Source organism: Acipenser ruthenus, chromosome 4 (genome assembly GCF_902713425.1).
Source record: "Acipenser ruthenus chromosome 4, fAciRut3.2 maternal haplotype, whole genome shotgun sequence".
Lineage (NCBI taxonomy): Eukaryota > Metazoa > Chordata > Actinopteri > Acipenseriformes > Acipenseridae > Acipenser > Acipenser ruthenus.
This window is the reverse complement of record NC_081192.1, coordinates 90,764,669-90,825,616: the sequence shown is the minus strand read 5'-3', so window position 1 is coordinate 90,825,616 and position 60,948 is coordinate 90,764,669. Positions and strand designations below refer to the sequence as shown.

Here is a 60,948-nt window from a genome sequence, read left to right as displayed (position 1 = left end):
TCTTGGTGTTAGATCTCCCCCCGACCTATGAGGGCGCTGTGTAAAGGGAACAGAGTACCCTGGACTGGTTGGCCCGACAATTCAATCCTAGGGTTCGGCGGAAGCCGGCCAACTAGAAAGGGGGCGGAGCTACGGTACACTAAACCATTAACCCGGAAAGGTTAACGGCGTGGCATCCGCGGATTGGAGGAGCGGATGTGCTAGTTAACCAAAGGGTCATGGTTGACAGTATAAAAAGGGGACGTAGTGACGTGACCTGTTCCTTTGCTATGGTTAATGCTGGACCAACGTATTGTTATACCATGAGGGTTTGTTTGTTTTTGTCAAGTCTAACTACTGTGACTGTATGTGATATATTAGATGGCTAAACACGATCAAGGAGCTGTAGTTTAAGGCCAGCATGAACCTGGACAACACTGCACCTTTGTTCACAATAAACTGTAATGACACCACAAGCACTAAATCACTCACTGTGGACTTGTGTTTGTGTTTTGTGTTACGTGTGGGTGTTTACTAAGGGGACTGTGTATTATTTCGGGACCAACCCGTGGATTATAAGCAGAGCAATACATGCTGCTGTATTGCCTGTTAGCATCATTATTGTTTACTGAATTTGGGTCATCAGACCATTGGATTTACAAATAAACCACCATTGCACCTGGACTATCGTTGTCTGTCTGATTATTGATCACCTGCACCTGCACAAGGCTAACCACTTTGCCACAATATGCAGCTGGTTACTTTGATGTTTTGAATTTGTCCAACAAGAGTAAACGATAGGCTGGGCAAAACCAAAGCATCAAGTGTAACGTATAGATGAACAGATATACAGACATACAGACAGCCACCAATATCTCCAGAATCTGATAGTCTCAGTAACTTATGCTTAATAGCGTTTTACCAAGTTTCATGACAATTGGATAAGCCGTAGTATACTGACAATACCTTCTGTAATAAATTGAGCTGTGAAGTGAGCCCGTAGCAGCAAACGTTACTGCTTTTAATTTAGTACAACACTGTGAAAATGTATGACGAATGCAAAGTAGCTTACCAATGCAGCTGTGGCTCTGTCTCTATGTTTAACCATAAACCACCCCTTCAAAGTTTAAATGCAAACAAAAATATGTATTTCATTGTACATAAAAAAAAATAATGTGCAGAGTTCAGCTTTAAACAGGTAGGTTTTATTTTAACCAGTTTTATATTGTGATGTAAAAAAATAGACCTCTGTGACACAAAACCTTACATGGAAGATAATTTCAATCCTACCGCTGCTTTTCATTATTTATTCCTCAGCACCTTCCTCATGCAGTCGTGTAGCACGAGGAAACAATGGGAGAGAAGATGGAGAGCACTTGTGAATGGAAAATAACAGATCCATAACCTTATTTGGACATCAATCACTACCACACCTGCACATGGGATTATGGGGTGGTTCAAGTATTTGGAAGTCTTGATTAACTATAGAACATGAAGTGCTATGTAAATGTGTGTTTCAAATATTGTATGGTTCCTCATTAACAATTCAGTGTTAAATAATGAGCCCACATGAGCCAGGAAGCTGGAACTACTCTAAGAAGGCCTATTCTAGGTCAAATTGTTTGCTAGGGATCCTGAACTGTATAAACATCATTTAAACTTAAGTTGTTTCAATGCAAGTTAAATCACACCAGAAAGCAAGAAGTTGTTTACACATATATAAATGTAAATCTATATATTTGTTTTTAAATGCTGACCGTGGCACATTTATTGTGTTCCAAAGCAAGCAAAGGCTTGCTTTATGTTTTCTGGCATGTGTTTTTTTTGCTATATATATATATAGATATATATATATATAGATATATTAAATTATATATTATAAAGAATTAAAAATATGCAACACAATTTACAGTATGATATATCTGTCTTTTCTACAGGTAAGCCAATCTCTCACTGTATAAACATCCAAGCTTCACTTCCAGTGTGGGTACTGTTATATGATTTCACAAAATACAGTACATTAAGACCCCCAAATCGGTTTGTGGAATAGGGTTTGAAAGCCAGGAGCTGTGTGTATGTTGTAACACAATGTGAATATGAAAAGTGTAAGGGACCTAGAAGCATTTGCATATGCATGCACACACATTTTCATAAATCCAACAGTGAACTACCTTTTGTGCTATGGGAATTGAAACTCTTAAAGAAAAAAACAACCTCCAAGGTGATTTTTTTTTTTATACCTGAAGCCATACCAAACCATTACATCTGGAGTGAACACGTTCATCTGGAATTTGAACAGCCTCAAACAAACCCTTTTGAGCTCTAACAAAGTTCTTGAGATTTTAGCACCTTTCGTAAAAAAGGTTTATATGCATTGCATTTCAAATTCAACTTGAAATTATATGTACTGTGGTCTTCGGTCCCTATATCCTCAGTTTGTCTGCATTCAGGAAGTTTGACGTGTTCTTGTGCTTGTTACCATGGTAACGAGCCTGTTTCACCAGCATTTTTCTAGCTGTTTCCCTGAGCAGTGTTATGGGTAAGAAACAATTAATTGATATTGGTCAATTGTTTGTATTATACACTGAGAAAAGTAATCAGGATGGAGTCTGAGGCTCTCTTAAATTATCCAACCCCACATAGTTTAAAATGGTGTAGAGGAAAAGTGGGGTGTATATTCTTTTTTTCTATTTTTTAAATGTATGTCGAATCCCCAGTGATATTTTTTTTATCCCAAGATTGTTAGCTCTCAATGGGCAACAGACTTGCTTGTTTAGTACAGTCTAGTTTAGTACACTGCATCATCTTTACTTAGCGATGGATCTCAAACCCTGAAAAGGCTAAGAGGTTCGCTTTTTTTTTTTTTGTATTGTTCAGGAGATCAAACATTGTTGATTACAATATTGTGCTTTGAGTATCTTTTTACATAATTTGATTACTCATTCAATTCGGAATGCATTTTAATTTTGGCTGTACACATATACAGTATCTATGAACAAATTATTATTATTATTTGATTATTTAGCAGACGCCTTTATCCAAGGCGACTTACAGAGACTAGGGTGTGTGAACTATGCATCAGCTGCAGAGTCACTTACAACTACGTCTCACCCGAAAGACAGAGCACAAGGAGGTTAAGTGACTTGCTCAGGGTCACACAATGAGTCAGTGGCTGAGGTGGGATTTGAACCGGGGACCTCCTGGTTACAAGCCCTTTTCTTTAACCACTGGACGACACAGCCTCCTGCAAATTAAATGCAGGTTGGTCTTTTAAATACCACTATTTGCAACAGAGGAATGCAACCTTGAGCCTTTTAAATCTAAAACATATTAAATCCCTAACCAGGCAGTAATATTGTTAATCATTACATTTGACTATGTAATGGGCCTGTATATCACAGTTGCCATATCCCGAAGCAATGGCCACAGGAAACTGAGTTGAAGTAATTATTTGGCTTTACTTATTGTACTAGTACTTTACTAGACACATGGTAAGGTGTACAAAAAAAAAAAAACTAATGCATTTTAAAAACAAAAAGGTGTTCAAAATAATTCTGTGAACAAAATTGAAAAATAAATACTTTTATACACATAAACTTGTCTCTTTCTTTTCACACACAGATTGCAGCTTTTTCAGTTAAGACCAAGTGTGACCAGACCAGGTAATTTTCACATTGATTTTCACTCGCCAAAAACAATAACAAATTAAAACAATCATTTAAAGCAAGGTGCAGTCTATTACTGTATATTTCTATGAATCACAACTGAAACCCAGCTAAGCCATTCATCTGGCACTGTCTATGCTTGGTTGAGGTTATTTGTGGGTCCAAGTCCCTTCTTTTTATATAAATAAACTCAGAAGCCTTCTTGCATCTGTAATACAATTAAATCAATTGAAAACATACCATTAAATGTACAGGGCAGTGTAGCAAATTATACAATTTAATATCTCTTCATTAAATGTAATTTCCAAATATTTGTTAAAAGTGGTCAGTTGGTACCCAAAGCTGCTAGTTCATATCCCTTACTGATGTACTCAACGGGGGTCTTTGTCAACAGGCAATTCATTAATTGGGAATTCAGATTCAGAGCATTCTGAGTCATATCAGTAAAAAAGGGTTAAAAACTAAACTGATTGCAAAATCATCTGGGTGGGGCTTGGGTACAATGGCTTCTAAGCGGGTTTACAGATCATCAGAAGCACCAGTTTCAGCACTGTGGTGATCCTTGCTGTTGTTCGGCTTGATGGGCTCTGGGTGCCGCTTCCTGGTGATTATCCAGTTAACCCAGACTGTGGGCTTTTTCCCCAGTCCTGCCGGAGAGCTTAGACGACAGAGAAGAGTTACATTTGTAAGGCGTTGGAAAGCAGGATTACTAGGAATGAAAGAAACATTGCTGCTGTGCAGAGCAGTACACATACCTTTTGTGTGTGCCTTCTCTTAGAAAGGGTTTTCATTTCGGCGCGTCACTGTTGAAGGACGTCCTGAATGACTCCTTTAACTGCAAAATAAACAGCACAGTGCACATCAGGGTCCCTGTCACAGGCAAGCAATTCTAGGTTCTACTATTTTAAATAATATTTCAATTATGTCTTCCAAAAAAATGTGTTACAGAAACTTCAGTTATTCAATCCGTTAATCTTTGAGTTATTGTAGTGCTTTTTTTTGGTTTGTTTTTTTTGCTTACTGGAGACTGGGCAGTCAGATAGTATACAGTCAAAAACAAACTTAGCTGAAACTATACAGTAGGTTAAACTATAAAACAAAAACAAAAATACTTATACTGTTATTAATAAACTATTTAAAAAAGGTCAAAACAAAAAACCTCCTATGCGAAATGTATCTACAGGAAAGTATTTAATAGTGCCTTTAAACAAATTTGAACCAATATAATTAATATGATATCATCAACTTTGAAAGTCCCTACAGTAAGTGTGTGGGGGTCTAGAATTTTCTTTTACTAAAAAAGGAATTACATTTGAAGTTTCTTAATTGTAAATTAATACAAAGTCCCAATCTAAAACAGTCATCTGGCTTTCAGTGTGCAGGAAAACCTATACTGTACATCCAAAAAGAAAAAGTAAGCTTTTTACTTGACTGAGCTAATACTAAAACTCTGTAAAATATCTTACACTTTGTAGAAAGGCCATGAAGTCCAATTTGTCCTGTGAATTTTGCTTTTTGACAGTTTCGTTTATGGGTGAGTATATTGCTTTTAAGTCTGCCCTCTCAGGTGTGGTATTTTCAGCTGAAATAGGAGTTGCGTCCATTGTTCCCTGTGAAGTCAGTTTTGAGAGTTGACTTATTGTGTCAGTTGAGTCAAAACCTTTTTCAAAACAGACCTCAGGTAAAGCCAGGCATTGTGTGGAGATACTTCTGGTAGGAGACTTGATTTTCATATCAGGTGTTCTTTCCGAGTTTACAAGACTTTTCACTTGCAGCTCTGCAAGAAGATAGGATTGCACTTCCAAGAGTCGATGCATTTCCTGGAAAATAAAAGCACAAAAAAATACCACTGATTATAAGCAATTTAAACTGCAGTGTCCCATGATCATGTTACATTTTACACTAAAATGCAGTTCCTTAATATACTGTAGAGTTCATTTACTATAGTATTCCTTAGTCTTCTGTGCAGGCTTTATTTACAATGCAGTGTGTTTACATTCTCCAAACTCTGACAAAGCCCTGCCATCCACTTTATGTCTATTAATCACTGCAGATTGGTTTTGTTATGACTGCTGTGGAAAAGGGTCATACCATTTGAATTCCTTCATCATAATGGCATGCTAGGACTGCAAGTTGATTCTCCAGCTCGTTTACTTCCTGCCTCACAGCCTTCCGCAAAGCCTTTATATGCCTCACTTCCTCTCTGTGGGATAACACAATCCAGGGTGTTAATATAGTTTTTCACTGTCACTGTAGTTCCAGAAATTTAATATTGAAAATTAGTAAATTAAATATATGTAATGGGAAAAATAAATAGTTATTTGTATAACAATGAATTACCTTGAATGTGAATGTGTTAATTGTATTTTGTCACACTTGTACTTGCTTGAACCAAAGTCACTGTATTTATCTTGCTCTTAATTGTATTATTACTTGTACTGTGATACTTGAAATGTATTTGCTTACGATTGTAAGTCGCCCTGGATAAGAGCGTCTGCTAATAAATAAATAATAATAATAATAATAATAATAATAATAATAATAATAATAATAATAATAATTTTGCAAGTAGTTATTATACCACTGCTAATTTTGGTAAAGTACTGTATAAAAAAACTTGATCCTTTGGAATTATTATGATGAAGATGATGATGAAGATGATGATGATGATGATTATTATTATTATTATTATTATTATTATTATTATTATTATTATTATTATTATTATTTCATGTTTTGCCACAGAGGTCTTGTCTCTTGCTTACTTTTCTAAATCAGAAAGGATGTTGTAAACTGAAGCCTGCTCATCATCAAGCTCTTCTTCGATTTCTATCAGCCTTTCACGAAATGTCCTCAAGGATTTTGTGATGATTTCAATTTCATTAGTTGTGTACTGTTAAAAAAAAAAGATAAAAAAATAATAAATATACGCTAGCAAGGTATGCAAGCCATACCAAAATGTTTTGCAGATGGTCCTTTGAGCAATATATATATATATATATATATATATATATATATATATATATATATTATATATATATATATATATATATATATATATATATATATATATTATATATATATATATATATATATATATATATATATATATATATATATATATATATATTAATCAAAAGCCAATGCAAGAGTGGTAGTATTCTGACTAATGTTATTCTTTTATATTTTATGTTTCTAAAAAATAGTTTTTTTAAGGTTACAGTAAGTAGAGGTTCTTAATAATTTGGCCACATTAAAAAAGCAGCAATGAAAACAAATCATTCAGAAAAACAATAGACACGCAATTGATGTAAACCATAAAAAACCAGTCCTTATCGCTGTTTGTTGGTTTACTTATCAGTGTCTATTTTTTATGTATTTCTCTGCTCTTACTGTGCTTGATGCCTTTGGCTTCGGGTAATATAATCTCCTGTCTGACAATATATTAACCCGAGGGGACAACAGTTTTCCACAAAAACCCTAAATAGTACATATATGTTTTATTAAATCTGTGAAAGAAAGACTTACAGTCTCTCCTTCTGTTTTCCGTACATCAGCAGAAAACTCTCGCAAAATGCGGTTCAGGTCTTTAGGCTCGTATTTCTCCACAGATCCACAGTGTTTGTGTGGAGAGTGGATATATTGCTAAAATATGGCAATAGAGTTTTTTATTATAACATGTGTTTTTAGCGTCTTTTCATTTTAGAATTTTAGAAAAGCTTCTCTTCAGAAAGCTCAGGAAAAAGCGCTTCCCCAATATTTAATTTTCTTTTTTATTCAGCGTCATCGCATGAGCCTGTTGCTATGAATATGTACTGTTGCTATGAATGGTTGCTATGTATGTGTACCTGTGGCAGGGCAGAAACACTGCTGCTGGAAGTAGTGTGTGTGGGAATGTAAGGTTGGCAGGAATGGGGTTAAATCAGAGGTGGGCTGGTGTCCCTCCTGGTTTTTGTTCCAACTGTACCCTAAATTACTTAAATGGACCAATTAAGTGCTTAATAGACGCTTACTTAGTCAAATTAATTAATTTAGGGGTACAGTTGGAACAAAAACCAGGAGGGAAACTGGCCCTCCAGGACCAGGATTGCCCACTCCTGGGTTAAAGCTATCGCTGCCAGCAATCACAGGTGTAGCCATTCCACAATTAGGTAATTTGTGCTAATTGGGGAGTGGCCACATGTTTAAAAGGAAGGAAAAATCCTTTGTTTGATGAGGGGAGTTTGGTGACCTGTGTTTGTATCTGTGGTGAAGGTGGAGGTGAAGGCGAAGGCGAAGGCGAAGGCCAAGGTGAAGGCCCACCTAATATTGTATTGTATTGTTTTTGTTTGAATCTTTATTTTGGCCCGTGTGTCTGTTTATTTGTTCCAGTGTTTAATTTTTTGTTTTGTGAATTAAATGTGCGCAACAGCGCTTCACTGCAGCTTTCTTGTCTCTGAGTCTCTCTTCCTGCTGGTAACAGCTTGGGCCATGATTTTATCCTGTCACAGTTGGTGTCAGAGACTCAGAGTGGGACTGCAAGAAGAAAAAAAAAGTTTTTAAAAGAAGATAATGGAGGTCTGGCACGAACAACAATGCCAGTTGGGCTCCCATTTGCGGAGCATGTGCGGAGTTTGGGCACCGCTTTTAGGAGTGACCATACGAAGACCCCCTCTTCATGGATGCCTTCTATAGGGATGAGGTGGAGTCGGTTGAGGAATGGCTCGGCCTGATGGCTCCCCAGACGCCGACCTCTCAAACGCTGAAGACGGACCTCCCCTCCTTCCCAGTGCTGGGGGATGGCAGCCTGGACACCTTCCTCACCTGCCTCGAGGACCAAGGTTGTTGCCTCCAAGAGGAAGAGGAACAGCTGTGAGAAGGGGAGCAGTCTCCAGCACCCAAGAAGGGGGAGTCGTCTCCAGCGCTCAAGAAGGGGAAGCCGTCTCCAATGCCCAAGAAGGGGGAGCCATCTCCAGCACCAGAAGAAGAGGCCCTGCTTCAGAGCCGGAAGGGGAGGAGATTCCACCAGCTTCAATGTCAGCAGGGCAACAACCGGGCTGCTGAGGGGAGCACGGCGAAAGCCAGCTGCATGTCCACGTTCAGAGGGCTAATGCGAGCACCACTGCCAGAGTACCCAATATATCCCTGCCAGCAAACACAGGTGTGGTCATTCACCAATTAGGTAATTGGTGCTAATTGGGGAGTAGCCACGTGTATAAAAAGAATGAGAAATCTTTTGTCTGGTGAAGGCAGTTTGGTGACCTGTGACCTGTGTTTTGATGTGTGTTTGTATGTGTACTGAAGGGGAATGCCCAGCCTACCTAATATTGTATTGTTTGTTTTTGTTTAAATCTTTATTTTGGCCCTTGTGATTGTTTATTTGTTCCATTGTTTTGTTTGTTGTTTTGTGATTTAAATGTGCTCAACAGTGCTTCACTGCAGCTTTCTTGTCTCTGAGTCTCTCTTTCTGCCGGTAACTAACAGATGAAACAATATTATCCCTAGAGGCAAAGACTAAACAAATATTCTTCTGGGTTCTATGTTAACAAATGAATGTATAACATATTTTTCAGAATATGTGCATGCTGAATTACATAGGCTGTGCAATATCCATCTTTTGTGTAACATGCACCACTATTACTGGAGAACACTGCAAACATTGTATAGCACACAACCTGTATTAACTTACTGGGAAAGCAGCTACATTCCTGATTGCACATTGAAGTAGTTCCAGGGTTTTATGCAGGTGACCCACTGTAACTTTATCAGGTGCCTGAGCGTAAAAGCCATGTGAAGAATAGCCACTTGGAGAACAGCAGCAGTGATGGTGACAACAAGAACGATCATTTAACATCTCATCGGAGTTACCATCATCATTTACAAGTCCAGTATCCAATGATACAGAATTGGACAAGAAGCTGTAGCCATGACTATCACATGAAAGTAAGGGTTTGGAAGCATCTTGCTCATGTTCGAGAATAGTCTGACCAAAGACATTTCTGTTATCCATACAGTGAAGTAGTGGAATAGCAGACCCTGACCTTTTCGCGTAGGCATCTGTTTTGGCTTGCTGATGTGCTTGTGACATGATTTCCAAAGAATGGCCTCTTTTGGGCACACTGTATTGGAAAGTGGTCCTTAAGTTTGAGGGCATCTGTACAGATACAGATCTGGTTAAGACAATGTTTGGGTTTGGTGTTTGGTAAAGTTCTTTGAGCATATGGGGTCTATAAGAAGGCACTGTGAATTCACATTGATCCATTTTTGAGTCTGCTTGTTGGCTAATAGAAAGAAAGGTGCTATTAAATGCACTTTTGTCTGGGGAAGATTCAAGAGCATGACTGTTAATAACCTCTAGATCTGTTTTAGATCTTTCACTTTGGCTTTTATTGGTCCCCAAAATATTAATGGGACAATCTTGTAGGCCTTCAGTCTGAGAAAAAACAGGGAGAATCTCAACCTCTTGAATTGAGTTTTGAGACTTCTCACCAAATGGAAGAGGTAATATGTTTGTTTTGTAATCCAAACCTGGGGTGTTTTCCAGTAGCATATGTGGTATTTGCATGTCTCCATCTTGATGTCTAACACTTTTACTTGTGTCCAAATTAGGAATGATTTCAAGCTGCACATTTAGACCTTGATCGTCTAAAGCAATGCTTAAGCTTCCATTGTCATTCATTGGTTCTGGTACAATCACTTCTTTGTTAAAGTGCTCTTTGTTACTTTCAATTAAGTTTATACCACTGTCTTCTAGTGATGTACCCTGCAATGGCCCTGGAACCTCCAAGTATTCCTGGATAACAGAGGTGTTCATTCCTTTAACTATGGAAACTTGTACATTATGGGAACAAGAACAGTCATCCTCTTGCTGTAATTCCAATTCTGAAGATCTTCCACTTTCATCATCTGCTGTAAAACCATTTTTCTGTTGGTCTAATTCTTGCTCTGGATCTGAAGTTGAGAGATCCATGTTTCCCCTGAAAGTAGTCTGGCTGTCCACACAGATAGTATCCAGTTTTTGAAGAGTCTGTTGGAAAAAGTCACAATATGAGTGTTACAGGGTGGAGTCTATTCGTATTGCTATTACTGCTCCTTTGTCTTTCTGAAAGCTTCGGGCTTAAAAACAAGTCAGTTTATATACAAAACTATCTTGGATTAGTTCTTTGGACTACATATTTAATTGACTAAACCGGCAAGAATAAAATGCTAGTTACTCGTTGGAGGATCCTTAAAGCTGTGATATAGATAGATGAAGAAAAAGCTGTGCTTGAAGAACCATAGTGCCTGGAGCTGCAACAACTAATCACCCTCCAGGTTTCAAATAACAAGCTTGAGCTTCCCCACTACAAAAAGCAGTTTCAGTAGTTTTATTATTATTATTATTATTATTATTATTATTATTATTATTATTATTATTATTATTATTTATTTCTTAGCAGACGCCCTTATCCAGGGCGACTTACAATCGCAAGCAAATACAAATACATTCAAGTGTTACAATATAAGTCATACAATAAGAACAAGAAATACAATAATTCTCAAGTGTGACAAACCACAATTCAATAATACAGCAGATAATAGTGAAAGTTACATCAGGATATGATTAAATAGTGATAGTTACATCAGGATATGATTAAGTACAAAATACTACAGATTAAACACTTGGCAGATTACAATATTCTGTTTTAACAGAATATAGTTTTAACTTTGCATCAGGACTGACTTCACTTTTTTTTGTTAAGCCTTCATTTCCAGGGTAGTGAAAGTCATCCTACCATAACCACCAGTCAGTTGTTCTCTCCAGAAAGGTAGTTTATTCAAGGTATATTTAGCATTTTCCATAAATCTTACTCGTTGTGCACTTTCCATTCATTAAAATGTCTTACATACCGCATTCTGAAAGAGCACATATTATTGTAAACCTGTTTGATATCAGTGCATTCATAAGGTGTTGAACTTACACGGTCAACTGTCCCACCCTTCAATGGCTTATTTCCTGTCAATTAGCAATCAGCTGCTTTCCCTATTGACGGGCATGGTTTTAACCAATATGCTATGACTCAGAAGACTTTGCTGCTGTAAAATAACCCAAGAAGTGCAAGTATAATATAGTTCCCGTGAAAAAGGCAGAGGACATTGAAGCTTCCTTTAACCTAAAGTAGTAGATATCACATTTTAAAATATATGTTTGCTATTTCAAAAAATGACATTTGAAACCTCTCTAACAAATGGAAGTGCAAAACAGGTACGACTTATGGAATTATTTTGTTAGCTAAATTACTTTTAGAATCACTGATGTTGTTTATTGACTTTCAGATGTAATACAAACAAACAAAGCATACCATTATTTACGTGTTTATTCAGAATGGAATAGACAAATAGTACCAATCAAAAAAGTTGAACCTCTTATTTTGTAGTTATTTACCTCTCTAATTTGTCCTCCTCCTTAAAAGCATAACAATATGGCATTTCCTTTTATGGTGCTTATTGCTTCTGAACCCAGGCTGTTTCACTTGTAACAGTGAGTGGGCGATAGCAATAAAGGTATGTGCATTTATTTACAAGGATTTATTGTTACATAAATGTTTATTCATTTATTAGAGGTGGCCATTTATAACAATAAATCCTAATATCTAAGTTTTAGGGAACACAAGACCTTACCTTTGGAGCCAGAGGCATTGCTGTAGCTTTCTGTAAAAGAGAAGGCACTGATGGTTCCTCCAGAAATCCACTACTGTCTGATTGGCAGCTGTTTGCTCTTCTTATGACAGAATCTTCTAACACAAAAAAAAACATCAGAAAGGGTCAATCCCATTTTATTCCAAATCAATATGTAGCCCAGCCTGCTCGGTTTATCCCACTCTGTTCTCTACCAACAAATAAGTGACATGCACCCCCTGCCACGACTGTTAATACAAAATTAGAGCTATCTGTAATGTGAAGTAGATCAACATGACCAGCATCCACTGTATGTAAAAAAAGTAAGTTTGGCATACTGACAGATGGACAGATGCTTCCATATATTTCTTAGATACTCGCAATAACTCATCCCAACTAAATATGCACTTGTACAGACGGACAGGGCCCCTCCATATGTAACAGGCAGTGTTGTCCCCCCTGTCGGTTAGATCAGATGAGGTTAAAAACTTTAAAACCAAGAACACAAATTAGCCCGGCTCCTTTGCATTGTGGTTAAGACGCTCGCTTGCAATGCGTGGGGTCACATGTTTGTGCCCAGCCTCTGCCCTGTTACACATACACCACCGTTATGATACACTCAATATAGTTGTGCTAAAGAAGATCCTCAGCAAGTATACTCAATTGCCAATTTAAACATATTCTATGCATTTATTAGCTGTAACATTTATATATAACTATATCATTCTCATTTATTTATTTAATTGCTGAGATGGATGGAGGAAATGTGGCAGTGCTTTTTCTGTTCAGTTTAGTTATGATAAAGGTTAAGTGCTATTAATGGCACAACTGAATTTATTAGGTGACCATAAACTAGAAATTGTGGTATAAATCTTGGTCTGTATTTTTGGAAATTGTAAGTCTTACTGACCAAACATAACATAATAAAGATGTATGTATGTTTTAGTTTACCAGACATCACAGCTGAAGAGATACCAGGGAAGAAGGACAATTTGTATTCCTGAAGGACCTGGACCTTGTATTGCTTAGTGGTTGGTTAAGATTGTCTACCTTGTGTGGGCTACTGGCAAGGTAAAACCCTTTCTGTGATTTTGTAGTGTTTATGATTTATTTAATTTTTTTTCAAATAAATTCAAATAAAAAATGGAAAAACTTGCTGTAATTCATAGTGGTGGTTTTGCCAGGAGAAATGATCCTCTCAGACATTACAGAGTGGTTATCCCAGTAATGAGAACTGGTCTATGATAAGCTCCAGATTAGTATCAGAGTGTACATGTCTATTGAGAAGAGATCATTTTGTGAATTCATTGTCCAGTGTAAAATCCCATTCACCTTGCTACAATCCCAAAAGCCCAACAGTCTTGTTTAGTCCACAAAACAACCTGAAAGTACTGACTGTGAACACTAACCGCTAAAAAAAACAAGATATACAAAAGTCCCTATTTTGTTAAAGAATTACCGGTAAGTTGATCTTCATAACATTTACAGAACATGCTGTTTTACAGAACTATACAAATTGAGTAAGATAACATTTTCCATTTCTCTGTTTCATTTTTTTTTTTTTTATCAGTGATAGTTCTTACTGGCAGTATTAAAACATGTTATCTTTCAGGAAACTGGATTTCTGGAACATCCCTGTTTATTAATTATTTATTAATCCATTTAAGTTTTGGATTGTGGAATTGTTTTTTCTCAGTGACAGAAAGTGAGCCATAAATGCTTTAAAACTAAACCTGCAACTCTTGAATTTAATAAATACTAAGTACTGTATATATAGAACTGCTGCTTGTTACTCAGCTAATTTTGAAACAGTGGTTAGTATTTACATATTTTACTTCAACAGAAATGCTGCTATCGAATTCTGCAAAGTACATTATCTCTCTTTACATAGTGTTTGTGCACCTTCACAGCAGGTAGAATATTACACGCAGCCATTGGTTCCGGCTATGCAAATCATCCAAGATTGCACCAAGGTTATTGCTGAAAATGAAAAGTCTGACTTCCTGTACTTGTGTGTGTTTCTATGACATTAATTTCACACACACACACACACACACACACACACACACACACACACACACTACCTAGCTAACAATTTGTTATCCTCACAGCAAATAGACTTAATACTGACCTGTGCCCTGCAACAAGTCTTATTACCATGAGGTCCCGGGATGTTTTTAGTTAATTATAGTATTATTCATTCAATTAAGGGAGTGGATTTAGGTAACGAGATATAAATGAATTCAGCACTGTAGCAGGGTAGAAGAAAAGCCCTGCTGTTTAATCATTTGTTTATTTATTTTAGAACGGGATTTCCCCCTCCGCCCCTGTGTTATTTTGTGTTTGTTTATTTTGATGATTATTATATTTATGACGGCGAGCGCCGTATGTTTTATTGTCTGTATTTTGACGGCGTAGCCGATTTGTTTTGTTTAGCGTGGATGGGTAGCCCCATCCACAACATAATTAAAACTTGTGCAGAAGGTGGCCATCTCCCGAATTAATTAGGTGATTTAATTTGTTGCTAATCGGGAGATGGTCACCTGTTATAAAAAGCCTGCAGCTCTCCAACTCAGGGTGGGTGTTTTAGAGGAGTGTATGAGAGAAAGAGCGAGGAGAGCAAGAGCGAAAGAGCAAAAACGAAAGTAAAGGATCAGTGACAGCTATTTGCCCAGCCTGACCTTTGTTTATATATTTTGTGTTTGTGATTTGTTTTTGTTTGAACCTTTTATTTCGCTCTTTGAGCAAAGTGTTTTTCTGTTTAAACATTTTATTTATTTTTGAATTAAAACGGCGCAAGCCTTTTTGAACTGCAGTACTTCCCCGGTGTCAGTTTTATTTTCCCTTCCTGCTTCTGCCTGACGTCACCAGTCAGCCACCCTGTCACAAGCACATATTATGAGAACAACCCAATAACCCCACTGAGAACATTTTAAGAATTTGTTTTAACCAATTTTATTACATAAAGTAAGTATGGATACTGAAACTTAGAACAATTTGTCAAAGTCAAATCTATGTCTCTCAAAAGAGGTCACAGTTTAACTTTTTTCTTTTGTTTTTTTCTTTTTTCCAGTTCCATTTAATCATTGTCATTGGCTGCTCCGTCTTACCACCGATTGCTAAAGTACCCACAAATGAAAATACAAGTTTGTGCCACAAAGCAAGCAATAGCTTGCTGTTTCAGAAGGCTCTATTTAAATGTATTAATTGTTTTACAGATGTAGACTTTTGCAAGGGAAATGAGCCCCTGGCTACAGGATCTACAGTGTTATGTTTGCATTGATTCCAGGCAACAGCGACACAACATTGTATATACCTGACCACACCTATTGTGTGCTTTTCCACTACCAGAGAACAAACAGTGTAAGCATGCCTAAAAACAGGAGAAAAAGAAACACAGTATATAAAATGTTCAGTAAGGCTTGTGACCTTGTTACTACTTCTTTAACCCATATACAGTGCAGATAAATTATCAATGTCAAAACAGAGCATAATTTGTTTTTTACCTCTACAAATAAGACACTGAAGTTTGTGCCAAACCAGCTTTGATAGCACGCAGGAATTTGATTTCCCAATACAGGGATAAATCAATACTGGAATCACTGGAAAACTAACCCTAACTCTTGACATGTTTTTAATCAGTTTAAAAAAAATGAGATAATTAACTTAACGAAAATAAGCTGTATGCACCTGTCCTTTGCAACTATCTTTTCCTTCTGGGGTGGCCAAATAGTTCAATCATTGTATACTACATTATCTTTGAATAGCACAGCAGAATCTCATGTAAAATAAATAAATAAATACAATTTTAAAAAATACCTCCAATCAGTTAGTCATCTTGGTGATGACTTTCATACCTACCTAAAGTGACTTCAGTAACTGGTCCTGAAATGCTCCCTGAAACACTTCCCTCGTCAAAGCTGTGAATCTGAGTTTGAATAAGAACCATTAATGATTGTAACAAAGATAGATACAGAGATAACAAACAAAAAAAACAGTCACACTACAAAATTTCGATGAGAAGCTACAAGAACTTGACACAACTAATTTTCAACAAGGTGTAGAGGACCGTTGCTACTTTTTTACGCCATGATGATTACAAATTACCATTGTGGTCATGTTTGAACCCTTTAACCGATGTTCTTGTTTAAATAGTAGAGTGTCTTATTCTTACTAGCTGTGATACAAGTGTCAGAAACTCAAATACTCCCTGGGAAATATTTAGTTAAGTCCACAACGGTGATGTTGATGCTGCGGTCTAGTGAGAGACAAGGGATGTACATTTGACACCTTTGAGCGCAACACAGATCAATTGAGTTACAATTGTTTTAGTTGCCATAATGTTTTACTTTTAAGGCCACTACACTGTTGGTAAGAATAAAGAATATCCTGGATACAAAAAGATTTTAAATTGATAAATAATACCTCTTCCATCTCAAAGGAATCGGGAGCCTGTCGATCACCAGGTTTTCTTTTCAGTGAACTGGCAGCATTATGGTGAGACTCTAAGGATGTTCTGACTCTTGGTAAACATTCCAAGGCTGGTGAATGTTCACCCCCTGTCACTCCAGATAAAGGAGCAGTCTGAGGATTCTCTTTCTCTGCAACATTCTCTAGACGCAAATCTGGAGGTGTCTCAGCTGCAGGACTCTGCTCTTCTTCCAGGGGTGACAGGCATCCATTTTCAAGAAGACATTGACTTGGCTGCCTAAAAGCTATTTTTACGTCTGGTCTTGCAGCATTAGGGGAGCCATTGTCTTTCTCTGATGTTTGTGTTGATTTCTGTGGTTCTTGCTTGCTCTGTGCCATGCTTATGGCTTGTTTGGAGGCTCGTCGGAGAAGCATGGCTAACTTTTTTCTCTTTTCTTTCAGCTCGGATGATTTCTTTTCCTCTGGGATTGTCACAGGAGGTTCAGTGACACCTGACGTATTTATGCTTACATTATTGAACAAGTTTGAAAAGACACTGGTCACTTGATGCAAGACCTCCAGCTGTCGGAAACGATCTATAATAAACACAATCAGATTAGGAAACCTTATACTGCACTGGATATGTTACCATATTGGTATTTTGTATGTTAAAGGACTGCTAGTCAAGGCTTTATTGCTTATTAGATTTCTCAACATTACTACTGCCCCCACCCACCCTTTATTGTGCTTCACTTCACTTAATTCAGGGTATTCAAATCATAGTACCTTTACTGTAAGACACATGGTCTGGTTACAGTTAGACCATTGGACTGACTTTAAACTACTATACATACAACCAACTAAATGATTAGATACTAGGACGTAGTAGTAATTTTTCGTCACATTGTCTTTGAGATAGCTCCATGTTCCAAACTGGTTTTTTATTATAACGTGTGTTTTTAGCGTCTTTTCATTTTAGAATTTTAGAAAAGCTTCTCTTCAGAAAGCTCAGGAAAAAGCGCTTCCCCAATATTTAATTTTCTTTTTTATTCAGCGGCATCGCATGAGCCTGTTGCTATGAATATGTACATTACAAGCAAAGAACCAAAGGAAGACCAGTGATAATATTGTTAATGCTAAGAAGAGATAAGAAGGTGAATTTTAAAATACTGGTTAACACTGCTTTAAGGTGGACTAGTGTAAAAACAATTCTTGTGTTCTAGTTATTTTACGATTATGGTTCCACATCCTGTTTAGGACAACAAAAAAATAAAACAGAAGGGGCAATAAATACACTCATTGAAAAGTTATGCATCCCTTTATTGGTTAATTGGATTTGGGGAATTTTATCTGGTATACTGTGAGAAAGGTAATCAGTAAGGAAGAGACGAATCAATCCCTTAATAATCCAACCCCACATAATTTAGAACACTGCAGTGGAACAGAGGGGTGTAAGTGTTGTTTGCCTGTTTCTTTAACTCATGCTCGAATCCCACATAGACTTTCATTGAGCTCGAAAGGAGCCTGTTTGCAAACTGCAGCAAGCTTTTGAGGTTACAAATAAATAATACTTACTACAGTAATCAGGGTTCTCAGTATCCATCCGCATCTTCTGTGCCTCAAGGAAGACTCTGATATTAATTCCTTCTGCACTCGATGGGCAGTTTATAAACCTTGAAGGTATTTTGATAGAAATATCAGGTTCGTCTACACCAAAGCCCAGGTCTAACAGAACCTCTTCTGGATCATCCTGCCAGCGATCCAAAACATCCATTACACTGCAGCAGAGACAAACAATGAGACAGTTCCTACATTAAAAACAAGAAGAATCGTGGGTGAAAATATATGTGGCACAATTGTAGAGGAAGCTTCAAACACTGTAATAGCATGGCATTGGGACCGGCTCAAAGACACATACTCTTTTGTTTCAGTCTTGGCCTCAGGGGCCTGGCCTCTTATACTTTGGAGTTTAGAAGTTTTGGTCAACATAATCTTATAAAGGTTTGCCTCGGCCTTCTTCAATGTTGTATATTAAAAAGAAAGAAAGATGTTAGCTCCTCAAGGAATGTTGTGTGGGATAAAGGACACCAACATTTTTTTCAGTGCTAAGTTTGCACCATTTGTTTGTAAATAGAAAAGGAAAAACAACAATAACAAAAATGGTGGAAACGTAGCACTGGGAAAATACTTTGTGAATATGGCCCTTGGAATTGTCTGAAGCTGTAGGTTGTGGTAGTGAGGTGTGGGCTCTCAATAAGGAGTGGCAATGACTGTCTGCCAGGTGTCTCACAACCCTTTTGTCACTGAAATAGTTTTCATACATTGCTTTACATAAGCATTAGCAGTGGTGTCTCTTCCTAAAACAAACAATCATTAACTGTACCTTAAAGTGAGTGTTTATAGGTGTGGAAGTGACCACTGTGGCTCTGCTTGCGGTCGGCAAAACTTTATGTCAGAGTAAGAAACATTGCACAGCCATGCTAATGGCAAGATTCTGTTTACATTTTCTGAGGAGAAATGCTTAAAGTAATTGTTATGCTAACATGGCATAAAGCAAGGACTACAAGTTGTAATTTAAAGTACTCCTATCCATGAGTGCCTAAGAGATCTTGAATTATATTATTTAGCCATTTTTTAACCTAACCTTTTGATTCCAGTACTAACTGAAAAGGATGAGACCACACTGTTCCACCTTGATAAAGATGGATTTCCTGATTGTGGTTTTAGAGATCTAGAAAGAAAAAAAAAATGTTATTTAATCTCGGTGCATTTAGAAGGGACATATGTGTGTCTCTAATTTCACTGTAATTACACTGTTGTTGTGCATTCAGCTTAACAGAAATGACATTGTAAATGAACAAGCTTGTGGATCTCAATATTATTACCTGGAAACATCTGATACAATAGAAACCATTTCACTTTAAGTGCAGTAACGCTAATAGTAAACATGATGTGGTATATACTAGATTTTATATTACATTTATTCTCATCAATTACTCACATACATTTTTATGAGGTACCGTTTGGGACAAAATTCAACCGATTATTTACATAAACTATATACTGAGACACATACACTCTATACTGAGATGCATACACTATATACTGAAATGCATACACTGTATAATGAAATGCATACACTGTATACTCAAATGCACGCACTGTATACTCAAATGTATACTCAAATGCTTAAAGATTGCAGGCGAGACGACAGATCGAGCGTGTATTTTTCTTGACGAGATCTTTTCTTTTCAAGTATGAAGTTTCATTCTGAATTTATTATTTTTATTTTTGTATTCACTGCTAATCCTTTAGTTCAGTCCAATGATGAGGATATCATTGAATATTTTGTTCAACACAAGACCCAAAACAGAGAGGCACATATATCTATATTAAAGCACCTGTTCTTAATACAGTATGCAGCTAATGGATAAACTTGCTTTATAAATACATCCCAAAGCTGTTGCATAGAAAGAGATACATAACCACTTTAGATTATATTCAGATTCATCTTACCTTATATATTCTTGTACAGTCAAACGGTTTAAGTTTTTGTCATACAAAGAAGCTGTGAAATAAAGATCATAAAAAAATATGTAAAGCTAGAACTTAATACTACAATGTAGTTACTCTATTGCACATACTGTAGTATAATACTATATGCATTCTCAAATAGTATTTTGTCAGCTAGAAATCCTAATACTTTGTGGCAATCAATACCTGATCAGTCTTCTGCGTTATTATTTTGTGTGTGTGTGTGTTTGTGTGTGTGTGTGTGTGTGTGTGTGTGTGTGTGTGTGTGTGTGTGTGTGTGTGTGTGTGTGTGTGTGTGTGTGTGTGTTTGTGTGGCAAAGTCAAACAGTTGTTTTTTTTGTCAGATTGTAGCATGTTGTTTTAAAAATAAAGGTATATTTTCCCCATCAAAGAACCACAGTTTTTCAGAGAAACTCTATAAACCAAAAAGGAATTCCTGACTAGACTGGAAAGTAGGAGGTCCATTGTGTGCTCGGAACAGGACGGGCTAACCTGCTAACCAAGACCCATCTGATAACATTATGTTCTTTTGGCTGTCATCGGACCATTAAACTCAGTAGGCATTTCCATTGGTGACTTGTCCACACAAACTCCTCTGAAGTCCATTTTTAACTGCAGGTGCTATAGTATATGCACAACCACATTTACTGAGAATGTAAGTAGCCTAGACACATCCACCTAATCCAAAACTAAATAATTATCTCATGTGTTTTCCTGGGAGACACTGAATGGTGATGGTTCTGTCAAATATTATGGGTTTTTCACTTTGTGATGAGTAACCAACAGTGATCACATGAAAATCCCTTGAAACAAGCTTTGAAACTATTTGCCAGATCATCCCCCATTTGGAGAGAAAATCACGTTCATAAGGGGAAAAAGTTACACAGATCTCTTTTGCATGCGCTCAACATCTATCCTGATACCCTTTTTTCCATGACTCGTTGTTTCTGTATCATCAACCTCAAAGGAAGGAAACATTTCACTAGGATTTGGTCCACTCAAGCTGGAATGTGCCATGTCCGGTTTTGAAAAAAACTGGAAAGTTAGCAACCCTATCAACAGTGTACACAGGTGTGAACAAGATATATTTTCTTGTGGGCCAAACTCAAAAAGTTTCACTGATGCATGTGTGTGTGTTATTATACAGACAAAAACATTCTAGTGAGAATGTAGATAATTGTTAGATACTACATTACAATTATTGTACACAACAATCCAATTTTTAAACAACTACACGTACTATTTAAAAATGAATAAATAAAATGACTGCTATAAAATTGTGCTTTGATCTCCTACCTTCCACACCCAACACCAGATCATCTTCTGCACTGGCCAGCCTCTTTAGAGGCACAGCTGAAACGGGTAAAAGAGAGGTCTGACTTAGAAATAGAACCGGAAGAACAGGGCTTTACTGTCTGGTAAGGACGTTCTTGTACCGTTAAAGGTACCAAGCCGAAGGGCCTTACAAGACGTTAAAGCTCTCTCATGAGGGTTCTATTGCTATTATAAAATGGATACATTTCTTGTTCTACATGGAGCTGTTCTTCAGTGCAGGTACCTTGTACACAAAAGCGAACATGGGTTGTAAAACATTTAAATAAATAAAAGTACTGGTAACTTTTTAGTTGTTAATTAAGATTGTTAATTAAGATTAAGACTGCAGGTTCATGTATTTGTGTAAATTTCAGTATTTAAGCTACTGTTAGGTCCTAAAATGTAATAGTGAGATAAAAAAAGGGTTTAGTAATTAAAAATATCTAGTAGTCTATGTGTGGTCACACTTTATTTTAAGGGCTGTTTTTTAGTGTTTATTAACTGTTAACAAACAGCTAATAAGCATGTTAATGTACATTATTTATTTTCTGTTAACGCTTAGTAAATAATATATAATAGGCCAGCTAAAACTGCAAACACCAGAGCCCTATGTATGATCAATCAAACACCAGAGCCCTATGGATGTCAATACCCAGTCGATCATACAGACGTGCTCAAATTTGTTGGTACCCCTCCACAAAAAACAAAGAATGCACAATTCTCTCTGAAATAACTTGAAACTGACAAAAGTAATTGGCATCCACCATTGTTTATTCCATATTTAATAGAAATCAGACTTTGCTTTTGATTTTTTATTCAACATAATATTGTAAATAATAAAACAAATGAAAATGGCATGGACAAAAATGATGGGACCGCTAACCTAATATTTTGTTGCACAACCTTTAGAGGCAATCACTGCAATCAAACGTTTTTTGTAGCTCTCAATGAGACTTCTGCACCTGTTAACGGGTAGTTTGGCCCACTCTTCCTGAGCAAACTGCTCCAGCTGTCTCAGGTTTGATGGGTGCCTTCTCCAGACTGCAAGTTTCAGCTCTTTCCATAGCTGTTCGATAGGATTCAGATCAGGACTCATAGAAGGCCACTTCAGAATAGTCCAATGTTTTGTTCTTATCCATTCTTGGGTGCTTTTAGCTGTGTGTTTTGGATCATTATCCTGTTGGAGGACCCATGACCTGCTACTGAGACAGAGCTTTCTGACACTGGGCAGTATGTTTCGCTCCAGAATGCCTTGATATTCTTGAGATTTCATTGTGCCCTGCACAGATTCAAGGCACCCTGTGCCAGGTGCAGCAAAGCAGCCCCAAAACATAACCAAGCCTCCTCCATGTTTCACTGTAGGTATGGTGTTCTTTTCTTTGAAAGCTTCATTTTTTTGTCTGTGAACATAGAGCTGATGTGACTTGCCAAAAAACTCCAGTTTTGACTCATCTGTCCAAAGGACATTCTCCCAGAAGGATTGTGGCTTGTCAATATGCATTTTAGCAAATTCCAGTCTGGCTTTTTTATGTTTTTCTGTCAAAAGTGGAGTCCTCCTGGGTCTTCTTCCATGGAGCCCACTTTCGCTCAAAAAGCGACGGATGGTGCGATCAGAAACTGACGTACCTTCACCTTGGAGTTCGGCTTGTATCTCTTTGGCAGTTATCCTTGGTTCTTTTTCTACCATTCGCACTATCCTTCTGTTCAATCTGGGGTCGATTTTCCTCTTGCGGCCGCGCCCAGGGAGGTTGGCTACAGTTCCATGGACCTTAAACTTCTTAATAATATTTGCAACTGTTGTCACAGGAACATCAAGCTGCTTGGAGATGGTCTTGTAGCCTTTACCTTTACCATGCTTGTCTATTATTTTCTTTCTGATCTCCTCAGACAACTCTCTCCTTTGCTTTCTCTGGTCCATGTTCAGTGTGGTGCACACAATGATACCAAACAGCACAGTGACTACTTTTCTCCATTTAAATAGGCTGAATGACTGATTACAAGATTGGAGACATGTGTGATACTAATTAAAGAAACTAATTAGTTTGAAATATCACTATAATCCAATTATTTATTATCTTTTCTAAGGGGTACCAACAAATGTGTCCAGGCCATTTTAGAATATCTTTGTAGAATAAGCAATAATTCATCTCTTTTCACAGCTTCTTTGCTTTATTCTATGACATACCAAAGGCATGCAAGTATACATGATAAAATAGCTTTTAATTTCATCACTTTTCAGGAGGAATGAAGCATTATTTCAATGAGCTGTAAGGGTACCAACAAATTCGAGCACGTCTGTATGCTTGAAATCAGATAAAATTGTTACCGTAGTAATTTTTAGCAAATTAAATCAGGTTTTTAATAACCCTAACCCTAACCTTAACCCTAACCCTAACCCTTAGCTAAAAATAGTTAACAGTTAAAAGAACGGCCCTTAAAATAAAGCGTGACCCTATGTGTTAATGCTGTTTGTGATGTTTGTTCATTAACTTGCTCACAGTGTGTTAATAGGGTTTGGCTTTGTTAGAGAAGAGAGCACTGTCATGTGTTGTTATGATATGCTTAAATAAAATTGCTGAAAGTAATCAGCCTGCATCCCGTTGTTTGATTTTTTCAACTTGTCATTCAAACCGGAGATTCGTTGCTATTGAGGTTACTGACAGCAAGCACTATTCTTGATTTTTATTTTTTTTTTTTTTTTTTTTTTTTTGCTATAGTAAATTTAAATAGACAGTTTGAACGTATAGGACAGGAAGGAATCAGACTTAGTCTACATTGGCAGACAGCATTCAGAGGGTGTGCACAAGAACAGAGATTTTATTTCATCAAGCAGATAAAAGGTAAAATACCTGATTACTTTATTTACGTATTTACCAGCGGAATGATTTGGAACAGTGATTAAGCATAGTTTGAAAGATGAAATTCAAGTCCTTTACCAGAGATTAAGGCCCTCGTATTGACCAAACAGGTTAAAGGAAATCTACAATCCATTTTCTAATACTAAATATATTGTAGCAATCCGTGCATTTGTGTTTATGTACTGTTTCCCTGCTGTCTGTTTGTGTTTGCATGCTGTGTGTGTTATTCCCTCCCCTCTGTATTCCGCCATTGCTTGTTCACCTTTTGTGTGTGTATTCCAGTACCATGTAACCCGCTGTCTGTTCCCATTGGTTGTTATCTGATCAACCTCATTTGTTGTTGTTTGGTCTGTCTGTGCCCATTGGTCCTGATGTGCGACTGAGGGCCAATGGGATGTGTCCAAAGCCTGGTTTCTTTTTGCATAAGGGGGCAGGCTAAGCCTATAAGGAGGGCTGCAGAGCCATTCTGTGGTGTGGTTCCTGACATGCAGCGAAGCAGAAAGAGCAGAACTCTGAGTGGATGTGGAGATAGTGTCCAAAAGAATAAAAAGAATTAAACTGATAGCAGCGTCTTTTCTCCATTTCTTGCCTCCAGCGAAACGCTACAATATAATCCATAACTTGAAACACTGGACCCTATCCAAAAATGTTTTATGAATGTCTGCTTGTAGCAGGGTGTCCCGCCCCTGTGTGTATTGTGTGTTATATGTTATATGTTGTTTGTATGTATTGGTGCACAAAGTGTGGGTTATGTAGCACAGGAGATGTAAAATGTATAATTTTATTTAGGCACGGGGGTTGCAGAATCACTCCATGTGCAGATTAAAGTGGGTATTAGTATGGAAGCACAGGGAGCACAATTAGTTCACGTGCAGATGTACAGAGATTCCAATTGAATGATTGATTAGCAATCCAGTCTCGGTACAGCTGCATAAAAGAGGCAGTGTTTCACTCACTCGTGGTTGGGTGTTCAGGGAGAAAGAACGGGAGAGAGAAGGAGAAAAATAATTAAAATAATAACAATTGCACCAGCATGTTACTTGTTTGGTTTCATTCATCTGTTTTGTCTGTCTATTTATTTTGGCCAACGCGCTGTTTGTTTTGTTCAGTGTTTTGTTTTCTGTTTTGTTTTCTGTTTAAACCTTTTGATTTACAATAAACTGGCGCATCAGCACGTTTCATACCCCGGCACTGCTGTCTGTGTTCTCTGTCTTCCAGGTCTGACGTCACCACCACAAGCTATACGTGACACTGCTTTTCTGAATAAAACAGTTCGTTTTTTTTAAAAACCTTTTTTTACAGTAAAAAAAAAAATCAAATACTATAACTTTCGGCTTACACGTCTGTCAGCGTTATGAAATAAATGGCTATATCAGCAGTTCACAACGGCTGAAGAAACATGGTCTATTTTTATAGTACCAAAGATTTTTAACAATCAGAACTTTGCATTTTGTGTATTTCATTGTGAGCAATACTAGACCTGCATATTACGTATGTAGTATCTCACTGATGAGCATACCCATATGAAAACTATACGATTGTAATTTACTGTACTTTGCAACTACTGCAGTATACTCACAATACTATAGTACAATAATATAAACACTTGTGTGACCAATCATCAAATAAACAAATACCCAAATAAAAAGGAAACAGTCAAGTAACCATTGCTTGAAATAATTGGTAAGCTACTTAAAGATCATTTATACTGTAAATAATATTCAAACATTTAAAACAAATATATAATTTTAGTCCCAGCACTTAAAAAAAAAAGGTTTGGAGATACTGAAGCCCCCGAAGCTTTCAGGATACTCAGACTCAAGTGACCTTGTCAGCAAATTGCTTTTTACGATAACAAAACATTTCAATTTCCCGACATTTTTCATAATTAAAACTAAACAGGGAAAAAACACAGAAATTGAATAATATGTAACATATTCAGATTATAAAATAATATTTTAAACATGTAGCCACAGCCATTGCAGAAAAGAGAGAAAAAAAGATATTCACTATTATTTAAAATCTCTATTATTTAAAATCAACACATTATGGCAGAAAGCCAACTCAGTCTTATTTTACATATCAATGCTTTAGTTAACTTTTAATTGAATTGAGATAGCTCTATTCCTGTATATTGCCCATTAAAAAAATGTTTTCCTAAATTCTGCCTTGCCATTTAAAGCTGCATAATCTAAAACTGTCTGCAAAAGCATATACATGTAAACACATCACTAGAAAAAAATTAATACTAGACTACTAACGTCCTTATCTGTGGCAGGACAGTCATTTGAACAATGACATACTGCACTACACAATACAGCACTGCTACTTTACAATAAGGAAACTGCGTATTTAAAGAAGAGTACTGTACATCACAACACATAAGACTATATTCGGTATAAAAGACAACTGATTAAGTGAAAAATGAAATAGTTATAAAATATTGTTTTAAAAAGCAAATAAAGCTTTCCCTTACCTGTTTGCTCTGTACTCTGAAGTGAGTCAGGATTTGCATCTAGCCTGTAAACACAAGACAAGGTCAACTGGATTGGGGAGAAATTTCCATGACCGCATTTTACATTTTTCACTCTCAGGAAAACAAAACATCAGCAGCCAAGAGTGAATGTTTTTGAAAAGGGAGAACTAAACAAATCACGAGGTCTTATTTCATTTTTCTTCTCCTTCACTTTTATTGTTAGACTATCTCCCACATATTTTTGGTCAGTGACTGGGGGATGAAAGCGATTTAAATTTATTTTTCATCAGTGACCTTTGAATTAGGCTCTGTTTTTATTAGCAAGAAATTCTTAGGATTTTAAAATATATATTTTATTTTTTAAGGTAAAGATCACTTACATGCACCCTGTGTTTAGCCACTGTTGAATACTCTCTTGTTTATAATCTCCTGGAAAACAGGTATATATATGAAATAGTTATAAAATGAAATAGTTATAAAGTATTGTGTGTGTGTATATATATATATATATATATATATATATATATATATATATATATATATATATATATAGACACACACACACACACACATTTAATTATTTTGTGACAGGCATAAGGGCAGTGCATTTACAAAACATGATAATCACATATCTATTCTATCAAATACCTTATATTCTTAAAGTGGATGGCTGGGTGTTCTAGTTAAGCTTGAACTGATTTTTGCCTTTGACCCATTTGTTTAAATCTCAGCTGGTAGCAGACATAAATGTGTCTTCTCCAAAAGGCACTATTTCAGGTCCACATTTATTTATTGTCTATATTAAGAGCTTAATTAAGTTATGAAGTGGCCGATTATGTATATTCTGATGACATTCAGAACTATTTTTTCATTAAAACCAAACTCATCATACCATCTCAATGCTCATAATTCTGTATCCACAAAACGTTCTTCATTAATGTCAGACAAACCATAAACATATACCTCTATATACAATGTCTTGCTACTGAAAAATATTTCTTCAAAGGTCTTTGAAATTTGATGGCTTTTAACAATATTATATTTGAGTCGGTTAAAAAACAGATATATTTGAAACATTGGGCCCTGTTCACAAATCCTTAATTCAATCCTAATTACCTGTTATATAGATTACAGAATACATCATAATACTAAAATGAAGGTGTGTCAACATATTAGGCCATTGCTGGTATGTCTCTATTGGTTTCCAGGAATGATTTTAAAGTTCTTCTCAAAATATGAAATGTTCTTGGTCTGCCTTACGTGTCTAAACTAGTCATGCTGCTGAGCTCACACTGGCTGTATGGGTTTGTAATATGTCACTTTTGCTCACAGCTTACCTCGTTTGTTGTGTGTTAAAGGGTTGGGCTGCCCATCCACCACAGTCCTCTTCTCTTTGGTTGAAATTAAGGGAGCTCGCTTAGAACTGCCTCTGTCCGCAGCGGACAAACAGGAACCTGATGCCATTTTTTTCACCTGGATTTGTAGAATTTGACTGGGATCTTCCTTCTGTAAAATAAACTCATTACAGCTATTATCTGTTGTCATACCTTTATAAAAGTTCAAAATACTTTGCCTAATATATACCAATCATGTTGGGTGTGCTGGTAATAAAACTTGCATCTTTGGGGAAACCATGCTTTAAAACAATAGTGAAGGGGCTCCCGAGTGGCGCATCCAGTAAAGGCGCTCCGTGTGGAGTGCAGGATGTGCCCTATAGTCTGGACGTCGCGAGTTCGAATCCAGGCTATTCCTTTGCCGACTGAGGACGGGAGCTTCCAGGGAGCAGAGCTTAATTGGCCAAGCGTCACCTGGGGGGAGGTAGGGTTAGGTCAGCAGGCGCCTGTAGTCTGGCCATTCCAAATTGGGAGAAAATAATAAAAAATGATATATAATTGGCAACGACTAAATTTAAAAAAAAAAATAATAAATAAATAAAATAAAACAATAGTGTTACTTTATTTGATCTCAACCCAGTATCAAAATACCTTAAAGACGTATATCAATATGAAAATACCTAAATGCCTTAAAGCCTTGAATTGTTCATGTGAGCATACAGTACATCCTCGTTAAAGAACATGAGCAAACAATGTTCTGAAAGAAATTCACTGAATCATATGACTCATTTAAAGCCACTGTTACGTCTGTTAAGCAATTCGAAACAAACGCTTAAAGCAAACAGTTTAAAAACAATCTACCTTATCTACTAGGCTAATTTAAAAAAAGACCAGTTCATTTTAATTATACACATGCAACCAATAAGCTAAGTGCAGATGAGCTTACTTAAAAAATAATACCTGGAAATGCCCTTTATGAAAATCACTGTTGGACAAAACTCTTGTCTCCTAGTAAACCATTAGTATTTGCAGTAGTCTGCAATAATTGAAAATAACTTCATAACATAAAATAATAGAATAGGATAGATGTTCATTTTCAAGATTGTGAAGAGAGATATGCATGTACATTGAAGCAGTTATAAGCATAGAAGGCACCAGCCCACAAACAGGCCTAGGTGTGAGTTGATGAGTAGTCTCTTGTTTACTGTTCAAATCATTTTGATCAACCTAAAATTCTACTTTTGCCTTAAAAAGAGGAGGATCCATAATGATTGCTCTCACTTGCAGAGAATAGGGAAGTGGAACCATCACTTTATACAAATATATGCAAAGGCTCAAATCCTCAAAGCTCATATTATTTAAGTGTACCTCTCCCACAATGCTCTAGTAGGGTTAAGACCATCCTAGAAAAAGCTTATCATGATAATAAAAGATAATCATATACAGTACAAATACACAATGCAATACATATTTTAGGTGACATACATTTTAAGAAAACTGGCCACATAACATTGGCCAGGTTTCCACGCAGCTTAGCAAGTCATCACTCTCTCTCCACAGTCACTATTTGTGTGATGTAGCACGCACGTTCCAAGTGATGTAGGAAGTGTGCAGCTAAAACACTGTACGACTTTAAAGGCTGGGTAAACTGCCTTCTCGCACTAAAAAGCCATACAATTGACAAAAGACAAAGTCGTACCATCGGGGAGGGCTTTTGTGGTGGGGTTTTAACTTTCCGACATTTTGTTGTATTCCGAGCAAAAATCAAAAATGGCCAGGAAGGATGAGAACGGTCGCAAAACCCCAATTCCGACAGTATGAGAGTTACAGGTGTCTATGAGCACTATAGTATTCATTTTATTTTTATTTTGAAGTAGTTTGCTTGTGTATAGTTTTATATATATATATATATATATATATATATATATATATATATATATATATATATATATATTTTTTTTTATCACTGAGTTTTATTTTCACAGAACACTCCTTATGTAGAATTGATTGTATGATGTGTTTTTGTATTTATTTGCACTAATTTAGTTTTATCACAGACTTTGCTGGACATCAAAATGACAAATAAATACACAAATATATTAATAAATATATAGATACATGTATTTATTTCTATATTTAAGTATTTATTCATTTTTCATTTTGGCTTAAAATATCCTCCATAACTGGGTTCATGAAACTATAACTTATTACAGTACATGTAAAAAAATTAGGCTACATTAAAATGAGCTCTCTAACTACTTTTTTTTCTCATTATTATTATCCTATTGAATTTATCTTCTCTTCTTTCTCCGTATGTCCTGAAACTGTTTTTGTTTTTCTCTGCCTTTTCTACCTTTCAATCCTACCTGTCCATTGATTGAAATCCTGAAAACATATCATTTTTGTTATTAACATATAGGTTTCTCATTTAAATACTGAATTGTTATTCCGCCACTTTTTTGTAAATTGCACCCATTCCACCTGTCCGAAAACATCAGAAAAGTTTTTCATTTTTTGATGGAAACAACGTTCTGGATAAGAGTCGGGTTAAAATAGACGGATTCAGGTATTTCTTGTTGTTATTATAACAATAATATGTAGTGGGAAACATGACGATTAGGGAAGCCTGATTTACTACCAATATTTAAAAAATGACTGTACTAAACATTTTGACTGGATCATTTTAACCTAAAGTGCTGGTATTTTAGCTCCGTTAGTAGACTAGAAGCATCAGATTTGCTGAAGCTACGGTTCTGTAGGAAAACTTGTAGATATATAATATGTGTGTATTTATCCTTTAGATGAGACATATGACTGCTATGGAAGGCCATCTGGGTCAAAAACACATTATTTAGTATGCGTTCTAATTTGACTTTAGTATGTGTTGTAATTTTAATTATAGATGGCTTGCATAAATTAAGTGCTGAACACGATCACATAGCCATGCGGTAAGACAACTGTCTTACCACACACCCTGGCGTGGGTTATTTCTTATTACATAATTTGACCAATCAGATCACTGAAAATAAAATGAGAACCAATTAATTTGAAGAAAATAGTATGTGTAATAAATTATCTATTTAAGTCACCTAACATCTGCCATTCCCACCCAATTGATGTCGGTATATGGGCTTGGCATTGGGTAACTCAATATTTAAGTGTAAAACTGAAATATAATTAGAAAATAAATAAAAAGATTGTGTACATTGTTAATACAAACTGAACTGTGTCACGGTCAACACTGTCTGTCTCAAGAAGTTGGCAGCACTCAGCAAATCTATATTTGCACCGTAGAAGAAAATCTCTCAGAGTCATGATTTGAAAGTTTCCTTATTCTTGATTTTTTTTAAGCGTATTTCATGTATTTCATGAAACCAGCTCCAAGGTTATCCACAAGACTGTCTAGTCTTTTAATGCTTTCTGCCGTCTTCTCAAAACCCACGTATTCAGCCTTTAACTGTAAATTTCTATTGATATACCTTTTTGTATTTTTCCTTTATATTTATCTTGGATCTATTGTATATGTGTATTTTGCATTTTTATTGCCTAATATTGTCTAATTTTGCAATATGTAATATTGCCTATAATATTTTGTTTAATTTTTGTAAGTCGCTTTGGATAAAAGTGTCTGCTAAATTAATTAAATAATAATAATGTCTGAAATCCCAAAGGTGATTGGCTACTCTTGTAATTACGCTGCATGACTGTAAAATGACCAGCCCCAACGTAGGTACTACTGTAAAATGACCAGCCCCTATGTAGGTGCTACTATAAAATGACCAGCCCCTATGTAGGTGCTACTATAAAATGACCAGCCCCTATGTAGGTGCTACTGTAAAATGACCAGCCCCAACGTAGGTACTACTGTAAAATGACCAGCCCCTATGTAGGTGCTACTGTAAAATATTAATTAGGTTATTTGTATTTGGAACAAGAATTTCTCTGGTTAAAAAATAAACTACATGGAAACACACACAACCTAAAAGTACCACCAAAATAGAGTGAGAAAAAGGTGAGACTTATTTGTCTTTTTCCATGGAAATTGTCCCAATGAAAAAGTTTGGATTTACTGCCCTTTCTATTAGTTTGTTCTACAAGGTGATTTAGCTACTTCTACAACAGTACTTGGAACGCTACCCAAGGAAATACTTCTGGCAGCTTACTGTACCAGTCTGGGTTATATTCCATTGAGTTAAACAGTGTAGAATTTTAATGCTGTCACTGTTTAGATAATATAAAACAGGCATTTACAGTAGCATACTAAGGTTATGCAAATTCAACATCTAAAATCAACCACTGTTTAGATCAAATGTTATTTTTTCTTACATTGGAGATATTTGAATGGGTCTATTAATTCATCGTCTTAGAGAATGGGTGGGCCTTTCTGGTACTGTTCTAAATTGGTTCAAAACATATTTATCGAATAGACAACATTCTATTGCCTTGGGAGAATCTACATCTCTGGTGTCCCGCAAGGCTCCATTTTTGGTCCCATGTTATTTCACTTGGGGAGATTATTCGGAAACATGGGGTGAATTTTCACACCTATGCAGATGATACACAGATTTATATATCTGTTAAATCAGGTGACATAACAGCTGTCAATGTCTTATTCAAGTGTCTTGCTGATATTAGAAGCTGGATGTCTCAAAAATTTTTACAGTTAAATCAGGATAAGACAGAAGTCCTACTTTTAGGCTCTAAGCAACAGGTGGAGCTGGCAAACATTGATTTAGGTTTGTTAAAAATGAAATGTAAAATCTGAGGTGAGAAACCTGGGGGTTATTTTTGACCCTGAACTTTGAATTGCATATTAAACATATTAGTAGAGGTGTCTCTTTCTATCATTTGAGGAATATTGCTAAAGTTAGATCTTTTCTGTCCTTGGATGATGCTCAGAAATTAGTTGATGCTTTTATTCTTTTCTAGATCAGATTATTGTAACGCTTTATTTTCTGGATTTACATGTCATGCTCTATCATGCCTGCAGTTTGTGCAAAATGCAGCTGCTAGAATGCTATCGAGAACCAAAAAAAGGGCTCACATTACTCCTGTGTTGGCATCATTGCATTGGCTTCCTGTGAATTATAGGATTGATTTTAAAGTTGTATTATTATTATTATTATTATTATTATTATTATTATTATTATTATTAAGGCGTAAAGTAACAAGGCTATTATAAAATTAATGGGCTGTTAAAGAAGGGTCTGCGTCTGTTGTGTGTGTTTTTTTATTATTATTATGATGCGCTTACCCTTGTGTAAGACAAAGACTTTCCAATTACAATCAGCATGAATCTGTGCTTTTAGAACACAAGGGCTCGGCTACATCCTAAAGATACTGTTCAATGGAATGCCTGGGTGTTGCGTTTATTTACTGGAAAATGTTCCGTGTCATATTAAAATAATACCCTACAGCATATGCAAATAAAGAAACAGAACTGTTTTTACACCAAGATCACGTGGTTCATGTCATTACATTGCACTGATGCAGTACATAGAAAACATAGTATAACATAGCACAGAGCATAACAAAAGAAAAAAAAAGCAGCCCCTTATTCATAGAAACCTGGGGTATAAATCTGGTTTGTATGTAAGCACATCAAGCTGTTACCTGCTGTGTTGCCATTTTAAGAATGTCTCATCACATACTGTATAACCATTGCCACTGCACCGTCATTCAAGAGCAATTTGAACAGGATAGCACTGCATATCAAAGGCTGTGGCCAGCTTATGCAAAAGTAACAGATATGAGCCAGGTTACTTTTACATCTAGCTGTCTATGAAACAATCTACAGTGTGTTTTCATGCAGTAATCTTTCTGTACTATATCTTTCTATACTATAACGCAGACACATAAACATATACTGTATAAAACTTAGAAAACATAAGAAACAAATTCAAATTTGCAACTGGGTTAAATAACTGAATGCTACATATAGATCTGATATATATTGCAAGACTATTACAATACCCCTTTACTTACTGTAACAAAAGGGTCTCTGTATGTCTTAAGAGAAAACGGAATTGCAGTTGCTTGCAATTGGTAATATAGTGTAATGTTAGTGAGTCCCACAGTCCTTTTATGGCCCTTCCATGAGAATTGTTTTATAATAATGTAGGTTTAGTGGATCACATGACTACATTTTTAATAATGAAACACTAATAGCAATTGTAAATATTTTTTCACATTCCATTTGGACAATTGTATTTTTATTTTTTAACGGTTTTAACCTTTATGTTTTTTAGAAAAATCTTGTTTTTAATTTTCTTCTAAGATGTTACCCCCAATAAACAATACAGTTCAGTAATAATAGTTAGCTGTGTTCAAAATGACATGATGCTGTGGTCAGTGCAGTTATTGAAATTTGTAATGAATGAGGATTAACAAAAACAATACTAAATGTATTTTTTTGCCAACAAACATTACAATGTGTACAGAGTTAGCAACTCTGCTTGAAAGAAATCCCTGATTTATGTATTTTACATGTTAACTAAGTAAGCATTGCATGGCACTGAGGAATCAGGTTCAAGTTAACAAACAGTATGCATTCTTTGGCTGGCATACTATACATTATCTGGGAAATAGCTAATACAAGAAAGCAAACATCAGCCATGTAGACGTTTTAGTTATGTAAGCTATTCTATCTACTACACTTTATTAGCCCTAATCTCAGCTATGAAATGTGGGACTTGCATACAATTTATCATTTCTACAAATTACATTTACAGATACGTTTTCCCCTCTTGCTGTATTGTCATTTTCCGCCAGTTACATAACCCACTGTACTATTGACATGAGTGTCTGAATGACTTCTTGAACTTGTGGTTTAGCACAGTATAAACTACTTCCCTATTCCGGTAATTGTTGATAATGTTACTATTCTAGAATATTATGCACATATCATCTTATTGTGCATCTCCCTAGTCTGTAATTGAAAACATACCAGTAACAACTTTACTCTCTGAGAATGCCATTGTTACATTGCTATATTTCTCACCTGACACATCAAAGGGATACAAGCTTCCCGAACCTCAAAAGCCCTGCTATCCAGCTGTGAGTGGAAAAGCTGCAGCTACTGCTTTCAGCAGTTATTCTTTTTGTCTTAACAGTACTATGATCATTTATATTTTATATACAGTGTAAAACACTTTATGTTGAATAGTATGTATACCTTAAACATATACCCCTTTTGTCTTTGTACAGTGTACAGTATTTTGGGAAAGACAGAATGTTTAATCATTTAATCCCATTTACCAACAAACACTTTTAACAAATAGCAATGCTATCTATAGTGAGACAATGACAGTAATATCTTTTTTTTTCAGAAAACAAAATCATAGTCTTACCTAATGCAGGCTGAGGTCTTCTACCAGATTGGTTTACTAAAAAAAAGCTAATAGAAATGAAACTCTTTAGAAAACAGAACTAACTGCATCATTTCCACCTGAAACTCAGCCACAGTGACTTTCTGTGTTCTGTATTTCCCTATCTCCACGTAACATCACCCACCTGTCATATGAATAGTGTCTAATCAAATACACACAGACAGGAAGAGTCCGGAACTAAAAAAGCAGACACTGCAGGTGTAACTGCTGTAACAAAAAAAAAAAAAAAAAAATCGATGGTAGCACATTTGTGGGACAGTCTGGAACTGTTCAATAAAAATGAGTATAGTTTAATATTTTAGAAACACTTTTGTATTGATTTGTGTTTGACTGCAAACAAATTCCTTAGACTAGAATTGTGCTTACTGATAAGTACTTGATTGAAGTGTGGTGTGACATTAGATTGCATCATTACAGAGTCCACATTCCTGCGTCTGATACTTAAAAATGATGTCACTTAATGAGGTATTACTGTATATCATGGCATTGCTGTAGAGGCCAGAAAATAAAAGATGGTCCGTTTACAAATAATCCTAGATTGGGTGCTTAATATTTTACTTGCCCTCAGTTGTAAATTACATATCAGAAATGAAACTCTGAAAGTCTCCTTTTCTGAAATAATAATGGTAATTGCAATGGCTTTACACATAAATGTCCATAACAAAACTAAAATCACTCAGCTGAGCTACATCTCTTTGTAATGTGTTATATCTACATTAATGTTGTTTTGAGATGTACTGCCTCTTGTGAAAATGCTTTGTAAATTGTAATTGGCTCTAAAGGCTCTTGTGACCAGTTCCAATTACTTTTTTTCTGTAATAATAATGAAATTCAGGACAGTAACAGCATTAAAATCAGTGTATTTATCATTTAAAACATACAGGGCAATATTCACAAAGCATTTTAGCACCATGCCAAGTTTGCATTATTTTTTGTGAAACAAAAAATCTAACTGGTAATGTTACAGAACTGCTGTAAGTAAGAAACAATTTAGCAGCTTAACTTAACACGTTAGTAAATGCTTTGTGAATGTGGCCCAAGCAGTTTATAGTGGACTGAGAAGTTTTGTATACCTTTTAGACATACTTATCATTGATGATTAACAGCAGCAACAGACTTTGAAAGAATATTCTTAAAATAACCAGTGAGTTAAAGTCTTGTTAATAGGGCCCAGCATCTTATAATCTATAATAAGGCAGGGGATAGGGCCATACATGCCAACGGTCTCTATATGGTCTAGACAGTCCCGATTTCCAAGCAAATGTCCCGCCTCCCGATGCATTGGAAGAAAGACCCGTTATTTACCCTTGGAAATTCTTCACAGCTCTAGGGAATTCTCTCTCCCATCCGTAGTGTTTTTTCTTCCATCTGTCTTTAGCGACTGCTGATCCTCATGCACTGCAGACTGCACTGCCTTGCAGGAATTGTGTTCACATGATCCGATCTCATATGTTTCCTCCCTGCTGCTGCAATATGATGTGATGTGTATGATTTAGAGTAAAATGTGGGAGAGTGAAAAGGATGGCTTGCAGGTGATGTCAGACCAGGAAGACATAGGACACAGTACTGTGAGTGCAATGCGCTGGTGCACAGATTTATTGAACACAACAAACCACTCAAAACAAAAGGCACGCTGGCCAAAATAGACAGACAAACAAACACTGACCCACAAAAAGTAATGTGCTGAGATGTTTCAGCACAAGTAGCAATTGTTATCTTTCTTTTAGTTTTTATTTCTCCTTCTCTCCCCCGTTCTCCACCACAAAGACACACCTTGAGTGAGAAATGTATGCCTCTTTTATACAGCTGTGCTGGGACTCTATTGCTAATCAATTATTCCAGTGGAACGTGAGGAAATTCAGTGTGGAGTAGTGGTTAGGGCTCTGGACTCTTGACCGGAGGGTTGTGGGATCAATCCCAGGTGGGGGATGCCGCTGTACCCCTGAGCAAGGTACTTTACCTAGATTGCTCCAGTAAAAACCCGACTGTATAAATGGGTAATTGTATGAAATAAAAAGAATGTGTAAAAATAATGTGATAACTTGTAGCAATTGTAAGTCGCCCTGGATAAGGGTGTCTGCTAAGAAAATAATAATAATAATGTAAATATGTGAACTCTTGTCAAGGCAGATTATTATGGATTGACCCCACACTCTTCAACTGTGACAAGCAACAGACATTCTACAGTGGTCCAGGTTTCCTTATTAGGGCACTGTTTCCCAAAAGCTACTTTAACCTAACCTACATTGTGAGAGCTTTATAGGAGGGCATTACAGTCTGATAGTTAGGTACGAGTATAGACATGGTCATGCACACACGGTTAACTAACAAGGTAATACCCTGTAACTGGTGAACAGTGCCTTTATTGTTATCTTTATCTAATTTACAGATTTATGTATCTTTTCAATGTTTTGCTTTCCTTGCATTACGCTATTTCTAAAGCTAGACACCTGAATGTTCTGCGGTCATCTACAGTGTGGCAGCGCCCTGCAATCGAGAGACCTGACTGATGGATCAAAGTCTTGAGGTTTCTAATGTTTCTAATGTTAGCACCCAAGCAATCCCATTCCCTTTGGTGTGGAGTGAGCCCATCATCTGTTTAGAAGTCTGTCCTTCAATCCGAGCAGCATGAAAATCTGCACCTCCATATATTTAAAATAAATTCTGCTTATAAGTAGAACTGAATTTGAATTGACGTCATTTAGCCTAGCATGTCTTCAAATGCGTATTAACTTTGTTTTTATTCTATTTAAGAAACAATATGCAAAGCCACTCATTTAAATGTTATGTGTGGATCCTTGAAATGTAACCGGTAAAACACGAAAGCTGCTGTGCTCTCTTGCAAAAATAATAAAATCAATATGTGATTCTGATCATTTGCCATAGTTATTCCTGTCTCCTTACTTTCACTGTATTTAATGTATTGTGGATTTTCTTGTTGTTACTGCATCTTTAAAGTGCTTTGTGATGGTGGTCCACTATGAAAGATATTTGATTGATATGCAAAAAAAAAGACTGGACTAATACAAGTTGTAGATTTGTAATGTATCTGTTTAATAAACAGATACATAACATTGTTTATACAGTTTTAAAGATAACCTTAACACAAGATGTTTAAGACAAGATGTTCAGAATCCTAGCATACTCACACTTGCCACAGGTGTCTAAACTGTGTCTGATAACAATTAATCTAACAAGCAACCCAATTAAGACTTTAATTAATCTCTTTAACTCCATTTGGAAAAATGTACTGTAGCAGTGCACCATCAAGCTTGACTACAATGCTGAAGCCTGAAGAGTACTAAGTAGGTAAAGTTACTTGAGAAAAACTGTTGTTTAAATAATTGAGAGGGTTTATTATCTATTATATGACAAGTGGAATCTGTCTTCCATTCACTTTTATTGGGATTTCAAATACAGTTGTCCTGTGCTAACAAAACAGTTCGGACAGATAAATGTCATAGAATCCAAAGTGACAAACAGTACAATGACTGATCAGCAGAGGTGTGTGCTACATATGGCATGCAATACATTTTTGTCCCATCCATGTATATTACAATGGAGGTTACATAAGGTCTGTTGAAGTGAATAGCTTTTTCATGGCACAAAACGTATGATGAACAAATTAGTGTACACTTGAATGTGACACATACATAGACCCTTAAAGGAATAACCATTCAAAAGCAGTTAAAATGGTGTCTGGACAACAAATCGGAAGCCTCGTGCAAATCAAAACCTCTAAATGACATTATGTAAGAATGTGGCATCAATGTAGAGCGGTCTTATCATGTCTTCTATACTTTCTGTAATATTAGAGCACGGGGTACAGTGCAACACTTGAAGGCAGGGTGAAGAAGAATGCTGCCCTTGCATGACTTCCAAGGACTACCCAATGTCTGCATAACAAGTGGAATAATAATATTCCTGTACCAGAAACGGAATACTTCCTCTCAGACTGGATCCCAAGCCTGCCTGTCTCCCAATAAAAGGCTGAACTCAGAACTCTCTGCTATACTTTATATATGGTTAAAGATGAGCTCACTTTTTATTGCTGTAGACATTTCTTCTAGTGTCTAAATGCAATATTTAAATGTGTAATATTTAGTATTGCCAGCATGTGAAATCTCCTCTTTCACCATTAGATGTCACTAAAGCACCAGCCTATCGATCAATCCCACCAAGTCCCAATGAAAATCAAATATTTTAAAATGCATATATTTTTTATGGCTGAAATGTATTGGTATTTCCTTTATAATGTCCTGTGCGTATTATGAATTTGAATTATACACAGTGATGCAACAATTACTGTATTATTCTATATATTGATGCAACTTGTCATAGCACGTTTATAGCAGCCTTAACTGTAATGAAGAAGAAACAAATAAAAATACACTAGAACTGTACATACAGGTATATGGGGGTGACACTGGCTCTACAGCTCAAGTATTACACTCAAGCTATTTATTATTATTAGTAGTAGCAGTAGTAGTAGTAGTCGTAATAGTGATAGTAAAAATATTTTAAATGTAGGATATTTCTAAAAAATCTAATTTAAAAATGCATCTAATTTTCACATTATTTTGTTTCAAAACAAATGTTGTGTGTTGTTTGTATCTGGGCTACTTGAATATTATATACATTTGAAAATGTAATCTATTGACAAATTAAATATAACACATATGTGAACAGAATCAAATTCCAAAATATATTTGTTTTCATTTTTACAGCAGCAGGGTCAATAGAATCATTTTTTTATTAGTCCCCTAAGTTTGGAGTTTATCTTAATGTCTGTCATTTGATTTGTATACCTAAAAATCAATAGATGAACCCCCCTTCCACCATCTCACCAAAAAGGAATGCTTTGAAGCACATTTTATTTGAATTTTGATGGAATGTTGTTTATAATCGCTATACCTTTCAGAATTGCTCGGATGTTCAAACAGCCTGTGACTGGTCATTTATTTATGCAACAGCTGTTACTATGAACCTACAACCTGTTTGTTTTTTTTCTTCTCAGAAAACTTGGATAATGACCTGTGAAATTATACATCATTTGCCTTTTCTACTAGATGGCAATAACCATACATGCACTCAGCAAAACTGGCCCAGCCACTGTAGTTTATGACCACTTTCTTCTAGCACAGAATCTTAACACCCATCATCCAGGGAAACTGCAGCTATTAGGGCTGCTATGCCCTTGGACATTGTGATTAATATTTTTGTTAATGATGTTAGAGTTTAGGGTCAACTTTATTAATCTTTAGTAAATATAAATTAATATGACCTAGTCATAAAGATTCCTTTTTCTTTTCTTTTTCTGTTTTGGTTCATTAAAGTTCAATATTCTTTAAAGTATTCAATATTTTTTCTGGGTTCAAAGCATTTCTGGCTTTTTCATACCAGAAGAGTTTCAAGTAACTATTTAATTAAACAATAAAACATAGCCATTATTATATAAATACCAGATTGTTTTTTAATACACTGCTCCATCTTTATAATGCTGTAGTTGGGAGCCATTGGTAAGATACCACAGAAAAGTGCTACTGTAATGGGGAAAATGGAAACCATTACCATACCGTCTTAGAACCTTTTCATATTCATTGAGTTTTATTTATTGTTTTATTGTTTTGAAATCAATAGTCCCGTTATTGCCCACAATGATCTCTCATGATGTTTAGAAAAAAAGAGTAACTAAAAGCCAGAGCTAATGACTTCTGGCCAATGTAAGAACCTTTCACAGCTCAAGCTGGGTGTTTCGTATCTATCCTATTAAATAAGCTGCAGCTAGCAGCAGGTTGAAAAGATCACAGTTTGATTTCTTGTCGTAATCTTACAGTACATATATGCTTAGAACAAGTAATGAGGTTACAAACAAACTGGAATGAGCATCCTACATTAACACACAGCAGGGCTTTCAAACACTGTATTCCTACCCGCTGATGTAATATTTACAGATGTCTGTTTCTCGATTGCAAAGGAACAAAATGCTGTGGTTAACATTCATCCCCTCCAAAATACATATCAACTTAGAACATAAAGCAGAACCTTCCAAGCTAATAAGACATGCATTTAAAGGTCCTTTCACATAGAGGAATTATGACGGTTCAGAACTGCCACTGAAGCGGCTTATAGGTTTGTGTGAATTGCCTATACCACCACAGAACCGTCATATATACCGGCACTGAACTGTCATAACTGCCTGTGAGAAAGGCTATACCGCCCCTGAAGCGCTATAGTGGGTGTGGTTTCAAAGTCAACATGCTACGTCACTATAGCGTAGGTAGATAAGGGGCGTGCATGCAGTGCTTAAGTTGTGCCAGGGCACAGCCCCGGAACCTGTTTGTGTGCAGAGTTATAGTGCTGGTATCTGTAGTTAAAAAATCTCATAAAATGCTTACTCTACAACAACAAAACAATAACATTAATAATGATCTGGTTTTCTTGCCGTTTTAAATGAATATGATTTAATTAATAGAGACTAAAAACATACTAAGTTAACGACTACCTAGCCTAAGTTTAATTAATCATTTTTGTAATCTACCAGCGACTTCTGTTGTATACACATCGCTGATAATACTATTATTAATATATATTATATAATAATTATAATAATAATAATTATATTATTAATAGTGCAAACCGTGGATCAAACCAGTGTTCATGTTGGGGTGTGTTTTTTCATCGATGTTGTCCTTCTGGAGTGCCTCTGAATGCCTTTTAATTTGTTTGTGTTTTAAACCATTTCAATGCAAAACCATAACAAAACATGTATACAGACTTTTTTATTTATTATTTGTCCTGCGGTTGCCTTTAATTAATTTCTCTGCACATACTACTACTTTGTATATGATGTAGAATATTTGATTGTAAATATTTAACACAAGTACGTACAATACTCTTTCAAATAAACGTGTTATGATTTTGAATATGCGCTTCTTAGGGTCGGTATTATTGTCATTGCTTGCGCCCCAGCACCTCTGTACAAATTAAGCACTGCGTGCATGTGTTAGGTCTTGTCAGTGTTTCAGATTGCATGAGAACAGTCTGTTGTTGCCATGAGAACAATCTGTTGATTGACAGGTTTGAAAGTTATACTCGCGCGATCTCTTTGGCTGTGTGAAAGGGTTATGACGGTATTACACCGGCATAGATTGCACAATTTCATGCTGTGTGAAAGGGTATTTTACACACTCGTTAAAACGTTTCAGAGACGGCACAGTAGCTGCATTTCTGTGTGAAAATGGTAAGAGACAGCACAGTAGCTGCATTTCTGTGTGAAAATTGTATTAGACTTGTCTTTCTCTGTGAATGAAACATAACATTGTCGTAAAATTGTGTTTTTATGAATACAATGGGCCCTATTTAGCAAATATGTGTGCAGCCGCTGTCGCTACGGCAAAAATGACAGTGTTAGCGAACCGCTGCGAGAGCGCCTGAACGTGATTTAGAAGTCGGGTCACATCAAATAGCGAATCATGCGCCCAGTCAAAGCACAGTAGGGGGAGTTATGTTACAACCAATGAGGAGTCAACATTCCAGTTTAAGAGCACCTGTGCGTCTGCGATGACCAGGCCCCTCAAGCAAGGCTAAATTTATTTTAGCAGCCTGTAGGGGGAGTGAATACGAAATTTAAAAAGTGCTCTATAAGCAGAATAAAGTAATTTTTTTCTGTTGCACTGTTTCACTTGCTGATCGAGTGACAGTGGTGCCCAAAAATTTAGAATCAGGAGTTTTCCTTATGTTAGGCCTGTATAGCTCACCTTCGAACTATGAGCACCGTCGCTGCCTTTATTATAAATGCTTTCCTATTAAAATCTTTCCTCTGTATGCCCGCTCGCAAAGATTTTTTTGCGAAGCGACCTCCTCCATTGAGATGCGATGGTCGCATCGGGCAATGTGTTCCGGGCTTAAAACACAACAAGCCAGGTTGTTATTGCCACCTTCTGAGAAGTGTACTGTAGTGTTCCCCCAGAGACATCCAAACATCAGAATCGCATTTTGAGGATTCCAAATGTTCGCTCAATTACAGTATGAGGACATTTAAAGGTACAGTTATACCTCTGTTTGACAGGGGTCCAGGGGTTGAGCAGCAGTGTCAGTAGCCACCACTTCAGTGGATACCCATTGTCCCCTATCAACCAGCTTGTCAGACTGTCATCCTGCTGAAACACAGCTGCCACCTGTGAATTAGAGAGGCTAAACAAGTCATGAGCAGAGAATAGTTTGCATACAGATCACACACTACTTGCACGTTGACAGAATAGGTCTCCTTACGATTTACGTAGAGGTGCCTATTCTGTGTTGGTACGCGTACGTTAGTGCTACATGCAAACAGTGTGCTTTCCACATGTCACGGTAGTTGCTACGATAAATTTTACTATCAAAATGGCTGCCACCATATTTGCCAAAACTCTCCCCAAACATCAAACTGCTTCAGTTTGCAAACCTTTTAACCAACTCTGAACTTGGTAGGCATCATCCTGGGGACAATGGAATTCAAATATGGCAAAATGGTGTAATTTTGTAAAACAAGATGGCCACCAGACCTACATTTTCTTCTTAAATCTAAAATCATTTCAATTGAAAAATGGTTTATTTGCTTAACTCCAAAGTTGAAAAGCATCATCCCACGCAACTCCACTGCTCCGCTCACTCCACTGGCTCCCGATCACCGCTCGCATCCAGTTCAAGACTCTTGTACTCACCTACAGATGCCTTGACCAGACTGCACCCAGCTACCTCCAGACCCTCATCTCTTCCTACACCCCGACTCAACCTCTCCGCTCCTCCTGCACTAGAAGACTGGCTCTACCTCCTCTACGCTCCCCTGCCTCCAGAGCCCGCTCCTTCTCCACCCTCGTAGAGTTTGAGAAAGATGGTTACTTTCTGGTTACTTCCTGAGTATGCAGTCCACTCTCTCTAAAGCCCACTGCACACAGCCCGACATCTCATCTGAGTATGCACACATTTTGCGATCAGTTGTGCTCAGTTTTGGTTTGATGTCACAATTGAGTTTTTTCCGACTGGGTGTCGCACACTGCTAAGACTGAATTACTGACCACAACAAGATCCTGGTGATTACTGTGTATGCAGATTTAATTAATACTGCCCTGTACACATTTTTGTATTAACTTAGCACAACATAGCGACCCTCATATTATGCACGGCATCGTATGCTGATTAGACGGCGGAGACAGCGCTGCGAGGCAACCAAAAGAAGCGCTTAGCTTATTTAATTGACCATTTACACCGTGCAAATGTTTCAGGCAGTGTTTGACTTTTTGTATAGATTGTCTACTACACTTTAGCCTGTGGTAAATAAAATCCAACCTGTTGATTTTTTATTTGACTGGCGTTTTTTTTTTTTTTTTTTCTCTCAGCGTGTGGATCTAGGGGCTTGTGATTTGTGACCTATTGGAGATCGACACACCGTTTTAGCGCAGTAAGAAAATATAGGCTGCCAGTAGATTTATAATAAAAGGTAAATTGATAATTTACCTTTGATTAGTAAACGCCTAAAAAAAACTATTCAAATGTGCACATATCTGATATTTTTGAATTCAGGACACTCAGAGCAATTCAAGACTAATGTATTTTTATCTGTGGAACTAAAGATGTCAATATTCCGCCATCTTGTGACAAGTTACATGACAAGCTACGTCACGTAAACCTGCTTCACCACTGGCTGACACCCTTATGACTAATCGGTCTCAGTCAGTCTTGGTTGGCAACCGCTGCACACAGACAGACGGATCACATTTGAACGAAACTACGTCTGAAAAAGATTCAACATGTTCAATCTTCAAATCAGAAGACATCCCGACTGAAATCTGCATAATCTTGGTTTTAAGTGCACGCTCACTGAAACGATTCATCCAAACTCTGTACGGCCAGTTGAGATGAGATGAGTTGGGACGGCTTGAGTCGGGCTGTGTGCGGAAGGCTTTAAGAGCCTATGAACTTGAAATATCTTCATATCCCAAATTAAACTGAAATGACAAATACAGAATGAGCATAGAACAAATAGCTATTCAGTAAAAAGATATGGGTGCCAATGACAATGTTATAAGTTGATTACTATAAAGCCTGGGCTATCAATTGTCATTTTAATCTAATACTGCTTCCATTTGACAACACGCATAAGTACAAGGTACACTGCTCCCTCATTGTTTCGCTATCTGGCAAAAATCAAAAAAATCTTAAAATATGGAGGGTAGGGATTTAGTGGAACGCTCTTAAAATACAACTTACCATCCCAACTTTTGTGAATTAACAAATCATCAGATAACAAGGGACCACTGTATCAGAAACACCTTTACCCATGACACACTGGTTCCTTTGTATTACTACCCTACTTTTATAGTACCTCTTTAAAATACCGCTTTTATTATAGTAATAAAGAGTAGATATTATTAACATCCTGTTTGCACTTCCGTGTGTAATGTAAGCAGGAGCGACACAACAACTAAAAAAAAATAAAAAATTATCATGAACCTTGTAGATATGGGGAGCTCAGACTGTGTTTGTAAAAATCAATACAGTGACATTATCTGAACTCACCGTCTCCTGATTTATCTTTCACACAACCTTTTCATTATAAAATGTTGATGCGGCTGCTTGAGACAGTTGTCATTCATATTGTGGGAAGAGCAGGTGAGCACACAGTTCTGGCAGCCGTAAATACTGTTTTTTGCAGTATATTATATAGTACAATTCCAACAGACAATAATTTTAATGTACTACATAAACTGTTAAAACAATTATTTAGTGACAATAAACTGTAGATTTTACTCAAAACACTTTGGTTGGTAGAAGACAGTAATAAACCAGGAAACAAACATCATGTGGTGGGACTGACACATATTACAGAGGACCAACCTACAGTTATTGGTCCTGGGTCATGAGGACTTTACAGGACTGTAGAAACTTGTGGTTTTATTTTTATTTATTTTATTTCAAGACATTTGTTTCATTAAAAAAAAACAGCAGTTGCTCAGTATTGCTGACTTTCTAGCAAGACCATCAAAAACCTAATTTACATTGCTTTCGGATTAATGGCACATATGTTATGTCTGTTTCAAATCTGTATAGCAATGCTTTAAAGGAAATTTGAAGGCAGAACATGGCATTTTACTCATTATCAAAACAGACTGAAAATAAAGTATGTTGTTTCACAAGGCGGGGAAGTAAATCAATGCAATGGTCTTCTATTTTCAAGTCATGACTAATGCAGCCACAAATCATTCTGCCCAGATGGATGTCTTAATCCAATCCTCAGGAATATTCTTGTGGAAAAGATTAAATATCGGTAGTGTAGCAATATTATGCTATAGTATTATTGTCTTGTGAGCAGGTTGTCATGCATGGGGTTTCCATGTGGGGCAATTTACATGTGAAATGGTGATGCGCGTGCACGTTTGGGCGAATTACTTGTGTAAATCAGGTTTGTGGTAAAAAAAAACAGCTAAAAAGAGGGATAGGGTAAATCTCATTTACTCGTGTAAATGACGAAAAACACGGGAAAATCCACGTCCAGTTTCGCATGGAAACCCGCATTTCACGTGTAAATGTGAATGAGCTTGTTTACCCTTAGTGATATCACTACAGATATTGCAAGGGAGCAGGTCAGCTGTTACTGTGGATTCCAGAAAGGAAGTGGCTGATGGGTGGTTTTATGGTTAGCAGTAGTGTAGTGCACCTTAATGATAATGCGGGCGGCTTTTTTATTGTTTTTTTTGTTTGTTTTTTGGGTTTTTTTTTGCTGTGTCCGGCCTGTCATGTTGTATATCTCTTGTGGGTTTACAGTTCTGTATAAAACCACTTACCACAAACTGTGTTATACCCTTGTTATAGTATTAATGCAGCTGTTTGAGAATACCTTTGCTATAAAAACTACGCTAAAGTTAAACACGAAGAATAAGTGAGCTGCTTAAATGTCTAACTGAATTAATTCCCGTCCTTTTTTTGATCCCAGCTATGTCCGAAGACAATGCGTATCCGCCCACCACATTAATAAATATAGTTGGTGAACTGAATATCATGGGCCAGCTCGATCACCCAAAACAGCGCAACATCCAACAACTTGTTGATGCCCTCTCAGAACTGACCAAATAAAATTGCAAATGAAAGTATTGATTGTGTTTTATTTGTTTGCATCATTAATATTTAACACAACAGTAAATCCAACACAACGTAAAAGAAAGGAATGAATCTCTGATAGCACGAGCCTCCTTAGATCGCTGCTGTCCAATTGAAACTGGCGGCTGAGGTAACCTTCACAGTTGCCGAGTCCGCTTATAATAAGCGGGAATGGGCTTGTTTTGAAAGGCAGTGCCGCCTTTTTTTTCTCATGAAATTTGGCAACGCTGATAACCTTCCCGGTCTGTCTCACAGGCAGCCACTGATTCCTGAACACCTCATTTTGTTGTTAAGAGTTTATGCAGGATACAACAGGCAGTGGCAATTTTGGGAACGAACTAATGCTGCACTTCAGTCCATTTCATCAGTATCCGCCACCTCCCTTTCAAGTGCCCGCTACCCGTATTTGCCCAAGCATGGTGTTGAATGCTTCCTCAGCAGCTGTCAGCCGTCCGGATGGGTAGGGTTTCTAAGCCAGGTTGTATACGCAGCATCACCCGATCCCCTATATGCTGTATTGCCTGAATGTAAGCGATAACGTCTCCTCTTCAGCCATGGTGATCTGCAATACCTGTTGGTCAGTTTAATTTTATACCTCCGAGTTCATTTTTAATTAATGAGTCGTAACATAAATTACTGGTAGCTGAAACAGTATTCACTACTAACGACATGATACCCCACTAATGACATCTGAAAAACAATTTGGGCATGAAGAGTAAAACACATTATTAACCAACCAGGAAGGAGGTATTTTCCTTTATTACAGCAGCTTAGATTCACTTGTGTACCAGTTCCCTGCGCATGGAAACCACATTTTCACAAAATTTCACTAGTAATGTTCAAAAACAGCACAAATACTTTATGCATAGCTAATTTACGTATCAACCCCCACCTTTCCCATTCATTTGCATGACGTCGGGTGAAAAGCCCGGTTTACTCGATTAAAATAAACTGAGCGAATGGAAACCCCAAAAGGCATTTTACACAAGACATTTTTCTTGAGCAAATGTCTCAAGCTAAAAAAAAACTCCACCATGGTGGCTGGTAATATTTTTGTGAAGGGTAGACCAGATATAGTATTAAACTATTGGCTAGATTCTGAAAGCTATTTACTCTAATGTCATTAGCAGGTTTTTTTGTTTTTTTTGTTGTTGTTTTCTTTTCAGAAAGCGTAGAAACACACCCAATCAAATTATGAAACCAGAAATAAACACCTCAGACATTTAATTTAGGGGCTTGTTAATAGTCCTGAATTGTTTCCATTCATTAGAATTGTAATTCCTTTCAGAAAAAAACATTGTAGTAATAGCAATTAGAAGTAAAAAGCTTTGAGAATCTGTCCATATGTTACCTCAACCCACAATTGTGCTGATTAATGTGAAACAAGACTGGTGTTGGTCTGAAGCTACATCACCTTCTGCATTTTTTAAAGGAAACTAAAACTGTTAAGGCCGTGTTACAGAAAGCAGCAAGTGCAGAAGCAGGCATATTTTCTCACTACAACAGTAGGAATTGCGCAGAAGAATAACTGACTTCCTATTAGCTAATTTCTTGTTTCTGTTAAAATGTTTTAATAAAAAAATATGTATTGCATGTCATTCTAAATAGGGTTCTTATTGTTACAAAAATAGTATCATTTTGAGTCAATAATTAACTATCCAAGTAGTTGTCCTTGTTTATATACAAAACATCTACTCTCGTGTAATGGAAATCATGAAGATCTGGATACGTCCAGTGACTGCTGTGAATAGTGCAGCTGGCAACAAGGGAAAGACCTTGTGACAGCCTGGAGAGACAGCTGACAGGAGGAAAGAGACCCCATTGGGGCTGGTAAGGGTTAGCTACCCTTGTCGGCAGTATCCAGCTCTGTGTTTACAGGATGCTGGAGACACCCACCCAAGGCTTCTAAGAAATTAAAGAGAAAAATACCCCTAGAGGCTGCGAGAGCAGGGGCGGAAGATGACTCAACGTTGGACAACACGGTTAACGACTTAGGAACTGAAACGGATATGAATATGGAGAGTACTTCACAAAAGACTAGTTCAAGATCTGCAGTTAGCAAAGACATGGAACTCCAGGTTTGTGTCTGCGGCTGGAGCAAGGCGACAACGGTCAGGGGTTTGAAGATTCATCAAGGGAGAATGAAATGCTTGAGGGAGAAGGGACAAGGGCCTCGCATTGATCAGTACTTCTTACGAAGCCAGTCAAGTCAGTCGAATGAAATCCAGTGACAGGAAGCAAACCACAGTTCGCAGGATATCAGCACCCCTGTCATAGACGTGAGGAGGACTTGCATGGACACAGTTAGTGATGAACCTAATGATCCTTGTGAACCTTGTCAGACAAACCAGCATAAGAGAGAAAAGAACCTCAACGGGCACAAACCTGGAGTTAAATGGCCAAGAGCTTGTGAGGAAACTGCATGGGACACAGTAAACACAGATCTCTGTTTTGCATTGGAAAGGTTAAGTGGAACAGTTGAAAAGAAACTGGATAAATTTGGGGACATCATCTACGCATATGGAAGCGAGAGGTTTGGAGTTGAAAAAAGGAAGGAAAAAGTACAAACTATTCCTGGAAAGTCTAGACGGCAGCAGGAGATTGAACGCTTAGTTAGAGAAAGGAGACAGCTGAGGAAGCAATGGAGAAGAGCAGAACAAAGTCAGAAGGAGGGACTCAATCTCTTACAAAGGGTCATAAAAGATAAGCTTGCAACATTGCGCAGAGCTGAGCGCCTACGGAAATGCTAAAAGAAGGAGCGTGCGAGAGCTAACTTTTATAAAGACCCATTCAAATTTGTAAAGAAGTTATTCACCAGTGAGAAGAATGGCACACTAAAAGCATCTAAGGTTGAGCTGGAGAGATATTTGGAGGAAACACATACAGATTCAAAAAGGCAGGAGCTTATGTCAATTCCGTCAGACATCCCACCTATCAATCCACCAGAATACCAAATGGAGGACTGTGCACCTAAGTGGAAAGAAGTAGAGCAAGCTGTGAAAAAAGCAAGGGCTTCATCATCTCCAGGACCTAATGGAGTTCCGTACAGAGTGTACAAGAGTGCTTCAGGAGTTCTACGAATTCTGTGGAAATTGATGAAAGAGGCATGGGAAAAACAGGTTGTACCAAGAGCATGGCGACGAGCAGGTGGAGTCTTTATACCTAAAGAAAAAGATTCTACAAGCATCAGTCAGTTTCGTCCTATTTCCCTATTAAACGTAGAAGGCAAGATTTTCTTCAGCATTATTGCTCAGAGATTGTCAGCTTACCTATTAAAGAACTGCTTCATTGACACTTCAATACAAAAAGCGGGCATTCCAGGTTTCCCAGGATGCTTAGAACACATCAATGTGATCTGGCAACAAATTCAATCAGCTTAAAAGGAGAGGAAGGAGCTCCATGTGACATTCCTGGATTTGGCTAATGCATATGGTTCAGTGCCACATGAACTTCTTTGGGCAGCATTTGATTTTTTCAGTGTACTGATGACAATAACAAATTTAGTGAAAGCCTACTTTGGAGATTTGCAGTTTAGTTTTTCAACTTCAGAATTCAGCGCTACATGGCAATGCCTAGAGGTTGGAATAATGGTAGGATGCACCATTTCTCCACTGGCTTTTACCATGGCAATGGAAGTAATCATTAGGGCATCAAAATGGGTAGTAGGAGGAGAGCGCTTGGCTTCTGGAATGCGACTACCACCAATTCGAGCATACATGGATGACATGAGAACCATGACTACAACAGTAGCCTGCACTAATCGGTTATTGGGCAAATTAACCAATTCAAGCCCACTAAATCAAGGAGCATCTCTATAATTAAAGGTAAAGTAGTAGATAAAACATTTTTTATTAATGGTGAGGCAATACCAACCGTGTCTGAGAAGCCAGTGAAGAGTCTTGGGAGATGGTACGACGGGGATCTAAAGGACACAGTTCGTGTGGGAGAAGTTAGACAACAAGCAGTGGAAGGGTTGAAGAGCATAGACAGCTGCGCTCTACCAGGCAAACTAAAACTCTGGTGCTTTCAGTTTGGTCTACTGCCGAGGTTGCTGTGGCCACTGACTGTGTACAAGGTTTCTTTGACAACAGTAGAGAAGCTGGAAGCTTTAATCAGTTCATACATCAGGAGTTTAAGTGCGCCAAGGTCAGACTGGAAATGATATTAGTAGTCATGCGACAAATGCGTAAGGGAGACAGCACCTGTGTTGAAAACTGGAAGAAAGTGGGCGGCAAAGAAAGCTGTGGTAGATGCAAAGGCTGCCCTTCGAATTAGTGATATCATGGGGCAAGTTCAGCATGGAAGAGGGGGTCTTGGTCTCAGTTCAGCTCCTCCTACATGGCACAAGGCAGCCCCAGCTCAAAGGAGGAAGCTGGTAGTCAACAAGGTGCAAAAGCAGGAGGAGAGGATGAGGTGTATAAAGGCCATTTCCCAGGCCAAGCAGGGAGAATGGATGAGATGGGAGAGTGTGGAACAACGCAAGATTGGCTGGCAAGACCTATGGTCAATGGAACAGAGCAGGATCAGTTTCCTCATCAGGTCAACATATGATGTTCTCCCATCACCACATAACTTAAACCGCTGGGTAGGAGAGGATCCCTCATGTCCTTTGTGTTCATCACCTGCAACATTAAGGCACATTTTGACAGGATGTAAGATGGCTCTTAGCCAAGGACGGTTTACTTGGCGCCATGACCAGGTGCTGCGATGTTTGGCCTTAGCATTGGAAGACAAGCGTAACATGACCAATAAGTTGCCACCTGTTCCACCAAAACATTACACACAAAAGACAACATTCCTCCACCCAGGAGAGCAACCACCAAGAAAAGGTGTTAAAACCAATCCTCGCCCAGGACAACTGGAAGCTGCTAGAGACTGGAAAATGCTGGCAGATGTTGGTCAACAGCTTATTTTTCCACCTGAGATTGCCACCTTCCACCAGATATTGTCTTGTGGTCTGGATCAGCACGCCTTGTTCACCTGGTAGAGTTAACAGTGCCATGGGAGGATGCTGTAGATGAGGCGTATGAGAGGAAGAAACTGCGGTATGCTCAACTAGCCACTGAAGCGGAACAGCGAGGATGGAGAGTCCGGGTTTACCCAGTGGAAGTGGGTTGTCGAGGATTTGTGGCACACTCTACAACCCGGTTTCTCAGAGACTTCGGATTCAGTGGCCAAGAGTTGCGTTGCACAGTGAAGAACTTATCTGAAGCAGCAGAGAGGAGCAGCAACTGTGTCGTGGGCTAGTCGACGAAACACTGAGGATTGAAGGTGCCCACTTGAAGACCCCAGAGATGTACCCTACTTAGCTCAATCCAGACAGTTGTCATGCTGATGCGCTGGGGAGGCCGCACTGTGGTTGATCCCCGGAGCCCGCATTGCAGCTGTTGTGTGTGCTGATGCGCCAGGGAGGCAAAATAAGCTGATCCCTGGAGCCAGCATTACACTTCAGCCATTAACACCAGACAGAAGGATATCTACATCATCATATGGAAGGAAACGTAAATGGATGGAGACACATATGGATCACATTAGTTTACTGTAAAGCTACGTCTTAGTTGGTGCTTATCTTGAGCCGAGTTCAAATCAGCATGAAGTTTTAACATCTACTCTCGTGTAATGGAAATCATAATATTCACATTTCATTGCATATATAAAGACACTTTATGAAATATCTATGATCAGTGCATTAAATAAGATTACAAGAGAACTTTGAATTGTAAGGATGATTCTGTTTTCATGTTAAGGCATCCTCACTTACACAATTTGAAAAATGTGTTTGTTACCATTTGAGCAGCCACAAATACAAGCTGTGTTATTTGTATGCCATTCTTTTCCACTCCTGGAGGTACTCCATTTTCATATGGGTCATTAGTACTTGCTATTAGACCACACAGCTTCTAATAACACACAGGCTTTAAATGGTACATTTATTAAAGACATGCAGATGTTACCAGTGTAAGTCTGCGTGTGAGGAAAGAAAAAATAAAAACCGGCAATGGTTTTCTAAACACGTTCTCGTTATTTTGGAGCTGTGCACATTTTTCTGGTTGCTTTATGTTCATTTATGAACCATGAGAGCTTCCAAAGCAATATCCTTTCATTGTAACACTATGCTATGGGGTGTCATTTCAATATCGTCAGTTTAGACAATTAGTAGGTTTTGGAAGAGGGTTCAATGACAATCCATTCAAAATAATAAAATAATATTCTAAAGAGCAGCTGCGATCCTGTTTTAGCACTTACATTTCTCATTTAATGCAGAGTTACCAGTACGAAGCAGCCACCTGAGTACAATGTAATGCCTTTTCCTTGTAATCATTGCTCTTTTTAAGCCACAGTACTAATTGTTACTGTCCCATTATTTAAGTGAATTGGTACTGAAAACCATGCAGAATGTCTTGGGATCAGATTTCATGCTGGCACCAAACAGGGTAAGCATTATTCAATTGATGGATTCAATTATTATTATTATTATTATTATTATTATTATCACTTCTACAGACAAATTGGTTACACATGGACAAACAATTGAGTACAGAGACCAAGACTGAAGTCCTGGGGATGATGAACACTTTACAATTTGCATACAATAACCAGCTTGTGAGCAAAGTACAGTGAAATTTACGAAGAGTGTGGACAGGTGACCTGGTGCTGCAGGAAGTGCTCTAGGGAATCTCATACGGGGCACTCTCTTTGAAATATCATTGTATTTGTATACTGTATGTAAAAAAAACTGGAAACCCCAAATAATCAGTGGTACACAACCTTTAACATATCCATAGTATTGTAGCGATTCTGGTTCCCGCAGGCAGGAGCATTACACAGGGCGAGGCAATCCACACACCGGCAGAGGGCAGGCGCAAACCCGGGACCTGTCACACTAAAGCATAGCGCCGATACTGCTGTACAAAGGAGCCGGCTTCTTTGCAAGGGCTATTGTCTTCTGTGTGTGATTACGTCACCTACGTATATCGGGCTATTGTCTTCTGTGTGTGATTACGTCACCTACCAGCCCTACTGCTGCCTTCCCCCGTGCACGGTACACTCTCCCCTGCCAGCCTCAAGTCCGCCCCGGATTTGCTAACCAGGCTACAGTCCGACGAGTGCGTACAGGGGCACCTGCGTCCACTGCTGACACCAATGTAGCATATCCTGGTTTCCGCAGGCAGGCGCATCACACATCATATATTTATTGTGTGTGTGTGTGTGTGTGTGTGTGTGTGTTACCAATGCAACAGACCCCTAAACTGTAAAATCTAAATCCTGGTATCAGTTACGTTTATACGTAATTACATGACTAATGCGTCAGATTCCTACCTACGTCATCACTGCCTGCGCCGCTTAATGTCATAGGCTGCCATATTTCTAACAGCACGCACTGTAAAGTGCACAGTGTCATATACCTTTCGAATTTTATCTTGTCAGTAAATTTCAATAGGTACACAAGGTTACTGCAGGAAATTAGTAGGAATTTGCAAAGTAAATATAAATATTGTGACTAAATCACTTGTCCTTTGAGGTATTTTTTATTTTTTTTGTATAGTACTAAAAACAATTATAATTCCTATTATTATAGAATTGAATTTTAATATCAGCTCAAAAGGTTAAATGTACATCCAGCTTTTTTGTTCTTATGTATAGTCAGCATCATTGCATCTCCTGCAGCAATAAGCCACTAAACAGTGCCATTATGCATGGGATCTAAACCAGCGAGCGATGTGGCAAGATTTCCTAAACTTAACTGAGCACTGCAGGGGGTGTTTGACTGAGTGGGTACGAGAAACCCAGAGCCTGCCAACTTTATACCACTAAGCAGAGCACTCACTGCTAATTCTGAAGAAATTGCTGAAAGGGACAAGATCTAGGGCAGTACACAGCTATTATTCTACCAATTCCTCAGAGAAGGTCAAGGCTCCTTCAGATGATGCTGTATCAAGGCTGAGGAGATTTTTTGCAAACATCAGCCACTTGTTATAAAAGTTGAATGTTTTCAGTTCATATCTGTGTACAATTATTAATTTAATTACAGAAACAAAGGTTAACAGTACAATATATACAAAAAGTATATATTGCCTTCTGAGATCAGTTGTCTTTATAAATACATTCCATACATACCCAGTATAGTCAATCTCATTCAGTACATTTCATTGGGCTATTACACCAAATTGTATGGCCAGTTATTTTCACAATATTGCAGCAGACATGTTAAAATGAGGACCAAACAGACTCCATCACATACTGCTTGTTTTGTTTCTTGGCTTAGAACCCACAGTGAAAAAGAATAGGCACAGAGAAAGGAATAGGCAAGCATAACCACTTGAGCTACATCACCATAATCAGAGGAGTATTATTTCTTGTTCTTCCAGTTGAGACTTTTTTTATAAACAGCCTATTATCATGTACTAGTCCCTTATAATTGACTGTGGTTTACGATAGTAGTAAAGCATGGTATAGTCACATAAACATGTGTTAAAAAAGGTATGATTTTTTGCATAGCATACAATACATGCTAAAAAAAAGTCAAATTGCAAGATCATTTTTATAGGAGAACCTATATTATAAATATCTACAGTGCCTTGCATAAGTATTCACCCCCTTGGACTTTTCCACATTTTGTAGTGTTACAACCTGGAATTAAAATGGATTTAATTAGGATTTTTTGTCACTGATCTACACAAAATAATCCATAATGTCGAAGTGGGGAAAAAAATCTACATATTTTTCAAAATTATTTACAAATAAAAAACTGAAAAGTCTTGATTGCATAAGTATTCACACCCTTTGCTGTGACACCCCCTAAATAAGCTCTGGTGCAACCAATTGCCTTCAGAAGTCACATAATTAGTTGAATGGAGTCCACCTGTGTGCAATTAAAGTGTCACATGATCTCAGATTAAATACACCTGTTTCTGGAAGGCCCCAGAGTTTGTTAGAGAGCATATCTAAACAAACAGCATCATGAAGACCAAGGAGCTATCAAAACAAGTCTGGGATAAAGTTCTGGAGAAGCACCAATCAGGGTTGGGTTATAAAATTATCCCAAACTTTGAACATCACATTTATTAAAAAATGGAAAGAATATGGCACAACCGCGACTCTGCCTAGAGAAGGCTGTCCACCAAAACTCAGTGACCAGGTAAGGAGAGCATTAGTCAGAGAAGCAACCAAGAGGCCAATGGTAACTCTGAAGGAGCTGGAGAGATCCACAGCTGAGATGGGAGAAACCGTCCATGGGACAACTATAACCCGGATGCTCCACAAAGCTGGGCTTTATAGAAGAGTGGCGAGAAGAAAGCCATTGCTGAAAAAAACCCATATCAAATCCTGTTTGGATTTTGCCAAAAGGCATGTGGGAGACACAGCAAACGTGGAAAACGGTTCTCTGGTCTGATGAGACCAAAATTGAACTTTTTGGCCTTAGCGCAAAACGCTATGTGTGGCGCAAAGCCAACACTGCTCATCACCCTGAGAACACCATCCCCACGGTGAAGCATGGTGGTGGCAGCATCATGTTATGGGGATGCTTTTCATCGGCAGGGACTGGGAAACCGGTCAGGATTGAGGGCAAGATGGATGGAGCCAAATACAGGGAAATTAAGGAGGAAAACCTGTTTCAGTCTGCAAGAGACCTGGGACTGGGACGGAGGTTCACCTTCCAGCAGGACAATGACCCTAAACACACAGCCAAAGCTACACTGGAGTGGTTTAAAAACAAGAACCTGAATGTCTTAGAATGGCCCAGTCAAAGCCCAGACTTCAATCCGATTGAGAATCTGTGGCAAGACTTGAAAATTGCTGTTCACCAATGGTCCCCATCCAACTTGGCAGAGCTTGAGCAATTTTGCCAAGAAGAATGGGCAAAAATTGCAGGATCCAGATGTGCAAAGCTGGTAGAGACTTACCCAAAAAGACTCACAGCTGTAATTGCTGCCAAAGTTGCTTCTAGCAAGTATTGACTCAGGGGGGTGAATACTTATGCAACCAACAAATGTCTTTTTTTTTGTTTAATTAACTTTTGTGTCACAATAAAAAATATTTTGCACCTTCAAAGTGTTAAGTATGTTGTGTTAATCAAATGGTAAAAATCCCAATTAAATCCATTTTAATTCCAGGTTGTAACACTACAAAATGTGGAAAAGTCCAAGGGGGGTGAATACTTATGCAAGGCACTGTATGTAACTGGGAAGGTGAGGTCGTCTTGAATCAGGCATGGGCATGGACACTGTGATAATCAGTACTGAAAATATACCTTCAACTCATTTGACAAAACATTTGCTTCCATTAACCATTTTATTACTTTTTTTTTAATAGGAATAAACCATTCACATCCATACTAATAGTATCTATATCCAAAAACCTAAACCAAACCAGATTCTGAATATTGCACATCACAGCTTCATTCTAAGCAAAGCGGGGGAAAAAAAACAAAAAAAACCAAAAAAACATTTTGATGATTCTGAACATACTGAGACTATAACAGCTGGCCCACATTCACAGACAAATTGACATAAAATGAAGACAGTAGCAACTTGCATTTATCACCTATTGCTTTATCTGTCCATGATTACTGAAAATGAAGATAATTAAAGTGATGACTCTTAAGAAATACCACATATTTGTACATTTGAAAATACTGGCTAATGTGTGCAGGGTCATGTATGCAAAAAGGAAGCAATTCTGCCTTCTTAGTTATAGCAATGGTGACAAGCAAGACTTCACTAGTACCAGTGGAAACAAATAGAGTCACATAAAACTGATTTTCAGGCAGCAGTGTCCACTGTAAGAATTTCCCCACAGAAATGCATTCCACCAACAAATTCACATTAGACATTTTTAAAAACATATAAATAATTCATATATACATATTTTAATATCATTAACACAACAGTTCCCCAACACCTGGGTACCTATGTTTTATATATTATTTCTTTGATAATTATCAGCTATTTTTGCAACAAAAAAAAGCTTGTTTGAAAACTGTGCTAATTTAATTTGAATATGTTATTGCCAAGGGTGTTGATATAGCAGTTTATTTTGTATCACATTGCCTCAGTTTCTAACTGCGTTAATATAGAATGATTGCATTTTTTATATCGTAACTTAATTCAATTTCCTAGAATCATGGTTTAGCAGTAATGTTCATTCAACCTAACAATCAGAGTGGTACCATTTTTATTTTTTCAAACCACCGGCCATTTCCACACTGCTCTCATTAAGCCCAAACCTAGACCTCGAGATGTATTGTATTGCTGTGTGGAGAATCTAAGGACTATAACATTTATTTATACAGTATTTATTATTATTATTATTATTATTATTATTATTATTATTATTATTATTATTATTATTATAGTAGCAGGAATCAGAATATATACATCTTCAAAAAAATCAGGCTTGTTATGTTTTTATATTTACATATATGTATTCATGTAAAACTAAAATGCCATGTTGGTAACAACACTAATACAAGGTCTCCGCACAGTGCATTATGGTCTGTCCTTTTATCGTGTAATTGAGAACAGAACAGCTGCATCATTGCAATCTTAGCAGGGTACAAACAGATCCTCAGGTCTTATCACTTCAGCAAACAACACTCTTTCCCCATTCCAAGGAAGGCTTCACCATTGTGGAGCGCTTCTGGTGGCATATGGTCTACTTTTCAAATGTCCCATCAGGCACATCTAACATCTACATTGAGGGGCTCCTTAGACCGAGAATTTTTTTTAATTACAAGAAAAGAAGATTAGCAGTCAAGTTTAAGATTATCCTCACTTAACAGTATATCCCATTGCTTTCTCGTGCCAGTTGTCTTTACTAAAATGATTCTGTAAACAAAATGAATACCATCTAATTCTTTTCATTGAGCTATTACCCCCAACTGGGTGGCCTGATAGTTCCTCTTAATGATGACTTTTTTGTAGTAAGCAGTAGATAAGAATTAACAGTTTGTTTTATTTTCTTTACAACAATGCCACAAAAAGCACATTAACCATTAGATTAAACACATTTGACAAAACTACCTGCACCTCCTTAATAGAAAGCTTGCAAGGTTTTAGGCAGGAGTACAAGTGCCTGGTACATTCATTGGTCAAGCCTGCAATCCTATTACCAGCAAGTTCCAATTAGCCTATAAGGTATATATATATATATATAGGATGAACACATTGCATAGATTTATTTTATTGTTTGATTTTTAGCAGGCCACACCGGGATGCTTCAAGGGATGAGGCTGTGATTCAACTGTGTGGTCCAGTGGTTAAAGAAAAGGGCTTGTAACCAAGAGGTCCCCGGTTCAAATCCCACCTCAGCCACTGACTCATTGTGTGACCCTGAGCAAGTCAGTTAACCTCCTTGTGCTCCGTCTTTCAGGTGAGACGTAATTGTCAGTGACTCTGCAGCTGATGCATAGTTCACACACCCTAGTCTCTGTAAGTCGCCTTGGATAAAGGCGTCTGCTAAATAAACAAATAATAATAATAATTTTTATTTTTATTCACCCATTGTTTTGGTTCAATGTTTTTGGAAATCGGTAAGATTTTGTATTATAATAAAGGTGGTTATTTAACACAAGAGTGTCCTCACCGAAAGTAATTTATTTTTGTTGTGCCATTCAATCAAACAAACTGTGGGGTTGCAGACTGTTCTTACAACATGTATTACCCCAATAAACAATGCAGTGTTTGTATTGTTGTTGTTAAAATGATTGCTGTATTTGTGTTAAAATTATCTTTTTTCCCCACTATATTTTTAAATATGTAGGTAGCAGAAAGGTTGTTAAATAATTTAGCTAAAAATTGTACATATTTAACCATATTTCTATATATTTGACCCTTTGTCAGCGATAAAGGGTGTAAAGCGCCCCAGTGTGTTTAAAATGAATATATCTCCTAACTCATTTTGAAAATATCTTTACATGTGATTAAACATACATCACTTACCTTTATTTTGATACCAAGCACATCCTTGTCCAATTTGGGAAACTGGATAAATGCTTTTCAAAGTGCACATGGCCTTCCGAGGGTTGAAAAGAATATATATATTCATCACATATCACAATCACAGCTCCTGCTTGGATTACCCTTCTCTTTCATCAGAAAAAATTATTCTGGATAATCTGTTTACAGGCAAAGGAATTTAATATTCTATGAATATTATTCTAAGTTTACATGCAATCAGAAATATCCAGAATACAGCATACCTTGGGCATGTGCA

General features: G+C 37.3%; 1 protein-coding gene across 1 annotated transcript; it reads right to left on the bottom strand.

Moving 5' to 3' along the window:
• Positions 1-1,351: 1,351 nt before the first annotated feature.
• On the bottom strand, positions 1,352-28,337 carry LOC117399439 (uncharacterized). Its single transcript, XM_033998592.3, has 14 exons — positions 28,211-28,337; positions 21,522-21,578; positions 20,208-20,259; positions 19,336-19,422; positions 18,267-18,469; positions 16,707-17,287; positions 16,143-16,209; positions 12,285-12,400; positions 9,313-10,650; positions 6,410-6,537; positions 5,736-5,847; positions 5,321-5,464; positions 4,400-4,479; positions 1,352-4,302 (listed from the first exon to the last, which is right to left on the bottom strand). The coding sequence occupies exons 1-13, from the start codon at positions 28,335-28,337 to the stop codon at positions 4,432-4,434; spliced, it is 3,060 nt and encodes a 1,019-aa protein (XP_033854483.3). The 3' UTR covers positions 1,352-4,302; positions 4,400-4,431.
• Positions 28,338-60,948: the final 32,611 nt, after the last annotated feature.

Coding starts and splice junctions, on each gene's coding strand:
- LOC117399439 (XM_033998592.3), bottom strand. CDS start 28,337: ATGGCATCAGGTTCCTGTTTGTCCGCTGCGGACAGAGGCAGTTCTAAG. Junction 18,470..19,335: donor GTTAGTACTGGAATCAAAAG/GTTAGGTTAAAA, acceptor TCTCTGCTGCAG/TGTAATGGATGTTTTGGATC. Junction 5,848..6,409: donor ATCCTTTCTGATTTAGAAAA/GTAAGCAAGAGA, acceptor GTTATCCCACAG/AGAGGAAGTGAGGCATATAA.